This window comes from Arvicola amphibius, chromosome 3, assembly GCF_903992535.2.
Source record: "Arvicola amphibius chromosome 3, mArvAmp1.2, whole genome shotgun sequence".
Classification (NCBI taxonomy): domain Eukaryota; kingdom Metazoa; phylum Chordata; class Mammalia; order Rodentia; family Cricetidae; genus Arvicola; species Arvicola amphibius.
The window spans coordinates 83,748,699-83,819,959 of NC_052049.1; the positions used below are offsets into that span (position 1 = coordinate 83,748,699).

At 46.1% G+C, this 71,261-nt stretch overlaps 1 protein-coding gene across 3 annotated transcripts; it reads right to left on the reverse strand.

Annotated features, from left to right (window-relative positions):
- Positions 1-19,501: 19,501 nt before the first annotated feature.
- Positions 19,502-58,904, reverse strand: Piwil4 (piwi like RNA-mediated gene silencing 4). Of its 3 annotated transcripts, none has more exons than XM_038323810.1 (20): positions 58,818-58,904; positions 57,668-57,734; positions 54,841-54,966; positions 52,586-52,800; positions 48,496-48,617; positions 46,554-46,634; positions 41,944-42,141; positions 40,496-40,607; positions 35,178-35,301; positions 33,681-33,798; positions 32,215-32,326; positions 30,293-30,477; positions 28,973-29,045; positions 27,215-27,415; positions 26,028-26,131; positions 23,440-23,510; positions 22,069-22,222; positions 20,851-20,973; positions 20,267-20,414; positions 19,502-19,618 (listed from the first exon to the last, which is right to left on the reverse strand). In XM_038323810.1, the coding sequence occupies exons 1-20, from the start codon at positions 58,902-58,904 to the stop codon at positions 19,502-19,504; spliced, it is 2,538 nt and encodes an 845-aa protein (XP_038179738.1). The 3 variants fall into 3 exon arrangements, with proteins under 3 accessions (XP_038179738.1, XP_038179737.1, XP_038179739.1); XM_038323809.1 differs by having other exon boundaries at positions 20,848-20,973; XM_038323811.1 differs by lacking the exon at positions 57,668-57,734 and having other exon boundaries at positions 20,848-20,973; positions 58,802-58,904.
- Positions 58,905-71,261: the final 12,357 nt, after the last annotated feature.

The following is a 71,261-nucleotide window of genomic DNA, read 5'->3' on the forward strand; positions in this document are numbered from 1 at the left end:
AGACTATAACAAGTGGTTTTTCACAGGTTTGATATCTTTGCCCCATCAAAAGCCAAGAGCAGTGAACTGTGAGAGCAGTTGTCAAAGTCCCTGTTGTAGGGCCGAAAGGAAGAGAGAGAGACTGAGGATCAGGTCACAACACCAGCAGGCATGAGTCTGGGCTGCACAGTCCCCTCCCAGCTTCAACCCTTCCCACTCCTTGTGAGGGAAAGCTAGGCTCTGTGGGCAAGCAGCGCAAACTTGAGACATGACTTCTGGGCCAGTATATCCCCAGAAACAGATATTGGGGCCAAAGTGCAGTATAAATGGTTCCTAAGTGTGACCTTCAGGGATGTGTCTCAGCTCCTAAGGCATTGCTGTCATCTTATAAACAGGGTTGGGTTGACTCTTCCCTTTCCATCCACCCACCTTGTAGCCACTAAACCTGCCATCCCAAGAGCCATTGCCAGTTCAGTCCTGTTTGACATTTTACTACGTAAAAGGACTATACTGGCCCCATGCAAGAGGATTGCTTCATGTGTCCATAAGCCCAACAGACATCTGCTCCAAATGGCCCTTCCCAAATGCCATTCTGGGGTGTAGTGCTCTTACCCTACGCGGAAGTCCTATTGTCCCCTTAGAGTGCACGTCACTGCCACAGCCTTTGTCTCTTGTTTTCTTTTGTTTGTTTTCTGAAGGAAGTATCTCACGGACTAGAGAAAAAGAGAGCCCCCTAAACTCAGGGATCATTGATCTCCATTTCATGGCCATTGCTTCAAGCAGGAAGCAAGTGAGTTAAGCTTGAGGTGCCCATGCCTAGGCTCCCCGTGGCCTCATCTAAAAAATTGGAACAAACCTTCTCAAACACGCTTCTGTCTTTCCCTTGGATCCTGGAGGTATTCCCTGCTAAGGCGGGCTCAAGTAGGGCTCTTTGTACCAGCGTACTTCCTATGGGGAAGTGGTCTCTATAGAAGTTGAGCATTGGGAAAGGCAATGCAGAGTTGCAGGGCCTTGCTGGGGAGATCTTGACCTGGAGTCTCCCATGCTGAGGTAGAATTTTACCAGGGAGAGATGAAAGAACATGGGGTGTGTGGAGGAGGCTCCCCACCAACACTTGTCCTTTAACCCAGCCCAACAGACAGAAGGTGGGAGGGAGGTGGGCTGGAACATGTCTGTGAAGGGAGGGAGGGAGGGAGGGAGGAAGGGAGGGAGGGAGAGAGAGAGAGAGAGAGAGAGAGAGAGAGAGAGAGAGAGAGAGAGCGCACAAACCCAGGAACTGCTGAGGAGATGTGACCACAGCTTGCCTGTTTTAGCTGGACCCACCCCTTCAGCTCTGGCTGGTTTACTGGCATCATAGGCTTCTTTAATCAGTGAGATTCACCACCACCCCCTGCCCAGAGGAGCAGCAGTGCTGGGCCCAAGGGAGGAGGATGGAATTCCAGCTGAACTGTGGTAATTCAGAAGACGAACATCATTTTGAATGACACCTGTGGGTTGTGACTTAGCAAGGGCACTTTTCCAAGGCGGAAGGAGCTCAGCTTCTGCTAGAGCTAGATCACAGGTGATTGGCCAGCCTGTTTTCTTTTTCTATGGAGTGTTTGTGGGGAAGGTGGTCTTTTCCCAATAATCCACTGTTGCTCAGCCCAAAGGGCAATGCCGACAGGAGAGATCAGGCGCACATGGATAGAGTGAGGGAAGAGGGGAACCAGAACTTATCATGCCATGCCAGGAATGAGCATGGAGACTCCTAGACCATAGGGAGGCCAGGGCTGCAGGCTGGGGACCCAAAATGTCTTACTCTAAAAATACCTGACACATTTTCTCCACAGAACACAAAGAATTTATCCCCATTTGAAGGTGGGAGCAAAGAGTGACAACCCTGAAATAGATATCTAGTTTGAGCAAGAATCAAAATTGACTAAAAGTGAGTTCATGGGGCAACAGTGGGAGGCACTGGGGACACCATCTGTCCACTGCTCTGTAGCAAGAAAGGCTCTCCCAGGGCCTGGGGGAGGGGCGCTGTTCAGAATTCCCAACTGCTTGTTATTGGAATGTTTCTCCCACCCATGTTCCCTAAGTTCTGCAAATTTCTCCCTTCAAACCTAGCTCAGCTGTTTCCACCTCCTAGCTGCCACAGGTCATTCTCACCTCTCAACACTGTCTCAGGGCAGAGAGTGGTCTCTACCTGTGGGCTGATCATTGTTCACACCCTGTCCACTTCACCAGCCCCAAGATCTTCATAGCTGCTTCATGGTCCCTAAGACCAGTGTAGAACGGATATTCAGAGAGCACCATAGGCCTTGAATTCAAAGCTGGTGGAGCCCTTGGTCTCTCGAGGTGGGCTCATCAGGCTGCGCTTCTCTGCCAGTTATTTCAAAAGCAAACACTGGTTGTTGGAAACTCGCTGATTTATTTATTTTAGAAAGGTGATGGATAACTTCACAGGTGTACATCAGAGCATAACCCTATACATCCCAAAGTGGCCATGTTGGGTTCTGACCTAGTTCAAAACAACCTGAATACTCTAAAATAAACCAAAAAGGATTATTTTTAGTTTTCCTTTTGTGGGTGGGAGGTACATACGTGTGAGTGCACAAGCACTTGTGTGCACTGTGTCTGTGGAAGCCTAAGCTTATTGTAGGCTATTGTCCTCAGTGTTCTGCTACCTTAGTCTGAGGAGGGTCGCTCAGTCAAACCCAAAGCTCATCCATGTGGCTGGTCTTGCTAGCCAGCCTGCTCTGGGGATCCCCTCTATTTACAGGCCTTTCTGGCATTTCTGTGGGACTCTGGGAATCAGAACCCTGGTTCTCACATTCACTGCATGAGCACTTTCACCTCTGACCTATCAGCCTAGCCTCTTACTTATTGAGCAAAATTTGAGGATTGTGTTCAGACAATGAAAGAATGTCCCTTAGCATGTGGACCCTGCCAAATGTTTTTTCCCTGTCCCCCAGCTGGATGGTACTTCCTGTTGATGAGAATACCCACCCTCTCATTCTTCATTCAAGCTGACAAGACATAGATCTCAAAGGCGTTTTCCCAGCTCTCTGCCATGTCTCCCCTGCGGGCCTGTGGTTTGTGTCCTATGATCCTGAGGTTCCACATCCCTTCACAAAATAAGCAGATGGCTCATACTTCACAACACATTGTGCGTGTGTGCATGCGTGTACACATACACACACACACAGGGAAGGGAGGGGATGAGGGGGACTTTTAAAGGTAAATTTACTGTGTCTTGAGCACCATTCTCCTTATTGCCAATGAGAAGAACTTTTTATTTCAACACCAAGGAATCAAAACATTGGCTAGGCCCATTTTCCCCTTGTGTTTGAGTATCCAGACTGCATCAGGGACCTCTCTGCTTCAGGATACGGCCTGTGAAAGGGGGCCTTCACACAGCCTTTTGACCCTGAGATGAGACAATGAGCCTCATGAAGGGTGACAGATGGACAGAGAAGCCCTTGTGTTTCTTCTGAACCTCTCTTCAATGACATAAACTCAATTTCATCTCCCTCTTTCTTTTCCAGCTGTGATGCCACTTTCAGCCCCCCTGTTTCCTTTTCTTTTTATCTTATTTGTTTATATTTTGTGTATGAGTTCTCTGCATGTACACCTGCAGGCCAGAAGAGAAAATCAGATCCTATTATAGATGGTTATGAGCCACCATGTGGGTGCTGGGAATTGAACTCAGAACCTCTGGAAGAGCAGCCAGTGCTCTTAATCCCTGAGCCATCGTTCAGACCCCCACCCACCCTGTTTTCTTATCAACTTCCCCTCTCCAGAATTTTAAAGAGAGAATGAGGACTTAAGTATGTCCGTTGTCCAGAGCATGCTCTTGGGTTTCAGAAACTTCCAGAAGATCTTGGGCTTAACATGAAAAAAGCAATGGGGTTGCTTCATGTCATACATGTTGACCTTTGCTACAGACTTCCAGGTTATTCAGCTTCCTCCTGAGGATTTCAACATCTTCCTCTAAGAACCTGACCCTCAAGATAAAGCACTGTGCCTGCTTGGCTGCTGTGTGGAGCCATAACAAGAGATCTCTGCAAAATTCTTCTCGGGGCCGGGCAGTGGTGGCGCACGCCTTTAATCCCAGCACTCGGGAGGCAGAGGCAGGCGGATCTCTGAGTTCGAAGCCAGCCTGGTCTACAAGAGCAAGTTCCAGGACAGGCTCTAGAAACTACAGGGAAACTCTGTCTCGAAAAACAAAAAACAAAAAAACAACAAAAAAAATACTCTTCTCAGGCTGCTGACTGGACTGCCCTTGTGCTCCAGAGGCAGTGAATAAGGACCTGGCATTGTCTATGTGGGAAGGAAAAGAATGCTTGAACCATTTATGCTGGAACATAAAGAAAACCTCTCTCTTCCACTGCCATGTTGGTTAGGCCCAACTTGTTCCTACATCTCCATCCCCACTGGGTTCTCACTTACCTTCTCCTGGGTGACCATGGTGGTCTGATTTCTCTCCCCATCTCTACTCTTCCTCTCCTCTATTCCCACCCTGCTTCCAACCCAGCAGTCATATTAGTATTTTCCTACTGCAGATCTGAAAGTGAGAGCCTCCATTGATGGCTCTTAGGTTCCCATCTTTCTCTGAATCATGAAGAATTCTAATCAGAACCTGAAGGTCCCTGGCCCTCCATAGTTTACCATGTTTCTCTTTCCCCTTTTCACCCAATAGTTAGAGAACCAGACTTTTCCTTTGCAAAATGACGCCAAGATATTCCCTGAATCTGGAATATTCCCTCTTTCCAATCTCTCGGATTACACGCATTGGCTTTTAGATCTAGGAGACTTTCCCAGCTTCCAGATTTGGGCAGGTCTTTCAGCATAGCTCTTGTAGAGCCTTGTATGGTTCCTGCACAATCTGTGGTTATCCATCCGATGGGTGGTTTAGGGCATGCCTGCGTGATGTGGGAGGGTCTTCTGTTTTAATAAAGAAACTGCCTTGGCCAGCCCTTAGGTGGGTGGAGTAGACAGAACAGGAAGAAGGAAGTGAGGTAGATGGCTCAGACAATTGCCCTGCCTCTACAGCCAGATGCGATGAAGCCAGCCACCAGGTCCGACATGCTGAATCTTTCCTGGTAAGACACCATTCATGGTGTTACAAAGATTATTAGATATGGGTTAGTCAAGATGTGAGTAAAAGGCTGAAACTAATGAGCCAGGCAGTATTTAAAAGAATACAGTTTCCGTGTAATTACTTCGGGTAAAGCTAGCCGGTGGCCGGGAGCTGGGGCGGTGGGAAGGCGGCCCGCAGCTCCACACTACACCTGCGTATTCACCGACATGTCCCTATAATACAGTACAGTACCTGGCACTAGGAAGACCTGGACACATCTTGGGGAAAGCCATGAATGTGAGCCAAGGATGGTTGTGAGTAGGGTCCTGGCTTCTTTCCCGTTTTTCACTTCTAAGCTGTGTGGTCTTAGTTACCTTGTCTTGATCTCAGTTTTCTCACCTAACAAGGTGGGCAATGGAGCTGGGTTGTAGCTCAGTAGGCAGAGCACTCGCCTGGCACAATGAGCCCCTGGCTCCATCCCCGGCACTGTATAAACTAGATGTGGGAGTCCATGGCTGCACTCCCAGAATCCCAGGCGTGAAGGCGAGATCAAATGAAGTCCAAGGTTATCCTCTATTACAGAGCAATCCAAGGACAGCCTGGGCTGTATGAGAGCCCGCCTCAAATAAAGTTATGTTAATCACTTTGTCCCTAGGATTGCTAGAGCCAATGATCAGTGTAGCTTGCCACAGTCCAAAAGGAGTGTTGCTTTATGTTTCCGTCCTGTGTCGTGTGTCATGGTTTGGGTAGGTTGTTCAGCCTGACTCTCAAACTGCATGTCTCTTAGCCTTCATGACCTCCATTCTGAATATCCAGGGGAACGCTGGTGCCCGTGGCTGGCTTGACTCCGGCTAATACATGTGGAGTGGGAGAGCAGGGAGCTGAGGCAAGTGAAGAGTGTTGGATGCAAAGGGAGTTGGGGTCTTTCTACTAAACTGCACCTTTGTCTCGCTTCTCCATGGGAGCCCCTTGTTCTTGCACTTCGGTCCTGTCTCAGGCCAGTATAATTTGACACTTACTATGTCCCCAGGATGAGTATCCTAACCATTTCCCCCTTTCTCTCTCTCTTCTCCCTGGACCCATGAGTGATGCATTCCTTCTGACACGGCGTCAGATCCGTGGCATCTGCTGAGGAGCGGTTCTCCCGAGACTCCAGTGAAGGAAGGGCCTGCAGCCAGGCTGCAGGGTGCAGAATAAGCCACAGCAAGGCCGATGCTCTGAGCTGCCTCTTAAGGTCACTGTTTGCAGATCCACGGGAGCCATGGTAGGCCAGATGCACAGCCCGTCATTCATAGCCTACATAGCAGACTCAATTTGCCCTGTCTCTTAGGCTAATAAAGTCCAATTGACAGTTGGGCAGCATCTCACCTGAGCCCCAGGGTCTTCAGGATCTATAAGTATAGGCAAAAATAAACCCAGTTCCCACAGCTGTAAAGCTCAGCCATCCTTGTCCCGTGTTGACCAGCAATTAAGAATGTGCTCCTTTTCTTAATACCTTACAGTCAATTGATTAAAGACTGCAGAAGAGGAAGGGATTACTCAGCAGTGAACTCTGGCCATGAAAACCACAGAACCTGGGGGCTGAAGATGCAGCTTGGTTGGTAAAGTGCTTGTTGAACAAGCACAAAGATCTGGGTGTGGATGCCCAGCACCACCTGAAAGCCAGGCATGAAGACGTGTGCAGGAGGCTCCAGGGGTCACTGGTCAGTCGAGTCACACAAACCACCAGGTTCCAGATTCACTGAGAGGCCTTGCCTTGAACAATATGGCAGTAAAAAATAATGAGGAAGTGAGCAGCAGTAGGAGAGATTTGATCATGGCTTCTGGCCTCTACACACATGTGCGTGTACACACGAGTGTGTGTGCACACAGACACACAGAGAGAGACAGAGACAGAGACAGAGAGAGATACAGAGAGGATCACAGAGGTTAGAGATGGAGAGATGATTCAGTGGTCAGTGGTTAAGAGCACTTCCTGCTCTGGCAGAGGATTTAAGTTCAGTTCCCAGCACCTCACATCTGGGGACCAAAACCAGACTTCAGCTCAAGGGGATTTAATTCATCTGGCCTCAGCAGGAACTCACATTCATGAGCACACACCAGCAAAAAGACACACAAACATATAAACATAATTTTAAAATAGTAAAAATAAAATTTTAAAAAGAAACCACAGAGGCTGTTTAAGAATTGTGCACACCCTGACAGTGTCTCTCTCCCTCACTGCACACCCTCACGCTGTCTCTCAGTCTCTCTTCCCATCTCTCGCTCTTCTGTGCTTGTCTCCTCTGCAACAGAGATCATTTTTGCTTCAGTCCACCCTAGCAAATCAGGAGAATTTCCCTTAAGGAAACAAAGATTCCTGTAGGTTTGTCCTACGTACACGTCCTGACCACAGGAGTTAGGATGTCCTTCTAACATCCCAGGGAGCCACACCCAGCTTCTCCGGTGCTAGAGTGTGTTCCACTCAACCCCGGCCACCTGCTTATTCATCTCCCTGTTGTTGGCAGAATCAGGCCCTGTTTGTCTCTTCTTTCTCTTGGACCCACTGCTCATGTCTATGTGGCCATCTGTGGCTAGAGTAGACAGACACATGCCATAATCATTGTTGGTAGGACTCTTCCTGTAGTGGCCATGTAAAGAGAGAAGCTTGGGGAGGGGGCTCAGAAAATGGGGGCATCCCAAGTGATTCTGGACCATGATAAAAGTACTGTCATCAATGGCCAGTGGTCATGTCTCAGTTTACCCATGGCATTGTTTAAGAGCAAAGCCATTTGGTAGGTAAGGAAGAAGCAGAGCAGGACATGTTTTATGGGGTCCCTGAGGTCATGCCGTGTGCCGCAGGCACCAGGGACTTGACTTCAGTCAGAATCGACCCTTGTCAAAAGGAGGTTAATACTCTGTGCCCATTAGTCCACCACTAAGAACAAAGCTGACTCCACAGAAGGCTTCAGTAGCTACAGGAAGGCAGGCCAGGCCCAGAGAGCTCAGGTTAGAGACAGCCCCAGCGGCATCTTAGAAAACTGTTCCAGGAATTGCAGGGGGGAGGGCTGCTTGGAGCAAGCGTAGAAATTAAGGAGCGCTGGCCGCGTGATCATAAGCCCTGACGGAGGGAGGGATGTTCCAGCACCAAGTGTACAGCTCACTTCTGATCGGAGCAGAGAAAGACAGAGAAGCTAAGGGGCGGGGCCATGTTTTGAGGCACTCTTACCAATTCCTACTTAAGAAGAGCCGGTGTGGGACTCTCCTGTGTCTTACACAGTTGCTTTATGTGCTTATGACCTGGGTGTGGCTCTCACCCTGAGTGCGGGTGCCCTGCCAGCAAACTCCCCTGTGAACTTCGTGGAGTTCAGAGATTATTCCCACATTCACATCGTGGGTACTTGTAACCCTGGATCAGGTTCTGAAGTTCACAGGACTCTGGGTCACCTCTCCTCAAGCATCATTGAGTCACTTTGGCTCGTGTGTATGAGGACACTCAGACTGGCTCATGTTAGAACCTCGGGGTCATGGGCAACTGTGACCAAACACTGGTCATCCCTCCATATGGTGCCAGAATGATTAAGGGCTCAGACAAGCTCCCCAGGGGCGGGAGAGATGGCTCGGTAGCTAAGAACACACGCTGCTCTTGCAGAGCTTGAGTTTGACTGGGAACCCCACAACCACCTGTACCCCCAGTTCTGAGGGACCCAGTAAGTAGCCTCTTTGGGCCTCCAAAGAACTTACACACGTGCACACACACATTCCACACACATGCATACACATGATCAGAACTGAAATAATAGCAGCGTCGAACTTTGGGCAACACTGCCCTTGCATGGATGTACTGACAAATGACTGGGCTGACCTCAGTGTGAGCAGGACTTCAGCTCGCTTGCCATTCAGAAGTCCGCACTTTGGCTGAGTCTGAGGTTCAGCCTTTCCCCTTGGGGTCTGTTAGGTATTTCCTGCTCCGGCTTCTCAAAGCTTCCCCGTATTTTTTCCTAGCTGTCAAGCTTTGCCATGCTTGAGTTCAGCCTAATGAACCTTCCCTTTTCTTTTTAGCTTCAGGTAAGAATCTTTTATGTTTCCCAGTTAGGAAGCTCAGCTCTCTTAACTCAGCCTCCTGGCATGTGGCACCAGAACCACTCAGAGACAAGGGGGACGTGTTTTGAGATATTTGAAACTGCTCATGGGTAGCTCAGGCTAAAACACACTATTCCACTTAGTCAAGTCTATAACAAACTTTGGCATCTAAGATACATAGTTCTTCCTTGATATTCTCAGCGTCATAGTGACTATTTTTGGACTTTTATTCTCCCATTTGAATTCTAAAGTAAATGTATAAAGTTTTATATTAGGATTTGTATTGGAATTGTGCAGGTTGATATTTTGAAGGCAAATCTTTGCCATATTGATTCTTCTCTCAGGAGCACAGGTCATTAAGATCAACTTAGCAAAACTTCAATAACACTGATATTTTCCCAGTCAAAGAGGTCACAAATCTTTTGCTTTGTGTACTTAGGCATTTGATTATTTTCATGAGAATTTTTTCCAGTTAGTGTAAATATTGGCTTGTAAGAATAGCACTGGATGCAATTATGGTTCATCTATAGAAAATGCTAGTTCTGTAGCTCTGCCTAGACTTTATAATAGACCACTAAACTAAGAAGAAATTTTCAGGTCTCCCACCTCCTCTTCCTTCTTCCTCTTCTTCCTCTATCTCTCTTTCTCTCGATCTCATTTCTGTTTTTGTATTTTTGAAGACAGAGTCTCATGTAGCTTAGGCTGACCTCAAACTTCCCATGTAGCAAAGACTGGCCTTGAACTCCTGATTTTTTCACCTCTGTTTCCAAACGTTGGGAGTGAAGACCCGTGTCCTGCACCAGCTTCCTGTTCCTAACTTGAAGGGCAAAGCCACTGTTGTATCCATTATAGTGCACTAAATACTTTTCACGGTGTGGGAGTTTTAGAAGCTTTTTGTGAGGTCAAGAATTTTCCGTTTTTCTTGCTTCAGTGTTTGTTGCCTTTTTAAACCACAAACCAGGGCTAAGTATTCCTGAGCTCTTGTTCAGTGCCCACGGCTCTCATCTAGGGACTGTGCCTTTTAATCTGCTATTTGATAAATAACACGATTGTCTTTTTCCCCCAAAGCTAAGTCTTCTATGCATTCCTGGGGCAAATCAAGCTTGGCCTTATTTTTTAAATGTTTCCTCTGTACTAATCTGGATTTGAAAAGATTTCAGATTTGTTGCCTTCTAGATGGGGTGGCATATCCTGTCTTTGAATAGCTTAGGAATGAAATTATATTGTCTCATAAAACGAATGGGATGGCTTTGTCCCTGGCTATTATCTGGAACAGCGTTTGTAAGATGGGACGATCTGTTCTCTGAGTGTGGCAATCCTTTCTGCTGCTCTCCTTTTTGGGGAAGATGCTTTTGTGACCAACGCTGCTTGCTCTTTTTGTTTTCATCACTCTGGCAGAGTTAATACACCAAATGCCAGCCTCTCCTCTAAGCTACAGTGTTCCCAGCTGGTGTTTACTTAGCCAGCACAGCCGTCTGTTGGGCCTTTGCAATTCTTACCATCTTATATACAAGGATGTCCAGCTCATTGTAAGCAGCAGAGCCAAAACTGAACTGAATGGTTCTGCATTCCGACTGCAGAACTCACACTGACTTTTCCTACTCTTTGTTCTGCAAAAACTTGTTTTTTTGATGGGGGGCGGGGTAGTGATTTATCTAGACAGGGTTTCTCTGTGGAACAGCCCTCGCTGTCCTGGAACTAGCTCTTATAGACCAGGCTGTTCTCGAACTCACAGAGATTCACCTGCCTCTGCCTCCTGAGTTCTGGGATTAAAGGTGTGTGCCACCACTGCCCAGCTGCCAAAACTTTGCTAATTCACAGTCTTAAAAATTATTTAACAATGTTTCAAATTTTAGAGTCTCACATTTTGACGCTTGCCAAACCTTAAGTTTTTCATTTTTATTGTGCCTTCTTTTGCTTATTTATCTACGTTACTGTTATTGTTGTGTATTTGTGAGTGAGGACTGGGGGTGGCACACATGTGGAAGTCAGGGGACAACTCTGGAGTTGGTCGTCTCCTTTCATCTTTAGGTGGGTTCTGGGGATCAGAACTAGGTCTTCAGGCTTGTGTGGCAAGCACCTTTCCCTGCTGAGCCATCTTGCCTGCCCCAAGCCTGCTTTTTAAATCCATGAGTTTTGCTAAAACCTTGTTCTCCTAGCCCAGTCCTACCCAAGTCTAAGTGGTAAAGCGGTTGAGGTTGGGAGAATGATTGGGAGCCAAATGGACTAAATGAACACCCTGAGCTGCGACTGCTGGGCTCCGCGGACGCTGCTGCACCGTGTTGTTTGGAAGTTTCCACAGCGGAAAGTAAACAAAAGGATAGGACTTCATTTCCTGCTCCTGCTGGATTTTAAAATCTGATTCTTTTCAGCAGGGTTGACTTTATCTTTAGTCTCTAATTTTTTCTTAAGTTTTCGTAGTGGTTCTTTTTTTTCTTCCCATTAAACGCTTAGGTAAGGGCTGCCCTGGTCCAGTGGCAGAGTGCTCGCCCAGCGTGCTAGGCACCCCAAGCTGTTTCCAGTACTGCCATAAGGAAATAGCTGAGGTACGTAATGTTCAGTTTTACTTTTTAGTATACACATCTAAGGTCACAAACTCCCTGGGAATATCAATTTCACTGTATATTACAAACATTCTGGTACGTAGTACCTTTTTGAAATTTTTAAGAAATTCCCAGTCTAATGCTTTTTTAAGGCACATACTGCCTACGGCTGTCTCCACAAATGTCTTACAATATCAGTTATTTGCAAATAGTGGAGATTGACTTTGCGCCTCTAATTAAAAAACATTTCACAACTTCTTTAAAAATTATCTCTGTGGGAGCAGTGAGAGCTCAGTGTCTAAAGAACTGGCTGCTAAGCCTGAACTCAATCCCCAGGACCCGCAGGAAGGAGGGAGAGAACCAGCTCCCACAAGTTGTCTTCCAACCTCCACAGACACAGTGCTGGCGCCCTCCCAACACACACACAAGAAAGAAAGAATTTCAATAAAATTATTCTTGTTATTACATCTACACAGAATTTGGTTTTTATGTTTGGTGTTTTGTTTGGGGGGTTTTTGTTTGTTTTGGTTTTTTTGGTACAAGGTCGCCCTCTGAACCATGATGACCTTGAACTCTTCTTGATTCTCCTGCCTCAGCTTTTTAGTACTGGAATTAGAGACAGGCACCACTATGCTCAAAATGTCTGCCTTTTTTATTGGTGTTTAAGAAATTCCGGTTAAAGTCTCCTTGCTTTATGGTGAAGTAAGGGAACATAAGATTGTTATGTTATGCTGTTTCTTATATTTACATTTCAGGTCGCTGTCATGTATGTGTGCTTGTTCATGTTGACATTCAAGTCACTCTCATGTGTGCTTTCTCATGTTTACACTTCAGGTCACCATCATGCATGTGTGCTTGCTCATGACTGCTACATCTTTGTAGATTTTTTTTGTTTGTAATTTTTAGAAATATATGATATCCTTACTTCTAGGTTTTGTTTTTCTTTGATATCGATATACCTATCATGCATTTATTTCAGGTACTAATGCAAAGTATGTGTTTCCTTATTTTCAAATTTATTTTTCTGTGTATGGATGCATGCTTGTATGAGTTAGTATGTGCCACATAAGTGTAGGAGCCAGCAGAGTCCAGAAAGAGGCATCAGATCCCCTGGAACTGGAGCTACAGACAATTGTGAGGTACCATGCGGGTATTGAAAACCAAGTCCAGGTCCTCTGCAAGAGCAGAAGACACTCTTCCTCACTTTCATCTTAGACACTTTCTGTTTTCCAGTTAAATGTGCTTCATAGAGGCAATACATAGCTCAGTTATTTAAAGTCTCCGTCTTCTATAACGCTGTCTTAATGGTGTCCTTCAGTGTCTTTTTCCTACCTTACATGGCATGTTCTACTTATGTTCACTTTCCTTTCTCCTCTACTCTCTTTCTGGCCCCAACTGCATAGGCTGTATCCTGCTAACTGAAACAAGCCAAGCATTAGACTAAATCTGTCTCCATGCTTTGGGTTCCTGTACAATAAACCACAGCCTATGTTTTTGTAAAAGCAGACTTTTAGCCAATTACAGACTTCTGTACTTCAGCCAATCACAGACAGACGTTGATCAGGGTCATAAACGAACAGCCAATAGGGTGGTTTCTCTGCTGTGACCCTAGTTTGCCCACCAGGGCTAGCTCCTGAGGGGAGGTCTCACCATGTAAGGATGTAATAACGCTTCATTCTCTCCTTTTCCCTCCCACTGAGTTCAGTTCCAAAGTCTCCTTTAAAAGATGATCACAGGGCCCTGGGGAGATATCGGAAGTTAAGGGTGCTGGCTGCTCTTGCTGGGGATCTGGGTTCAATTCCCTGCACCCATAGGACTGCTCACACCATTCGGTGCCCTCTTCTGGCCTCCTTGAGTGACAGGCATGCATGGGATCGCACAGATGTATATGCAGGAAAACACCTATACACATTAAAATCGATTTAAAGATAATCACACACAATTAAAACTTTCATCTTCTAATCAAGGATAGCATTACTATTTCTGGCCTCCTTCATAACAAGATCAAACTTCCCTCCAAATGTGCTGTTATGTTGTCCGCATTGATAGCTAACCATTGATTTACAGCCGGTACAGTTTGGCTTTACAGAGCCACACCGACTCCTTTGCTCAGCTTGTTTCTCCAGCGGGCTTATCGTCTATCTTGCAGAAGGGCACACTCTAGAAGACCTTTCTACAACCTCGCACTGGGCCTTTATTATACTTGAAGTCTTAAATTGCTCATTCTTGAAAGACGAATTAGCTTCTCCCAGAATACCAGCTAGCTGCATCAGCCGTTTCTCTTTAGGCTTTGAAGATCTGGTCTTACTTTCTTCACCATACAGAATGTGGCTGCTTCTCTGTAGGCGCCCCCTATCTGTTTCTATCCCTAAGTGTTGACAATTTCCTCCACACTTGGTACTATGCAGTCTGAGGATAATGTTCTAGGTGCATCAGGAGCCTGTGCTAGGTTGAGAAGGCCCTCGGAGGCTGGTGTGCTTAAGTGCTTGGTTTCTAGTTGGGGAAATAGGGAGGATTAGGAGGCATGGTGCTGTTGGAGTGGGTATGTCACTGATGCAGGCTCTGAGCCATTCCCAGTTAGCATCTCTGTCTCTCTCTCTCTGTCTCTGTCTCTGTCTCTCTGTGTCTCTGTCTCTCTCTCTGACTCTCTCTCTCTCTCTCTCTCTCTCTCTCTCTCTCTCTCTCTCTCTCTCTCTCTCTCTCTCTCCTTCCTTTTTGTGGATCAAGATGCTTTCACCCTGCCACCATCATGAACTCTAAACTCTGAAACAGTAAGCCAATTAAAACTGTTCTTACTAAGCTGTCCTGGTCATGGTGTCTGATCACAGAGACAGGGAAGAGACGAAGCCAAGGCTGTGTTTTATTTCCCGATGAGCACACACTGCCACTCGAGCACTTCTGGGCATGTCTCTCTGCACTTGTTCCTGCTCGCACCCCTCTCTGAAGTCTCTGTGGAGTGTGTGGTAGTGACAGACACTGTCTCTGCACGGCACTGCCAGGAGTTCGCTCAGGCTTGGCTTTTCCTTATGTACCCTGCTTTCCAGTTCTAGTTTTCATAGACTTAAAGGGATTTGTGATCAGTTGAAAATAGAAATTTTGAGTATGTGCCGTTTAAAAAGCATCCTAACACCTGAAAGCACGTAGTAGATTGAAACAAAGAGTTATGGTCTTTATAAAGGCTTCATAGAAGTGGACTCTTAAGAAAAACAAAAACATAAATGACCTATAAGCATTTTCAATTTATTTTTACTTCCTAATCCAATAAATACAAATACAAACATGAAAGTGTAACGCGGCCATCAGCAAAAGGAGCCCTCTTTGGTTTGGCGGGATGGGTTAGCTTTCCTACAGCGCCACCCTGCGAGCACAATCCAGAGATGTTGGGAGAGAAACTGGCAATGTATATTAGCAGCTTTTAATGTATTAGAAATTTTTGGAGCTAGAGAGATGGCTCAGTATTGAGAGCACTGGCTGCTCTTGCAGAGGATCTAGGTTCAATTCCCAGCACCCACATAGTGGCTCACAACTCTCTGTAACTCCAGGTCCAGGAGATCCAGTGCCCAGTGCCTTCTCCTGGCCTCTGGGGCATTGTACATACCTGGAGCACACACACACACACACATGCAGGTAAAACAACTCACATAAAATAATGTTAATAACAAAGATTAACTTGTTTAAGTGTTAGAACTTTTTGATTTGGCAATTTTTTCCTACCCTCAGAAAACCACCCCAAAAACACATGGGGAGAAAACTTGCATACGGTGTTTTCACAGCAGGGAACAGTTTACAATATGATGAAAACAGGGACAGACGTTTGTTACATCCACGCAGTGAACTATTGGTCACTAAAACATGCCTACAGAAAATGTGTAATCAAAGAGAAAAATATACAGACTGTAACCTTTGTGGAAAACAAAACTTTCAAAACTACCTGTGCGGGTCAGCTAAGGAGCTAAAGTGAAGCAAGCCCAAGTGTTGACCAAGTTTACCTCTGCCCAGTGACTTTTTTCTGCTTTTTGTATTCTCCATGTATTTTAGAGTGTACACCTATAACTTTCACAATTTAAAATTAATGGTTACAAAAAACAAAAAACACATTTCAATACACAGTCCACTGGAAGGTTCTTTATTTTCTGTTTTATTTATCTCTTTATCCTGTCTTCATTGGAAACGATCTTCCCTACATCCTTCCAGGAGCAGCTGCTGGGCTATTCTTGGTCAGTGGGCACTGGACCAATCAAAGTGCCAAGCTCGGGTTACCATGAGCACCGAAACCCTGAACTTGACAACAAGCCTCAAGAGCAGTTGGCACTTAGTGTTTGAGATCTTGGAGTCTACTTGGAAGGCTTATGAGAAAGTTTTCCCATGGGTAATTGCTAAATCAAAACCCAGCATTGAAAAGGTTATGGTGTCCCACAGTCCACAGTTTCTTTTAGATTTCATGTTTTAATTGGTAGTCATTTTGAGACTAAAAGAAATTTTTATTTTAAAAAAAAAAAAGGTTGGCTTCATGAAGAGAACTGGGTCAGCTCAGATCTCCCAAATAGCAGACACCGGGAGAAACAGATGTCAGTGACCTTAAACAGCAAGTTGAGTACGCCTTGTTAAGGTTTGAATGTGAACTGCCCTCCACCAGCAGCTCCGTCTCTCAGTCCCAGCTGGTGATGCTATGGGGTAGGGAACCTTCCGGAGGCAGGGCCTAGCTGGAGGAAGTGGGCTGCTGAAGAGACGGGCCTTCCTGTTTGGTCTCAACTTCTGAGCCACCTGCCACTCCTTAAAACTCTGAGCCAAAAGAAAACCTTTGTTCCTTAAACTGCTTATTGTCAAGGATTTGGTCACAGCAACGAGAAAAGGAACTAGTGAATATCTAGGAAAGAATGCGATGCTTTAAGGAGAACTGTAAGATTCCCAGTCCAGCACCGTGCCTCTCATACAAATCTGTTGACCAAACTGTCGTTCCCTGTCCTCTCTCATCTGAGCTGATAATGTAGTCCTCTTTAGTAAAGACAGCTACATTGGGTTTCACATTTATCATCCTTATAATAACTATGAAACGGGTGTGGGAAGTTTTACAAGCTCGCCTGAGGCTCACGATGGTTAGGTCGCAAAGCTACCAAGTGGTACTTCTCGGACTCAAACTCATATCTTTAGATATGGTAGCCTTAATGAGAAGCTAATTAATGTATGCGACAGGAGGCAAGCAAATAGCAGGAGAGCCCCAACGGAGCTTAATTCTGTAGACCAACTGTCATTAACCTTGGCAGCATACGGAAACGTGGTATTTTTAAATAGCAAACCTGGTATTAAAACCATTTAGATACCCAGGCTTCATCTGTGAAATCTCTCTCTCTCTCTCTCTCTCTCTCTCTCTCTCTCTCTCTCTCTCTCTCTCTCTCTCTCTCTCTCTCTCTCTGTGTGTGTGTGTGTGTGTGTGTGTGTGTGTGTGTGTGTGTGTGTTTGGGGTGGGAAGCATGTAGCTAAGTGGTAGAATGCTTAGCTAACATATTTGAGACCCTGGGTTCAACCCCAACAACAATGAAGGAACATCAAAAAGCTGTTCCTGTGGTTTTGTCTCCCATAGTGCAGTCTGCTTCTCATGGTGTAGACAGGGTAAGAGAGCCCCAGAAGAGAAGCCTACACATCCCCTGGCCTGTAAGAATCTAAATTCAAGTGAGGATTTTTTAATCCCATGCAGCCTGACCTCTCAATACAGCAATGGAAGACTCAGCTCAAAGAGCAGTGTGCGTGCGCCCTCTGGTGGATGCAAGCAGAAAGGCGTCCTTGGCAAGGGCTATAGACACCAGCATTGGTGATTCAAAGTGCTACAGGCAGATTAATACAAGGTAGGTATCTGATCAAGGTCGGGGGTGGGGGGCTCTAAATCACTTTTTCTTGCTCATTTTTGTCAACTTGACACTAACTAGAATCACCTAGGAATCAGAAACCTCAATTAAGGAATCAACTTATCCGACTGGCCCCGTGGGCATGTCTGTGGGGGCATTTTGATTAATGACTGAGAGAGTGACAAGCCACAATGCAGTGTGGCCTCTAGGTAGGTGGTCCTGGGCTGCATGAAAAAGCAAGCTGAGCAAGCAAGGAGAACAAGCCAACAAGCAACGTTCCTCCGTGGTTTCTGCCTCTGTTCCCGTTGAGTTCCTGCCTTGATTTCCCTCAATGATGGACTGTGATGGGGACCTCATGGGATCTTCCTTCTCCCAAGCTGCTTTTGCTCGTTGTATTTATCACAGCAACAGACAGCAAACTAAGATATCTGTTAAAGTCTGAAGGAAGGAACCGGATGATGCTAACCCCCTGCAGGTGACACCTCCCCACACTCTCCTCAACTCTGCTGAACCTTATAACTAATCCTTAACTTCATCGGTCGCTAAGTGGTTGTTACAGCCCCGTCACACAGCCTTAGTATTAAATGTGAATGTCAAGCTTGCCGTTGGTCACAACAGAACTCCCCACAGGCAGGATGGTTTTGGCCACGCGTGCTAGTGCACACCTGAGGAGGCTGAGGCAGGGGTCCTGCTACAAGTTTCAGGCCAGCCTGAATTACATGACAAGACTGTCTCAAGACAGAGAAGCTGGGAGGTGGAAGAGGAGACAGAACAACAAAAACAACAAAAAATGTCTTCAGTGCAATGTGACAAGACGGCCCCTGGTATTCCTCAGGCGCCTGGCTTCTCCTAAAGCCTCAAGATCTGCCTCTCTCCCCCAATGCACCCCACTGCAGCCTTCCTCCTGTCTCAATCTACACTCTCATTGTTGGGGCATTCCCCTATAGACAGTTATCAGGGCTGGTGGGGGGAGGACTCCAGCAGGGGAGGAGTGCTGGTGAGCAGGGAGGACTCAGCTGGGTAGCGGTGGTGCACCCCTTTAATCCCAGCACTTGGGAGGCAGAGAGGAAAAGGATTGTAGTAGCTGCAGAGGAAGATGGTTTCTGTTTAAGGACACGAGAGGAAGACCTGTTTATATGTCAGTGGGTCAGGGAGGAAAAACTGGTGATCTGCAAATAGAGACACTAACTTTTGTGGCTGGCAGGAGTGGTTCTGGAGCAGAGGTACAAAGTTATCCACTATGGGCCTCTTAGTGACAGGGAGGCCACAGCACGGGAGCCCTGTTGTGCAGGTGGATGCGGCTGCACATGGCCAGGTCCTCTCCCGGGGCTTCTGTCTTCCCTGAGTGGGAAGTCAGGCTGGGCTCCAACACAGGGCACTGATGCTGGGCCAGTGAGATCCTGTCACAGACCAAGCACTGGGTCCTGCTTCAGAGACGGAAAACTCATGGACAGAGGGGTCCAGTGGGCGTGTCTGTGACACAGCTACTTAAACTCCAGGTTCAAGTCCCTCACCTTCCCAGTAACACCAAACACATAAATGATGCTCAGATAGTCTTTATTTTGCAGCAAGCATTTAAACCACTCTACAGACTACTCCACAATATTTAGAAAAACTCTGAGAACCCCAGGAAGTAAAAAGTCCCACTTAGCCACCATCAAAAGACCAAGCAAACATTGTTTTAGAACCTAGTTAACTGTGGTGATAAATCCTAAATGCCACAGTAGTGAGAATTCACTTAAGCATCTGGAAAAAAAAAAAACAAAAAAACCCAAAAAACAAACAAACAAAAAAAAAACAATAAACAAGGACAAAGTTCAAGGACATAGATGTACGGGGGGGGGGGGGGCAAGCCATAAGAAACCCATTACTTAAAATTAGGTTCAACCCTCTTTAGGCAGCAAGAGCCTTGAGCTTTAGGCAGATTTGTACAAAACACAGAAACTGCTTTTATTGTTGTTCCCCCCCCCCCCCCCCCGCGGCTCCATTGAGCCCTGCGATTGGCCCGGTGCTTACAGGTAGAAGAGATTATTGGCTAACTCCAAACTTGGTTCCTTATGAATGTTTTGTGCCACCAGGAAGGTCAGCTTGTGTGCATACTGGCATGGTGCAGGGACACTGATTAAGCCCTGGGGAGGAAAGGGAGTGGTAGCATTGTAGAGATAAACTTGTCTTTCAAAGCGATTTTTTTTAATTAATCACCTTTTCACCTACTGGTTACTTACCCAATAGAATGTGTCCTAAATAAATGATAACTAAACTTAGCCAACAGAAGGCAGCCCTGCCCACTGGAAACTTAAGCTCGCTGGCAAGATGGGCTGGTGGAGGCGGGGGTTTGCCTCAGTAGTGCGAGTGGGGAGATGTACGTATCCACCTAAGCTTCCTGTGATCTTGTGTTCTAGAGGGGCTCAGAGCAAGCCTGGGCCTAACGCACAGGCTTACAGGCAGACCATGACTTTTAACCTCGCCAGGGACGGTCATGCTGGCTTCACGTCTCTCATGTGTAGCACGAACTGACAAAACTGTGATCCCCAGTCTTGCCTGGGGTACTGAGTGGGATTAAAGTCCTGTGGGGACCGAACCTGGGGCTGTTGAGACGCCTCCTGCGGTTCTACTTCTTTAACTGGGTGGGCTCCTCCAACCCTGAATTTAAAGACTCATGTGTCCACTCCTTCCTGTGAAGTCAGGAGTAGGGAGCAGGAGGAGGGAAAGGACATGGCAAGTCCCAGGTGCTAATCTTTAGCGTCACCCTACTTCAGGGAACAGCTGTTACTCACCTGCCAGTTGTAGTAGAGATGGCATAGTTTGAAGGTCAGTCTCTGCATGTGGTCAGGCTTCAAGCCATTGTCATCATAGATGACGTTATAGTAAGTGGGACTAACAGTCCCCCGGTTAGTAGTCTGGCTGACCAAGTAGAAGTCATACCTGCAGAGAAACGGGGGAGTGGAAAAAGGGGGTCACAAAGCAGGGTCAAACTGAAACAATCCACTATGCGTGCGTGTCAGTCTGGGGGCTGGGAGGTTCGTTAGAGAGCCAAGCACTGGCTGTGTGTGCAAGACTGAAGCCCTGAGTTGGGTCCTGCAGCATGCATGTCTACAAACTCTGACGTGGCTGTACGCCTGTCTTCAGTCTCAGCACTGGGCAAGTAGGGACAGCCCAGCCAATCCCTCATCTCCAGATGCAGTGAGAGACCCTGTCTCGACCAAGAAGGTGGAGTGCAATCCAAGACATCTGCTATCGAACTCTGGCCTCAAAATGAGTGTGCATATCTGTGCACACACGCACAGACCCACATACAGATACACACACACACACACACACACACACACACACACATCAGTTTCCCAGTGACACTTGCCACTCAGTGCGTGTTGCTTCCGAATCCACAACAGTGCCAAGCGGGGGGTTCTTCATGGTGCGGTCTGTCTCAGAGAAGAACCGCAGCAGGCATCTCTTCCTCACCACAACCACTGAGAGTCTGCAGCTGCCGCCGCTGCTGCTGCCAGTGCTGCTGCTGCTGCTGGTGGTGGTGGTGTTGCTGCTGCTGCTGCGGCTGCTGCTGCAACCGAAAAGGTGGAAATAAGGGCACTGAGGCCCAGCCCAACAGTCCCGGGTCTGTCTGGTCAGTTTGTAAGAGAAACAAACGGAAATTCATTCTAAAAACACCGCAAATTCTCTAGACAGACATACAATTATTTTCAGTTAGGGTCTATTTGGATTGGTAACAAAAAAGAAACTGCCAGTTTGGCTGTAGCTGCGGGTGGCACTGCCAGTATGCTGTCTGGCTTTCCCACTGCTGTACCAGGAATGGCTGGAGCCTCGGACTTTCCTCTGTAGCTGGAGACCATGGAGCTTTTGCTGACCATGATGGGAGTGTGTCCACACCCAGATCTGCGTTGCCTGGGAATTAGATGATGCCTAAGAATTTTGAGACCCAGTGTGAGAGCATTGTCCTTGCTGTTTCCCATTCTAGGATTTCCCTTGCATCCTCCCTCCCACATAAATCACTGAAGAAAACTGCTCACGACAACACCAGATGTAGCAGTAAAAAATGACCAGGGTAGCTCATGATCAAGACATTCTGGCTTCTGCCTGCAGAGAGACTCTGCATGATCAAGACAGTCTGACTCCCTCGCCCCTGTTCATGACTTATCTGGGTACTGGTGGCTGTATCAGAACCTCTGTCTCTGTGTTAATTTCAGAATCACAGCTCCCCATCCCCAGGGGAGCATTAGTACATACACAGCATCTTTGATATCCTGACCCTTGCAAGCTCTTGGGAACACTCTGCAGCCGCTCACCTCGCGATGCCTTACTCAAGCTCCCCAAAACCTTACAGCACCAGGATATTAATATTAGACCATCTGAACTACACTCCAGTCTCAGGAAAACCCGTCCACGTAGATATGGCACAGAAACACAGCAAAACTTCACTGCCTAAAAAATAAGTCATATTCACAAAGCACTCGTTCAGGATCACGGCCGTACATGTTGTGAGTGTCAGAGACAGAGAGGGAACAGAATACCTAGATCCTGGCCGTACATGTTGTGAGTGTCAGAGAGAGAGGGAACAGAATACCTGGCACCTGAGCTGCACTCAGCCATGCTGCTCAGCAGCTGCGGGATTTCATATTCCAGCACTGCCTTCAGCTGCCCGTTCCCAACGCCATCTCGGTACACGATTATCCGCGAAGGCAAATCATGGTTGTGCTTGTACCACTTGTTGAGAGCTCCTGGAGAGTGTTAATGAGAAAAGAGTTATCCGTCAGGGCTACCAAAAATAACCTCACGTTTAAGTAACTTTGCTTTTTCAGACCACGGTAAAATGAGAAGACTTAGTTTTGAGTTGTATCTGCAATAACATAAAAATGGCTAACAGGACTATTCCTTTATCTCTGCTATTTGAGCAGTCACAAGGGTTTCTGTGGCATAACACACTCTTTAACATATTTCTTTAGCCAAATTTGAATATTGAAGTGAGAAAACAAAATTTAATTCACGCAAGTGGACAAATGCCTAAAACCAAATTAACACTAATTCAACTTAAGTCTTCGAATCTGCTCGAGACAAGCTGGATGTGTTGGTATCGTCTTCTTCCCTAATGAGAATAAATATGAAAACACAAGGAAGTGACTCTGGAATTCTCTCAAAGCAGCTCCTCACGCCGACTCCCCATCTAAGTCTCACAGATGGGGCCTCCGGAGTCTGAACCATCTTCACCCACTCTAACCATAACCTGCCGCAGAGTAGGCACCAGATGGCAACTTCTCCACGAGAGAGGCTCTCGGTGGAACGGCTAAACATGGGCCAAGTTTCTAAATGAGGAGAAAGTCATAGGATGCAGTAATTCCTTTTTGTTGTGTAGAGTGCATAATTTATTTCAGGAGCCTTTACTGCGTAGGAAAGGGGTTTGGTTTGACAGAAGATAATCACACTTCCAAGAGCAAGCCCAACAAGGATCATCAAGTTCACTTAAAAGACATCCCAACCCCTCAGGTTTCGAGACTGGAAACCATAGATGAGAACAAGCAGATACGCGTAATGACCAATGGTAAAGGCCAAAGTGACTGGGGCTGGAGGAGGACACAGCCCCTCACTTCCTGTCTTCCCTGTCTCCCTCCAGTATACCACACTTCTGCTTGGAGCACGCCCATCCTCAGGGTGCAAGGCTGGTCTTCCTGTGCAGAATTAATGTTGCCTCTCATCCTCATTTCTCCAGTGCAGGCCTCACTCAGCCTCAAACTGTTGGCTAGGGCCACCTGTGTAGCCACACGCTCTTCACTGGGGCGCTGTGCTCGCACACACTGCGACACAAACACTACACCGTCTGTTAGTCTGTCAGTCAGCACACAGATGTGGGATCTCCAACTGGATGAGAGCTAAAGGCCGGGCATTTGCTGCCAGCAGTCTGTGGATTTGGGGTGTCCCCAGAGCCCACCCCATCAAATACCAGTCATGCAGACTTTTAGGCAATCTGCAATGTCGGCTGCCCTTCTCTGGAGAACACATCGGGAAAACCACCTGAAATAAACAAAACGCGAACGTGAAACATAACTTCCTGACCCTGCTACAACACACCCGTTAAGTCATAGACAGACGCCAGCCGCAAACACTAGGCTCCCAACTCTGCATGCTGTCTACTACAACCATACTAAATGGTCCTCTTCCTAGCCTAAAGACATCATCCTTCAGTGCTGCCACCTGCATTCAAACCCTGACCAGGAACTCCTATAGCTATGTGACCAGGACTCCAACAGCTATGTGACCTCCACACAAATCCAAACTTGGACTTCTCCACCTGCACCAAGAGAGTTTGAAGGGCAGTTGTTAGCACCTCCTAAAGGTAAGAACGGCCTGGAGCGCAGGCAGTGTAGACACAGGCCCACACCTGCACCACAAACCCAGTGTGCTAATTTAGCACATCATCTACTCATAAACTTTCAGAGATTCCTCAAGCTTGAACCCAGTCCTAGCCAGGACTCTTCAGAGTTACCATCTCAACAAGACAGCGGGTGATTTTGACAGTGGTTAATTAAAGGTACATGGGAAATGAAAGTCAAAACTTAGTGTATCAGGACATGGATATGAAGGGTCCCCCCAAAAGGTTTGAGTGTTGGAGGTTTGCTCTTCAGCTTGTGGTGCTAGGGAGAAGTGACTCTATCACAGGGTACGGTATCAGACTGACCCACAGAACCGAGCTCAACTAACAGGTAAGTGTGTCTGAGAAGTGGATGCAGGCCACTGAGGACACGCCTCTGAAAGGTATGTCTCTCTCTAGACCCAATCTCTAAGCATCTTGCTGTCTCTGCCTCCTGCTGCCCTGAGGTGAGGAGCTGTGCTGAGCGTAGACCCAGATGTTCAACCTCCTCTCAGGCCCAGAGGAATGGGGCTGGGAGACCGCCTGACACCTCCGCAGCATGAGCAGAATCGGGTTTTCCTCCTGTAAGAGCTGTTCTCAGACTTCTCACACCAACAAGAAGTGACTAACATGTTTTGCCATCATTGTCACAGTTCCCTATCTGTAATTAAGGTAACACAATTACAAAAGCATCTCAATCTCGAGTGACATCAAGATGGCAGAGCAGGTGCTTTCTCAGATCCGCTTGAGAAATGACTGATGCTCTTACAGGAATCACACACCACCTGGAATGAGTTGTGTCCGTGCAAGCAAGGTGTTTACTCTTCCTGTATCCTAAAAGTGCAGCTCCACCCTACCACTAATTTAATGGAATAAATCAAACTGCTGAGAGCAGAAAACAAAGACTTTGCAAGCAGCTGCTATGGCCTCAAAATCTATTATTTAATTAAAAATCCTGAAGCAATTTTAGGACTACAATTTAATAAGCGCCAGAAGCCTGTGCTAGGCTTTTCTACCTTTGTCCCGCCTTTAACAGCCTTTTGCATGCCCCACACATGGAGCATGTCCAAGTGCTGACAAGGAAGAGAAGTGCATGTACAGAAGCATGCACATCAGGATGCAATGCTGACGCTCCGATCTGACAGAACCCCACAGAAACCTTACCAACTAGTCAGTCATGCTCGCCATTTAATGGGTAACTATGGGGCTTGTAGGTAACTAGACAATTGGGCCTCAGCTGCAGAGGGAAAAGCAGAGCAGGTAGAACTGAAAGCTGTCTGTTTTCAACGCTAAGGTGTTTTATATAGTGCACAGAGCGCTTCTCACCCACACTACAACAACAGGCACAAGGCTTCCCAGCATTCAGGATCCAGAGATGCGGCTGGAGTAAAAACAATAACTCACCCCAGCGAACGTGTGAAATGGCTTTAAACCGAGGCTTCATTTTACTCTACTAGTGTCATGTAATTCATTAATTTAACTATCAGCATTTAAAATAGGAGTAAATGATAAAGACTGGTATGTACGTCATAAGTTCTTCAAAATGTAATTAATCATCTGGTGGAGGAGCAGGTGAGGTGGCTCAGAAGGTAAGGGCACTTAACACCAAGCCTGACGACCTGAGTTCAATCCCAGGCCCCGGATGTTACAAGGAGAACCGACTGCTGTCTTCTCCTACAGTTGTCTTCTGACCCCACACATACCATGGCATTTGTGTTTCCATATTCATACATAAATGGTTCTCTACCTTCCTAATGCTGAGGCCCTTCAATACAGTTCCTTATGCTGTAGTGACCACAGCCATAAAATTATACTACTTCATAACTGTAATTTGGCTACTACTATTAATTATAATGTAAATATCTGATACGTGACTCCTGAGAAAGGGTCTGAGAACCACTGGCCCACGCTATTAATATGTGCTACTTTAAACTTCAAAGCACATTCTAGCAATGATTTTAACATATATATACATACATATACACATACATATACATATATACTGGAGAATTTCGTGTCTGTCCCTACATGAAGGTAACGAATGGCTGCAAAGAGAGAGAATTGTTTTTCTCCAGGGTAAGCCACTGAGAGGTTATCCAGCCCAAAGCTGTCATCCCTAAACACATATTCACATAAGCAGTCCCAAAGGGACTCAGAGGGTTAGGAGGCGCTTACGGTACCTGGTGATCCTGGAGTTAATGCTGGCTACAAACCCGACAACTGCCACATCCTTGTTGAGGGCATCTCTGCAGATATCAACACCCACCACCATCAGGGACTTCAACTGTTAAATGAAGGCAGTCACGATTTAATGACATGAGCGTATTTCTCCCAAACAACGGCATTTAAAAATCTCTCCAGTTAGCACATTATTCAAGTTAAGCTATATGTCCAAGAAATCAAGCTCCAGATGGGACAGATGATTAAGCCAGAAACCAAAGAAAGAAAGATGGAGGAACATTATGATAGATACTTCACTGAAGGGCCTAACTGGCCATCTGCCTTCTGGGAGTGGGTGAGGGGCAGAGGGGAGCAAGGAAGGTGACAGTCCCTCCATCCTCTACCTGGTCAGGAAGAGCTGAAGATGAACCCCACTCCTGTTTTCCCGACTACTGGCTGAGGCTCCTCACTTAGCTATGACCACATTCGTGACGGCTGAGGAGGTACGAGCGACAGGCAGCATTGCTACTTCCCAGTTCCTCACGCATGAGGCATCTGGTGAGTATCCACCACAGTGTGGGGAGTTCAGAGAGCAGGCTGTGTTCCCTCGGGGTGCAAGGCCACTCTGAAAAGGCACAGTGTACTGGACACAGGTCCAGACAGCAGGCTTTGTTCCCTCTGAGAAGGCACACTCCGCTGAACACACGTCAAAGTAGAGACCATGGGACAGGGCTTAAAATAGCAGCCAGGAGAACCCAAATCAATCCTCCCCCAGGTCTGTGACAGCTGAGAGTCTCCCCCATGGAGTTTGTCAGCAGCTAAACAGAAGCTCCCTGAGAGGAGGGGTGCACCTCACCCCCTTTTGGAACTGCCCTGCCAAGGCTTGTGCAATGCCTATCCCAGGGGGAGCTCAACCACACACATCAGAAAGAGTGGACCACAGAGGATCACAGGTTTACACGCCCATTGTATTAACAGCTAGAAGCAATTTGGATCCAACTGAAAGTATGCAGGAGACACTTGTGCACTACTTGCACACACCACACCAATAAATTCTCTAAGGAAACTGGGCATCTTTGGATCTGAGAACTAACCCTCTGCCCCCAAGCTATCAACGGGCAACTGAGACACTGGGATCACAGGATACTATCGCTAATAGGATCTGGAAACTATTGGTCATGAAAAAGGAAACTGTGCCGGTCCTCACCGGAATCTCCACGGCCCAGAGCTCGCCGCCAAGTTTGCAGGTCATCTGCATGGCAATCTTGGTGGCCACACTCATCATCATTCCTTGCTTAGTCAGGGTCCGGGACAGCACACACTGGCTTGGGATCGGGCAGTCAGAGCTCAGGTATTTTTTAATGGAGTCATAGTAGTTCTTCTGATTAGAAGGCAGAATGCACATCACCTAAAAGCAAAATGACACCAGATCAAACCCAGCCGCCTCCACTTTTGAACAGCTTATGTGCAGCATGTAAGTGTAGGTTCTGCAAACATCCTGGAAGCTGTTTAAACATTCTCCGTCTCTGAACAGGTCTGGTAGGAGAGTCAGGACAAAAGCATGGGTTCTCCAGATACCGTCTGCCCTATGTGCCCAAGAAGCAAAAGCAAACATGGCTGTGGATCCCTTAAGTTGACATGGAGCCATTGATAAATGAATCTGTACCACTTGAAATGCCATTTCACTTGGCCAGTTTCCCTCCAATTGTACCCATCACCCTGGCAAAGTCAGCTAGCTACACGGGTATTCAAGCTATAGATACAGCCATGATTGCTCTTCATCCTCTCCTGAACTGAATAGTCTCCTCAAACCTCTTTCTTGCATGCTCTTTCTCCAAGGGTTAGCTGGCCACCCTGTGGTTCTTGTTTTTAGGACATTTGTATCAAGAGCAGTCAAGAGTAAAGGGCACCCTGTAACATACACTCAAAGGGTTCCAAAAAATCCAACAGGAAATGCCAGGAACTCTGGGTTCTGAGAAAGATAATGAGTTTTTGTGCAAACAAATGTTTGCACTTTTCTTCACAGTTTTATGTTCATTGAATTTAATGTTCTTAGAGTGAGAATTATCTTCATTTAATATACTATCCATTGACGTGTGTGTGTGTGTGTGTGTGTGTGTGTGTGTGTGTGTGTGTGTGTAGCAGACAGAGAAAACCACAGCGGTCTGAAGGGAAACTGAACAGTTATGCAGGCAATTGGATGGCTCAGCTGTGGGGGCCCAGGTCTGAGAGTTGAGTAAACTACAAATTTTTGCTGGGCGGAGGTGGCACACGCCTTTAATCCCAGCACTCGGGAGGCAGAGGCAGGCGGATCTCTGAGTTCAAGGCCAGCCTGGTCTACAAGAGCTAGTTCCAGGACAGGCTCTAGAAACTACAGGGAAACCCTGTCTCGGAAAAAAAAAAAAAAAAAAAAAAAAACAAAAAAAACCTACACATTTTTATTGCAAATGGAAAGCTTTGTACTAACAGGGAGGCCAGTATTAACTTTCCTGGAATGTGATAAAATCATGCTTAGGCCCCAGTCTGCAAAGTCAGCTATACATGCATGCAAAGAAGGAATGGGCACACATACACATATACACAGGCAAACACACATGCAGGCAAGCAAGAACCCATGCACACATGGGTGTGCTTACAAATGAGTAGGCACATACACAAGGGCATGCACACACCACATACACATGGGTACACACACACACACACACACACACACAGTCAAGCAAGCATCAGCTTCGGCCTCCAGGTCTCTGCCCTGCTTGAGCTCCTGTTCTGACGTCTTCAGTGATGAACTATGATGAAGAAGCATCAGCCAGACAAGCCCTCTCCTCCCCAGGATGCTTTGTTTCAGCACAGCAATAGTAACCCGACTAAGACAGACAGTATGTGCAGAACTTTTTTTAAGACTTCAGACATAAGAAAGTATAAATATTGTGCATCTAAAACCCAGAGCAAAAGCCACACTCACCAACTGCACATCAGGGTCAACGTGGAGCTGGATGGCTCGGAGGAACGCTGCCGGTCTTTCGTCTACTTTTATGCTACATGGAAAGATTAATTGTGCTTTAGTAACATGTGATCATGGGGTATTAGAAAAAATACTGATGGGCTCTTCAACAGACCAGCTACTTTATGAAAAAAAATCCTTAGAGAAAAACGAGAACCTCTCCAATCTAGTTTCTCCAGTACATAATATGTCAAAATACTCAAGACCATTCGGTTAGCATATTAAAATTGGTAAAAGTAAAAATTTTCTCAATTGTACAGAATCCCCTTAGTTAATAGTTTTACTATTCAAAAATGGGTTAAACATGAACTTCTGAAATTTCAAACCCATAACTTAAAATGTCTGAAGCAGGACTGAGATTTCCAAAATGCCCCAGGAATCAATTAATGGCCAAGATTTTGACTAATCCACACAAATCCCAAAAGAAGTGGTGGCAGTCATGTTTGTCCTTCCCTAGGGACAGCCTGTCAGTCAGCAAGTATTTTCAATTACATAATTGTGTCAGGAGCCAGAGGTTACAAAAACGATCCCTACATATGGGCATTGGCCAGTCTAGTCTCTGTACATGAAATAAAATTATCTGCTCCCCACAGGCAATGGGGAGGGGGAGAGAGGAAGAATCTTGATGCTCAGTAGCCTCAGTGCAGGAGGCCCAGCACATGGCAGGCCTCCTGCCCTCTCCCAACAGCCACCTGAAGGACTGCAAGCCTTTCTTCAGTAAGTCAGTGGTTTGGACTTTTCCAATGCAGACCCTCACCCCCCAGCTCAGACACAGGTGTTGGCACCAGGTAGACATTTTAGATGAAAGAGGCCAGGCATGTAACTCAAGCAGGGAAATGATACTTCACAGATGAGAAAAAGTGGAATAAAATAAATGTTTCCACATAATGAAAGTCCAAAGTCATAAGGGCACAGGCTTGCTCGCTGAACCTGTGTGACCCACAGACTGCTCGAGCAGCCCAGGTTTGCTGACTGTGACTTCGACTTCTCTCCTGCTATGTTAAACCCCAGCGTAGAGACACCAGAGAAAGGGAAACCCAAATCTGATGATTTGTCAGCAGATTCGGTGAGAAGAGGAAAATTCTAATGTGGTGTAAAAGGAGACTTTGGGAAGAGCAGTGGCTTTGGATGCTGTATATGCTGCTGACATAATTAATTAGTGTTTGCGGAGCAACTTCCCACCACCACCCGGTTTGAAATGAATGGTTTATAGATATGCCAGGCATTATTTTAAACTTTCAAACCGAATTAATATACACAAAAAAATCAACGTATTCTCACATTTTGGGGTAGCTCACATTAAACCCCATGGGACCGCCAACTCTCCTCAGGCAGCTCAGGAGGCCTTCGATCAGGTTCTCAGCCCTGCTGCAGCATATGACCAACCATCTGTTCAAAGGCTCAGAACTCAAAATTCTGTAGGAGCGCATATCCTTGGACCAATCAGCAGCAGACGCGGGGTGACACTGAGGAAAACCAAGGTCCCAAAAGGACCAAGAACCATTTAAGAACACTTGTCACAAGAACAGCTACAAGCTACGGGTGAGACACTATGCCTCTCACAGGACACACGGGTTTCCTGGATGCAAAGGCATCAGGAGTCAGGCAAAGTCTGATGGGTCCTGTGTAGGTCACCGTGGATGTGACATACTGCTGGTGTCAGACTGAAAAAGAGATCTCGGCGTTCCCTTCCACCTGTTTGTCCTTTCTCATGGACATTAGACTTGCAGGCTGTCCTCTTTGGACTTCATGCTTAGAGCATTCAAAAGGATGACTATGGACGCTCTAAAGTTCACTGTGCTCTGATAGATTAGGCCCACAGGCAGGTGAGACTATTTTAGTGAGGAACAGCTACACAGCAGAGCAAAGAGGAGGCCGATATGGTTTCATACGTGTATTTGTGTGCATGTTTATGTGTGTTCAAAGCCCCAGGGATCCAGTGCCCCTTCATCCCAGTGGGGAGGGTGCAGGTGTAACTGCTACGCCAAGCTCTCCATGGCTGCTGGGGAATCTGAACTCAGGTCCGACTGAACCATCACCCAGGGCCAAGGCCACTAGTTTCTGCAGAAGCAACGTGATGTTTCTCAGTTTTTACAACCTGAAGACTGCAGCAGAGAGAAGCACTGAGAGTCAGGTGGGAGCGAGGACAAGTTTAGAACACTTCGTCATAGCCAAGGGATTTCTTACCAAGCACTGAGTTCCAGTCACGGCCACCTGCATCAGGTGTATGGCTGGGACGGAGAGACAGGAGACAACACACAAACGGTAGGGAAGGCTGACCCCTCTATGTGCTTAAACTGGTAACCACGCTCATTCCCGTGTACGGGGAGCCCTGCTTGCTGACCTCACTGCTGCTGTTGCTCTGTGGAGACCACAGTCCAGGACAAAGTGCCTTTAGTGCACTTGAGCCTTAGGGCCTGGCTTCAGAAAAAGCACGGGTCAGGAAGCTGATAACACAGCCATCTGTAATCAAGTGGCCTCTACACTTTGACGCCCCTTTCGTTTCTTCAACCAAAGCCCAGATGAAGTGTGATTTCTTTATTCATGTCTCAGCCCACTTCTGCCCAAGCACCGTGTCCAGGGGTGAGGTCTGTGTGAATCCCTGGCCTTCTATGTGAAACTGGACAATGCCAGCTGTTAAAGTCACCCTCTCTCAGTTAGGATTTACTTGGGTGATCACGCTTGCTTGTTTTATGTACATAAGAGTGACAGCCGCTCATAGACAGCCATGTGTGATTTGCAATGGTCTGAAACAGCAATTATAAAAATACCCAAACAGCCAGGCAGTGGTGGTGCACACCTATCATCCCAGCACTCAGGAGGCAGAGGCAGTGGATCTCTGTGAGTTCAAGGCTGGCCTGGTCTACGAGTTCAGGACTGGCTCCATAGATGCTAAGAAACCCTGTCTTGAAGAACCAAAAAAAAAAAAAAAAAAAAAAAAAAAAAAAAAAAAAAAAAAAAAAGAAAGAAAGAAAAGAGAAAAGAAAAAGAAAATAAACCCCAAAAGTTAAAAAAAAAAAACCTGAACCAGGCCCATTGGATGCTGCTAAATCCACACAACTAAATTGACACCAAAGAGAAAATCAAAAGAAACTCAAAATCTTAGGACAAAGACAGGAAGACAAGCCCCATTATCCTGCTAAGTGAGCCATCATACACATTTTTCAAGCAAACCCTTCCAAATGAAAAAACCAACAGCTCACTGTGTGGTCCTGCAGCAGTATCTTCTCAGAAGGAACCACTCGGCCAGTCAGGGACAGCTGGTTTCCAAACTGCAGTCCCCAGCTCTCAAGCTCAAAGCGAGCCACTTGGTTCCTGTAAACAGTCATTTCCAGTCAGTGTTCCTCTGCTGAGGGCTTTTAAATATCACAAGTACAATATTATTGTATCATTACTGCTGAATTATTCAGGGGTGATTTTCTATCTTTTAGGGCTTCTGGCTTCTATTTCTCATGATATCTATAAAATATATAGAGATATTTATTGTGTCAACCACTGAGCCCACGAAGAACAGGAAGGGAGGGGAGGCTTGCAGTGGGGCACAGGGGTTCCAAGGCAAACCCAGTTTCACAGATGACCTTGAGCAGGCTTTCTGAAGGGCACAATGTAGATACTGTATCATACACTTGTAAAGATTAAAAATGGCAAGACGTATCATTTACCGCAGGGCTGCCTGCTGCCGCCAATGAGATACCATCCCAGAGTAAACCATTTACCAGAGAGATTATCTGGAGTTGGTATATACAGATTTCTCCTGGGAACATTTGAGTATGTTGGCTTGGGAGCAGATGGGGAAGGATGAAGGATGGGAGACAGGGATACAGCTTTATCTTCCAGACGAGACACTGCTGTGGGATGCCCCTCTGAACGCTGTGAATACATTTTATCACCATGGTTAATAACGAAGCTTCGTTGGCCTATGGAAGGACATAATACAGCTAGGCAGAGAAACTAAACTGAATACAGGGAGAAAGAAGGCGGAGTCAGGCAGATGTCATGTAGCCATCAAAGTAGCAAGACGTGAGGTAACAAACCACGAGCCTCATAATAAAATATAAAATAATAGAAATGGGTTAATTTAAGATGTAAGAGCTAGCTAGAAATATGCCTGAGCCTTTAGCCAAACAGTGTTGTAAGTAATATAGTTTGTGTGTGATTATTCAGTCTGGGCAGCCAGGAAATGAAAAAGCAGACAGTTTACAAACCATGGCTGCAGTACACGTGAACCCACTGTGGGGTGGCTACCTGTACTAGACTAGTCTATCAGTGTGGACAGGAGAGGAGCTCAGGGGCCTTCACTCCTCCTCCTGGTGTCTTGGGCAGTCAATGGCTGCTGGGAGAGGGAATCATCTTCCTCAGTGGCATAGACACTGGTGAATTGTCCTTGATCAGATACCCACACACACTTCTGTAGGCAATGCAAACTAAACACAATGGGACACCAGAAAGGCGTGGAGGTAAGAGGGTTTCCGTGGGACAGACAAGAACAATAACAGGGGGCTATGATCAAAGAACATTATATATGCATATATTTTATGTAGTTGAAATTATTAAGAAATAAGTATTTTTAACACAAAAAAATAATTTAGCTTCAGAGAACTCATAGGCTACTCTTCGTGGGAGGAGAACTGAGGAGGTCAGCCTTATCAAGAGAACCTGTGGCCTGTACCTCTGGATGTCATCCACAAGCCGGGCCAGCTGCTGCTGCCGCGCCATAGGACTGAGCCGAGTTTCTTCAGCCACTGCCTTCATCAGGTGGAAATCTGAGGTCGCCTGGCTAGACATGCCTGTGAGAGGCAAGCAAAGCGATGCAGAGGATGAAACAGACAGAAGGGCTGGTCCCCTTGGGCAAGATTCCCATTCAAATTAATAAGATGACAGAGCACTGCACAGAGGGAGGGAAGCCTGGGGTCATTACAATTCTCATAGTGAGTGTGGTGGCACACAAAAATTCTGGGCCAGGCTGGGCTGCAAAGTGAGTACAAGGCCAGTCTTAGTTACTTGGTGAAACTGTCTCCTCTCTGTAGTACAATGTTTTTGCTCTTTTCTCTTCTGGCAATTTTTTTTCTTTTCATTTTTGAGGGGTCTACCACCCAAATAAATCACATACAGAGGAGACTTATTCTTAGTTATGAGTACCCGACCTTAGCTTGGCTTGTTTCTAGACAGCTGTTCTTATCTTAAATTATCCTTTTGCCTCTGGGCTTTTTCCTTTTCTCACTTCTGTAAATCTTACTTTCACTCTTCCTCCATGGCTGCCTGGGTGGCTGGGTGGCTGGGTGGCTGGGTGGCTGGGTGGCTGGCCTTTGATGTCATATTCCCTCATTGCGCCTCCTCTTCCCCGGTTCTCCTATTTGTTCTGTCTGCCAGCCCCACCTATCCTTGCTCCTGCCTTGCTATTGGCCGCTCCGTTCATTATTAGGACCGTCAAGTGTTTTAGACAGGCAAAGAATCACAGCTTCACAGAGTTAAACAAATGCAACATAAACAAGAGCAATACACCTAAAAATAATATTCCCCAACACCCCTCTCTCTCTCAAAGAAGTTTTGGGCTGGAGAGGTGACTCAGTTGTTAAGAGCACTTGTTACTCTTCCAGAGGACCCAGGATTGATTCTCAGCACCCCAGCTTATAACCATATGTAACTCCAGTCCTGGGGAATCCAATACCTTTTCTGACTGCCTTGAGCACCAGAAACACATGTGATGCACATAGGCAAATCAACTGTGTACATAAAACAAAAAAATAAATAAATTTGGGGGCTGGAGAGATGGCTCATCAGGTAAGAACACTGGCTCAGGCAGGCTCTACGACACAGTGAGAATTGCTTTTTGGAAACTGGTGGATGAAGAAACTAAGGGTCATTCTGATCTCAACAAAATAGCCTGGTCCAAAAAAAAAGAAATGTCACACATGATTTCTTTGACTCATAAACTTCACAAACACAGCAAAAAGCAGCTCGGCCTCTGGAAATTATGCAGAGGCTGCTCTGAGATCAGTCTACAAGCAGATTGCGTGTAGAAAAGAGGTCCCAAAGGACACGTCCTCCCCCCAATCGCCTTGCTATTGTTTACGCCACTTAAAGGGCCCCTTGTCCCTAGCTACACAAACACTTGGCATTTAGCTATCTTAAGGGGAGGCCAGTGGAGCTCACACATAAAGCTTACCTGTGAGAAAGCAGAGCTCCGGGATCAGGTGGACCATCCGAGGCTCCGTGTTATCATTCCTCTTTCTTTTCAGCAGACTAACAAGCACTGGCTGATTTAGGTCAGATAAAGTAATATTGTATTGCTATAAAACACAAGATAAATGAGAGGACAGCTAATGTGGATACAGAGCTGAGGGGCATCCTCGGTTACATCAACACCCCCCCCCCCAATGAGTCACTAAGTAAATCTTTCTACTACTCCTTACAACTTTCTTTCCAGGACTCATTCTTTTCGACCTTTAATTATCATTTATTTTTAATTACATTTTAATTTAGTGTACTATGTGTGTATGTTTGTGTGCGTGTAAATGCATCTAAATCACAACACAGCCGGGTAGTCTGTTATCTCCTTCCATATGTGGATCCTGAAAATTCAAATTCAGATCACCGAGGCTTGGCAGACAGCGTCTTTACCTGCGGGGCCATCTCCCTGGCCTTTATTACCCTTTAGATTGTAATGCCACTCTTAAGACTTAATCCCCTGCTTCCTCTGGGTTTCCTCCAGATTCAGAACAGCCCTCAGCTGTCTATATACACACTATGGCTGAAGCATATGCCCATGGTTCTAGGCATGGAAACTCACCTTAGCAATGTCTACACACAAGCTGCAGGCAAAGGCTACAGTGTACTCAGTTTCCCGAAAGAACAAGGGGTCTCTGATAGCCAGGATGGCACTATCTAGCAGGATGGTAGAAGCAACTCAGAAATGACAAGGGGGAATTTGATGCCCAGCTTTTCTGTCCACTCATCCTCTGTGATGAGGATGCTAGCAGTTTCCAGGTGAAAGAGTCAACCGCTGTGTGGTTTACCATGCATGAGTCCTCAGGGGCTGGCTGGTCACACTCCTCTCTGTCCCCTTCCTAAACTTGAATTTCACCTTGCCCAAGGCCCATTTCCAAAGGAAATGACTAACTTCCAGGAAAACTAATGACAGGGCTAGAATTATACAATTACAGCTACAAAACACCTCGGTGTTGGGAATATTATTTTAAGGTGTGTTACCTTTGTTTATGTTGTGTTTAACCCTGTGAAGCTGTGATACTTTGCCTGTCTCGAATGCCTCATGGTCTAATAAAGCTCTGAACGGCCAATAGCGAGGCAGGAGAGAGGTTAGGCGGGGCTGGCAGGCAGAGAGAATATACAGAAGGAGAAACCTGGGAGAAGAGGTTTGGAGGAGGAGTAGACCGAAAAAGAGGAGAGCATCAGAGGTCAGCCATTCAGTTACACAGCCATCTGCGGAGTAAGATTAAGATTTACAGAAGTAGAAAAGGGGAGAACACAGGGGCCAAAGGGTAGGTGGAATAATATAAGTTAAGAAAAGTGGGCAAGAAACAAGCCAAGCTAAGGCTGGATGTTTGTGAATGAGAACAAGACTCGATGTGTGATTCATTTGGGAGCTGGGTGGCAGGCCCCCCAAGAGTCCAAACATCAAATTACAACACCCAGGAATTATGTTTTACTGATCATCACAATTATAACTGAGGGCATAATATGCAAACTTTTCTCTAGTCCAATAAGGACCTTTATTCTTTAAGATAAAAACCAATTCAGGAATCTGGGGTCCCAGTCACAAGCACAGCAAATGCTGGGAGAAAATGCTCAGAGAAACCTTCCTTGAAAGCGCTTCTACAGAACTTCACTGGTTCAGTATAGGAGGCTGGAACACTTTCTTCCTCTCAGGAACTAAGGTGGACACAGAAACCGAAGAGAAACAGCCCTTGACTTTTCTGATGACTACATTATCACGTGACAGGGGACAGACAAAGCAGCGAGGAACCAGGCAGTTCCTGAGGGCTCCACAGTAGCAGGGCTGGGAATGAACCCTTCACTCTGTGCCACATCACAGGGTGCTGGGCTTGAGCTGGTAAGTCAAGGGAGCTTCATGAAAGGGTCCAACTCCAAGAACAGAGAAAAGTCAAGAGTAATAGAATCCTACAGAACAGCTCTGCCAAAACCCGAGCCACTTCAGGAAGAGGGTTTTCTACTCGTGGTACAAGGCCAAGTATTCCTGCCGTGGCTGTCCAAAGGTAGATTTTTACCTTCTCCCTGAACCCAATTTTCTGAGAATTTTCCGCTTTGAAACTAAATAGAAATTTAGCCTGCATTTCCTGGTTCAGAAAGTAGGACGTTTGAAATCCAACATGATTCTGTCTCATTTCCTCCTTAACTATACAGAGATGCCAATTCACCACAGGAAAAAGGAACGGGTATTTCCACGGTGCCCCTTTTAGAAAATGACAGGTCCTAAAATACATTTGCTTGAATAAGAACCAATTTACTGATGTGGTGCAGAAACCCAGCCATTTAACAGAGTCCAGGTTTAGAGCACAAACTCAGCCCATATTATGCACGAGACACCTTACAAGCTACCATGCAATCAGCATTCCAAAAGCCTCCGGTGCTCTAAAGAAAATGTGCCCCAGAGACAATGCAATCCACTCATGCTTGCTCGCCTTCTGCATGAGTAACAGCAAAGTCAGGAAGCTTGTCACAGAGCAGGCAACCCTTGATTCTGAAGCGACAGCCTGACCTAGGGACAGAAGGGAAAGGTGCGGTGGCTTCAGGCAGGCATCTCGAAACACGCACAGAGACTAGGACATTTGTGACGAGCAAGTAGACAGGGGTATGACAAGATGGCTGAGTCGGGCTGAGGGAGATGAGTCTACAAGTTGGATGGGCCACGCTGTGATTCTACAGAGATGAGGAAGAGGAGGGTAGCAAGGGTCTCCACCACCTGCCTGCGCACACAGCGTGCCGACATTAGGCTAAAGGCACTGGCTGCTCTACCGCCGTGCTCACTCTTACACTGCACCATGGTGGTAGGCATGGCTCCGTAATAGTGAGCTTAGTTAGGTCCCTCACTGAGCTCTTGAGTGTAATGTTTGGCTTAAGGTACACAGAGCCGTGGCCTTCTCATTCCTAGGCTTTTGTGATAAACACACCCCTGGGCAATATTTACAGAAAGCTTTCTCCAGTGGCGGAGATAGGAGAGACGTGAAGGAAGGAGAACACATTACCTACCCTCGTGGGGCCCCACACTAATGCGGTGGACTAGGCTAGGGAGGTCCCCAGAGAGAAGGTGATGGGAAAGGTGGAGAGCTCATCCCGGGGCAGCTCGTTGAGGAGGTGAGGGATAGAGGAGGAGGAAGAAAGCAAATGGTCTTCCAGCTGCAATGCACACTCCTAAGAAATGAGGGAGTGAGAGGCCCGACGGAGACTGCCGTGGGACATTCAGGCAAATAAACACTCAGGGAATGGAAGTGAGTGTGCAATGCAAAAATGGAGCCAAGGCAAAATGACTGGATCTGAGCAGACTCGAACTACGACCGAGAGAGCACCATAGGATGTAGGAGCCCTAGATTGTCCTTAAGGAGCCATAGATGGCCCTTAGGAAGGAAGAAAACAATGTCAAAAGAGACTGACACAGATCAACCTGAAACTCAGAGAAGAGTCATAAAGGATGTGCCCAAGGGGTCTGATGGGTGGCCATAGATGTTTAATATCATCGTAATATACAATACAGCACTGTTAATGTAGTCAGCCTTCCCCGTCAGCGTGGATGGCAGGATGCATTCCCCCTGTCTGGCTGTGACTTTCTCCTCCAGTCAGTCTCTCACCTCCCTCCACTCTGCCCTTCCTGGCTTCTGGCAACTTCTGTTGCACTACACTAGCAAAATCAATGAGGCCAACTGTTTCAGATTCTGAGAAAAACTGTAGCATGCGTCTTTCTGTGCCTCGCTCCTTTTATTTAACACAATGATCTCAGGAACACAAGGTATAAATGTCCCAAATATACACCGTGGAGATGTGTTAACTATCTACCTATGAAAAAGCAAAATAATTACTGACAAGTAGGGGAGAAAAGAGCCACTGAAAGCCACTTAGGCTAAGAAAGGGTGAGTGACTTAGCCCCTCATGGTGCTATTTCTGCAGAAACAGAGCCAGATGCATGACCAGTGGCGCTTACAGGAGGAGGAACTGAAGAGGAAATGGCAGCCACCACAGCCATTTTCCGGAAGTGGCTAAGGAGGGAAAAGAATGTTCCCGGGAGATGTGTGAGGGTCAAGACTGCTTTCTGTTTAACTCCTCTGTGGGATTGGAGAGGCCTAAATGATTGCAGAGAAAACTCCCCGGACTCCTGGAAAGGGAAGACAACAGATCTGTGAAAGACCAGGAGCTTCCAGAGGCAGCAAGAGAGTCTGCCAATGAGTTGCACCTAAGTGTCTGCTATGGAACAGGAACCCAGGTGACAAATCAAGGTGTCCAAAATAGTTCAAAGCAGCCAGACAGTGGTGGCCCACACTTTTAAAACCAGAACTGGGGAGGCAGAGTCAGGCGGATCTCTGTGAGTTTGAGGCCATCCTGGTCTACAGAGCCAGGGCTGTTACACTGAGAAAAACAAAACCAAAAAAAAAAAAAGTTCACAGGCAAGAGAGAGGGCAGACCCTGCCCCCAGCAATGAAGCAATGAATGAGTTCAGGGATAGCAGGCTTTCTGGATCAGCACCACAGGCTCCCAGGAGACACGCTGTTTAAGAACTGAAGGTTCTCCAGGAATTATCCAGGAAGAGGAAGCAATATTCATGAACACGCACAAGTCAGAGGCTGAGTCAGGAGCCACAAAGGCCAGGATTCCATACCCACAATGGTTTGGGAGATAGGGGTGGGGGTTACCAGGTCAAAACACCACAGGATGCTTACAACTGTCACTTAAGGCGGTGAAGTCATGGAAACATTAAAGCTTGGCCGTAACATGATCAGATATGATTTTAAGACCAATTACTACAGAAAGAAAGAATATAGGAGCCAATCTAGAGACAGTGAGGGTGGACAAGGGGACAAGAGGATTATGTGGGAGGCGGACTTGCCCTGGCAGGTCCGGGAATTTTCAGGAAGAGTACTGTGGTCCACATTTGTGAAATGGCCCCACAGACGCCTGTATCTGAACATTTGATACCCAGCTGGAAGCGGTGCTTTAGAAGGTTGTAGGAGCTTTGGGAGGTGGAGCGACATGAAGCAGGTCACAGGGGTGGGGGCAGTCCTGAGGTTTTATAGTCCAGCTCCATGTCTGGTTCATTCTGCAGTATGACCAGCCAGCTTCCTACCCTTCCCAGTATCCCCCAACCCACTTCTTCCTCACCACAGAGGAACTGTAAACCAGAAGAAACCAGTCTCCCTTCCCACTGTTCCTTGTAGGAAAGGTCACAACCATAAGAAAAGTAATTTAAACAGAGAACATGGTCTCTAGGTTAAGAAGGGAGGCAAGAAGCACGCCTACCTGCTTGTAGTAATCCATGTACGTGATCTCAGAGCCGTCCCGCTTCTGAAAGGCTTGTGTGGGCTTCACAGACCAGTCGATGTCGTCAATACGGTATGTTTTGTTGTTGTATCTGGTAAATTTGAGACACTCTGAAAACACTTTGCCAGATCACCCTTAGCGTGTATGGCTACCACACCACAGTCTTGAGTTAACTCAAAATACAAAATCCACTCCCGAGGTTACGGAAGACACGCTATAAACATAGTCACACCTTTGTACCACACAACCAGCTCCTAACCGAGGAGAGTGTGGGTTCTTCAGATTTCTGCAATCTAACTAAGGTGCTCGGCAAGTCAGAACCCACAGTGTTTGTTCCACTGACAGACTCTAGTTCCAGGTAAAGTCATTCTTAAATTCCCAATGATGGAATCCCATTTGGCTTCCTGACCCTTCTCTGGGGTCATATATCAACTCCCAGATAGTCTTCATGATAAAAAAAAATACCAATACATCTGGCCAATCACACAATTCTGGAATCCTGATGATATCTCATCTTGGACTGACCCTCAGCCGAACAAGAACCAGTGAATGACCTAGACCATTCTAAGCTCCCTTTCTCTTCAGCACTATGATCGCCTGTGGCCTGGCCTGCAGCAGAAACCTCCAAGGCAGGTTTCCCAGAGCTCCTGGTCCCGTAAAAGGTGTCTCCAAGAGTGTGGGAGGCTAAAGCATCAGAATATACACGGGAGAGCAGAGGAAGCATTCCTGTGCCCGGCAAAGCGAAATCCAGCCTGGCCGCCCCTCTGTTGCTCAGCCCAGGAAACCAGCTCTAAGATGACATTCCAGACCAGGCTAGTCAGTCACTGAGATGGTCCAGAAAGGAAATCGGTCTTTGACAAGCTCCTGAGAACCCAGGAAGATTCCTAAGCTGCCAAAGTTTGATTTGGCTCAGTGTTCAATGAGGGTGAACTGCACTGCTAAGTCGCCCAGCTTGCAAAGGCGAGAAGCATGTCCTTTGTCTAAGAGGCCTCGGAATCTCAAGGGGGCTGCAGCAGAGCACACATTCTGTCTCGTAAACAACAGAATGACCATGAAGAGATGGGTTCCAAGCAAAGCCCGACAGGGAGTGGCCAGGGGAGGGGGATGGTTCTCAAAGAGTGGACAGAGCTGGGTTTGGGGAGGCAGAGTAGTGAAAGGGGAACCGGACACTGGGAACCAGGCAGACCCACTGGAACCGCCCAGTGCAGGCTGTGGAGGGCCAGGATGACAGGATATATCATAGTCTTATTGACTTGGGTCGGTTCAGAAATCAGAGGCAACCACAAGAACAGACAGGATTGCACAGGGGCAAGCCAACTGACACCCCCCTTCACCCCCCAGTACTCTGGTCAATGTGATAGGGATACTCTGGATCCCAAACACCCCTAAATGTGCATTCTAGGTAGCAGTCAGGGGCCAGCCCTTACCGGGTGAGGACAATGAGCCCCACCAGCTGTTTCTGGCACATCTCGGTGAAGTGGGACGTGCCGGCTCTGAGGCAGAGATCAGTCATGAATTCCAGAACGGTCTCATTTCGCAGGACTTTGTAGCTCACGTCAGCATTCAACAGGAGTCTGCTTTCAAAGTGGGACACAGAAATGGCAAAGCCAGGCCACAGGGACAATCTTCAAAAACAAATAAAAAACAAACAGTACTGAATATTTAAAATATACTGCCGGAAAAACCTACAGTGACTAACGCAGTGAGCTTTCATTCTAGGTCTCTGGAGATCATGGCTTTGTTGTTATTGTTGTTGTTGTCTTTTTCTTTTGTGTCATTTAGATGATGCGGCGAAGATTGGAAATAACCAAAAATAGTCCTTTTATAATTATTCAATTTTAATACAAAGGGAGATAAGGGAACTTACAGAACCAAGGGTCCAGCGGAGCCGAAGGTGAGCGCGGGGCAAACGAACGGGGCACCTTCCGGCTCCCCAATCCTATTTAAGGGGCATCGCTACCCCGCTGGAGCAGCCACGCCCCTGAACGCAGGGATTGGGCCAGCTGCCCCAACATCTCCCCTTTTTTGTCTAAATAAGACAGATTCAGAAACCAAATACAACTATATACAATGGGAACTGATCATATAAAATTACAAAAAGTAAACAATATCAGGCGAGAAGTATATAACGAAGAATTTTTCTAATCACTCTACTTTGAGAAGTCTAAATAATCTAGAAGGTAGCTACCATTATCTAATCTTCAACCCCATCAAAGATCTGAGAAGGAGAGTAAAATTACCAAAGCAACCAGGAAGCACAAACGAGAAACTTCCAAAATGTGCAACAGAAGACAGAGACAATTGACTACCTGGGCAACCACACGAAGTCTTGATAGCAATGTTGAGGCAACCAACTTTGGCTGAGGCCTGAAAAAAACCTGACATACCATTATACAATGGCAAGGAACCTTTAGTAGAACTATCCTATCCTGTCTTGGCAAGATAAGACAATTCTGTTTTATCCACTTATGGATATTTTGTACTTTAGTCAGTAATGGAGGTATGGGCTTTTCTTTGCCCCAAGGCCAGTTCTGCCAAGTAGAAGACAAACTCCCAGTGGAGTGTCTTTGGTGCTCAACGTTCTCTCGGGAGTAGAGCATTGTTGCCAGGAGTGATTGTGTCTCATAAATACAAAACTGTAGGTTAGATTAAAGGCCATGTTCTACAGTTCTTCAAAGAGGTTGAAGATTATGCTATCTATACTAAATACAACCTCTATGTGTCTAAAAAACCTGATTGTCCTAAATATAAATATGACCAACATATAATTCTCAACACTTATGTAACTGTATGACTAATAGAATAGACGACTGTGCAAAAAATGAAGACAATGATTTCCAAATGTAAACAGGGTCCTTACATAAATAATATCTGAGGTAGAAATGTACAGTGCAATATGGTAAACAATGTCAATATAACAATTGTTTCAAACAGAGGTAGTATCATACTCTCATACAATGTTCAACATATCAATATACAAGAATCAACACACTACAGATTGGCGCTCCAACGTGGTGACTAAATCCACTTAAAAACCCGAGAGGGCTTTAAATAAAGGAGAGAGAGAGTTTAACACAGCTTTTTGCTGTTTGCCTGGACGTGCCGTAGAGAGATTTCCTGTTTTGGCAATAGCGGCAGAGAAAAAGCTGAGTCATTTTAAAACGCGTGCGCTCGTGCTCCACCTCCCCGGCGCGGCAGGCGAGACGGGCCGGTGGTGCACCCTCGGCGGACTGGGAGAGGCCTTGGGATCCCACCTCGGGCCCCCGGACGGGGCCCTTCACCTTCATTGCGCCACGGCATTTTAAAACGCGGCTTCCTGATGCTCTGCCTCCATGACTGAGGCAGTAGCAGCTCTGGCTCTGCTCCGCCATGCTAAACTGTGCTGACCTCAGGCAGGTCTATCGTAATTACCATGATAACAGCGCAGTTAAGGTTTAGACTTGGCTATAAACAGGTGATACTGTATTACCTCCACCTGGCGCAACTTAAGTTTTTAAAAAGTGCTTAACCTTTTAAAAAAATGCTCCTAGATAGTAAAAAAGTTACAGATTCACAATAAAAAAGATTCAGACATAGAAGGCCTTTAAATGGGTCACAATGTTGGATAAATGTACGTAGGCTTGAGAGCAAAAGAGAAAAAAAAAATATAAAAAATAAAGTTAATGCCTAAAAAAAAAAGGCTAAAGTCTTTAAAGAGACAGAATAAAGTAAAGTGATAGAATGAAAATAAGCCGCATAAAAATGGAAAATTCACAGAGAGTCTGGATTATGTATTTTGTTGTGTTTTCTTTGATTTTTTTGACTGTAAAGGAGCTAAATACAGAGAGACATTTCATTATATGGGCTGCCAGTCTAGACCAGAATGGACATCTTAATGGTATGACTTCAGGATTTGGATCTAAGAACATGATGCTTTGGAAAAGAGTTTCTTCTTTTGTTTTCACAGAGGACGAGACTCTGTGGATTGCTTCTATCCCAATATGGTATGATAGACCACGCCCTCCTGAAAGGTTGCTGTGAACATCTTCAAAAAATTACTTCATTCAACTGCCAACTGAGAGGAACCTAGCACACAGGTTACACCATGAAAGACCTAAATAACAGCGCCCCCATTCAGCAGGAAGCAGTTTGGAGAGAAAAAACTGCGCCCATTTTCCCAAATATTGTTTATAAATGTTCTTTTACATTTAAAGGGGGAGATGATATAGATATGAATTTGCATTGGTATAGATTTTAAGGTCAATTTTGTTATATGTATATGTATTTCTGATCTTGATTAAGCTATTGTGATTGTAGTTCATTTTAAAAATTGTAATGTATAATTAGGAAATATAGGTTGTTAATGGATAATCATTGATAATAGTTAAGCTTATAGTCATGTTATTAGATTTTCTAGATATGTAGAGACATATTTCAGTTAGATAGACATTCTTCATATCTTTCAAAGACTGCAGAATATGGCATTTAATGTTTTAATAACTTAGGGTTTTTCATGACAATGAGACACGTCTGCTCCTGGCAGCACCAATCTACTTCGAGAGGAAGATGGGCATCGAAGAGGCTACTTATGGAGTTTGTTAGCCATTTGGGCAAGAAACTGCTCTTGGCTGGACTGTTCCATAAACTGGACACAAAGAACCCGCAGAGAGAGGACTGCTGAACTTGCCTAAAGGTGAGATGGTCTCTCAGGGTTCCTGATTCGTGAAAGAGTCTGCGAGACGTTCTGCAGGACACAGCAGAAAGTGACTGAACTGTCTTTGGAATTTTTCTGCTTCATGGAATTGTCTGCTGGATACTGTGGGCCTGAAGCCCGAAGATGGATGCCCCAACGGTACAGAGGAACTTTGGGTGACTGTCCAGGCAGCGAGTTGTCTCTGTCATTTCTAGAGTTTTATAAGTTACTTATTTCTTGTTTACTTAGGTAGCATTATATCCTTCTGGAGTCTTTGATGGAGTTGAAGAATAAATAGATAGTTATAGCTTTCCTTAGTTATGATAAAAGATAAAATAGATTTAAATATTGTAACTGTAATACTTGCTTGATAACTGTTTTGTTAATTTTGCTATGTTAAAGTTGAAGCCTTTCTTTTTTTGTTTAAACAGAAAAAGGGGAAATGATGGAGGAGAGTTATCTGTCTATGTTTCTTTCATTGGTTAATTAATAAAGAAAACTGCCTTGGCCCTTTAAGAACAGAAAATTAGGTAGGTGGAGTAGACAGAACAGAATTGTGGGAACAAGGAAGTAGAGTTAGGGAGAGACGCTTCAGGCAGTCGCGTGGTGAGTCTCCATGCTGCTCCTCTCCGAGATGGACGCAGGTTAAGATCTCTCCTGGTAAGCCACAACTCGTGGTGCTACCCAGATTACTAAATATGGGTTAAAGGAAGATGTGAGAATTAACTAATAAGAGGCTGAAACTATGGGCCAGGCAGTGTTTTAAAAGAATACAGTTTCCCTGTAATTATTTTGGGTAAAGCTATCCGGTTGCTGGGAACTGGGCGGCGGGAACGCAGCCCGCCGCTTCCCACTACATCATTTATTTCAGTTACTGACTGAAAACTCTAATGTTTTACAGCCGGGGTTTCTTTAAACAAATTTAGGATAAAATCCCTGTGAATAAGAATTTCGAGCTGAGCGCTGGCACTTACGTAAGACCCTGCATTTCTTGTAGGAGCCCTTCTGGGTATTGCAGAATGCTCACCAGAACCTCGGTCAGCTGCCCTGGCTGTGCTAACTTCCCTTCGGCACGGGCACAGGATGCCAGCTGTATTTCAGAATAAATGGATCTGCTTCTTTTGCTGGCTCTCTGCAGAAAGCTGGGTTCTGAGTCCCCTCTAGAACTTACGACCTAGCACACGAACCAAAGAACACAAACTTCTAGCTTCACTCTGGGCTTACTACTCCCCAAAGAACGCTTGAAAATTTCAAAAGCCCATTACATTCCACGTTCCAGACATGTGACACCTCACGGGGCGGTTGGGGGAAGAGCAGCATGGTATCTTACCATTTCACAGGGACAGAAAACATAAAGAAACCTACTTGTACTGGGGGATCTCCACTGGTTCTGAAGGCTTATAGAAGTTCCGTCCAATCTGGTACATTTTCAACTTTTTAAAGAGCCTGGAAGTATAGTTTTGGAATTTGATAAGTATTCATAATAGCCTTATTCAACCTTTGGGGGCTGGGGTGACGGCTCAGTGAATAAAGCATTTGTCACATGTGTGTAGAGGCAACATAAGGCAGGACACAACAACACAGAGCTATCATCCCAGTCCTCCTGTGGGGAGACAGGAGGCAGCACAGAAGACTCCCCAAGTTCATGGGCCAGTTGTCCTGATGTCGGCAGCAGCAAACAAGAATGAGAACTTATTTCATACAGGGAGACAAGGACCAACAGAGGAGCTGTCTCTTGACTTCCACACACTGAAGCAAATGTGCACCCTCACACATGTACACACACACACACACACACACACACACACACCACTAGAGCAAACACTAAATATACATGAACTATAAGCCCATACTTTAAAATGATGTGGTTGACATTTTTATACATATAACTACAACATGGTCAAGTCTGTTTAATTATAATTCTCTGACCCCTCTTATGTTGAATCTATTTTTGATAAACACTCAAGCTCCCTTTGTTCCCCACATTACTGTGACACTATCTTCAGGAATTGTCTATCCTCGCCACCTCTGGGAAGGGGCGGTGGTGTCCCGTGTATGGGGAAAGGTTAGCAGTTCTGAGTCAGAACACAGGAGCACCAGCTCTGGTGACATGCCTACCAGTGTCACAGAGGCCAGTCTCCCATACGTAAAGCGGGGGTCTGTATAGCAGTGCCAGCTCTGGGGAGCAAGGAACAGTATGGTAAACACAATGGAAAGCACCTTCCACAGTCAGCTGGCCAAGCACAGTCCTCTCATGGGGCAGGGAGGGTCAAAGAGACTGGGTGAGACGTTTGACTAGCGCTAGGAAACTGTATAAGGAAGAAGCTACTTTATGTGCTCAGATACTCTGGAAACCCCCAAACTTCCTGACCTCCTCCCCCTCAGTCTGCTGTTGAACAGAAGGTGGCATCTCAACAACAGGGTTCCAGACACAGCATCCTGACACACACAGTGTTGTGTGGAGCCTGACACATGTACACACACACAATGCTGTGTGGAACCTGACACACACACAGTGCCGTGTGAGACCTAACACACACACACACACACACTCACACACACATAGTGCTGTGTAGAACCTGACACACACACACATATATACAGTGCTGTGTGGAACCTCACACACACACACATAATGCTGTGTGGGACCTGGCACACATGCATGCACGCACACACACACAAACACACACAGCATTCACTTGCTTTAGAGTGTTCACGTGTCATCAGGGAGGCTTGCTCAGTTTTCTTGTTTTACCTCCAATCCCTACCAATGGAAAATCTGTTTTGACTGAGTGTAGAGAGGGGTCAGGGATCTTGCACTGATCAAATCCCTTCATCTTCAAGGTAACTTTGTACCACATGCCCCCTCAGTCCGTTCTAAAGACTGTCAGAAGCCTACGTACAACCAGCACCCTTCCCGCACTCATGCTGGGAAGACCTATGTGGGGCCTGGGATGGAGCCAGGGCAGCACACAGCTAGTAACAGCCTTGTATGTCCCAAACCAGCCAGCTAGTGGAGAAACGGATCCACCATCGGGCCAATTCCCATTCAGTGACCTTGAGTCTGGGGTCAGAGTGGGGCAGTGCACAGGAAGTGAAGGAAAGACTAAAAGCAACATGGCCTAACTTTTGGATAAGACGGAATAATGAGGATTTGGCTCAAAGGGATGGAAAGTGTCCCATCTCACTGCCGGAGGACATCAACGTCAAGGAAAATCATCCCCGAGCTGCTGCTGGCTCGTTACCCACGGAGCATGGAGCTATCGCGTTGATACCCGGGGTGTACGCCGAAGGTCAAGCAACTTACTTTTTGAAGATGACAGTGAAGAAGTGGAGGCACACTGGGGAGGTGGAGGGCAGCTGGCTGGTGAGAGTGAGTGTGATCCTCACAGTCTCACCTCTTTGCGTGTCACTTGTCAGTTCTGTGACCTGGGAACAGCAGCAGTAAAGGGCATAGCTTAACCTCAAGTGGTCAGAACACAGATCCTATACAGCAGCCGTATCTGCGTGAGCAACGGAGCTGAGGGTGTTGGTGTGTGGGCTATTCCCATCCACATCTGGGGATCAAATTAAAAGCCCGATAAAGACAGTCCTTCAAGAAAATCCCATATGTGCACACATAGTTAGAGAAGCAAAGTACATATTCTTAGGAAGCAGCAGACTGCCTGGCCCCTTCCAAGTTCATGAATCCATGGGAAATCCCTCAAAAAGCGTATTCACAAAGCAGGAAAGTGGGGGAGAGGAAATCCTTAAAGGAAAGGGCCAGACAGGAGGAAGAGGAAGACGAGGGAAATAGAGCAGAGAAAACGTGGGTGCTAGGATGTTTCATTCTATTAACAAAAGTCTGCCAAGGGTTGCTGAAAGTCTTAGGGAACGCCCAATATGAAACTGTTCTAACAACGTAAGGACCACAGGGATAGGCTCTGTATCAACTGCCCAACTAAAGGAAACCCTAAGTCACCAGGGGCTGGAGAGATGGCTCTAGAGTCACCTGTTCTTGTAGGGGACCAGAGTCTGGTTTTTACATTCACACTGGGTTGCCCACAGCTGCTGTAACTCCAACTCCATATGATCTGATACCCTCTTCTGCTCTGAGGATGTGCACACGTGCACACACACACCACACATAATTAAAAAATAAATCTTTAAACAACTACAAAGAAACCTCTAAACCATGCAAGGCTCAGTACAGAATTTTCAAATACAAACGTTCCCAAATCAGCCAACAAATGTCAATGACCAGGGATGTTTCAAAGGGTAATGGATTTGAAGTCAGCTCATTAGCAAGCATCTGCATAGTCACATCCACCTTCTTCTAGTTACAGGGTCAGTTTTTATAGCAGGAACTGAACTGCACAGAGGCAAAGAGAAATTTGTCCTTTGGCATGGGGTGGGGTACTGCCCTGGGGAGACTCCTGGTCTCAGACAAATCACACAGAAGTGGCAACATCCACTTCACGGGAGCAGAAGGGACATCCTGCTCCCAGCCCCACCGGGACCGCAGCAAAAGGATGTGGACAACAATAGGTGTTGGAGAAGAACTGAAGAGAGCTGGCAGCAGGCAGTCTTGGAAACTTCCCAAGATCAAATACTTCATCCCCCTCGATCCCCTCTCAGCAAACACCAACAGCTCCTGCACTTCCTCCATCTGTTCCTAGGCCCACCCCCTCCAGTTCCCAGGCTGATAACCTCCCACTTCACATTTCTTCTCCAACAACCCAACCCGCCACCTGAGCAATCCACATGGCTCATAGCATCCACACAGCAATGTTTCTAAGTGACTTCATACCACCATACCACACACTTAGAGAGACTATGGATACTGCATCTCCCTGTCTACTGTGTGACCCAGAGGAAGCTGTTCCAATGCCTGGAGCTTCTCTGCTATCTCTAAAGCGGGAGCAAGGCCAGCTGGAGCTGCAGGACTGTGCAGATAAATAGGGCACTCCAGGATCTTTATCTTCCTGCAGAGCACAGGCGTCCACAAAGGTCAAACAGAGAGCAGCATTTTGGGTTTTTGTTCAAGTCCTTTTGACACACTGCCCAGGCTATTCCATTTCTCTTCCCACCTCTTTCAGGAAACCTCATTAGGATGTGACTGGAAGACTCTCTTATGGTGCTTCACAGATCCGTAAGAGACAAACTCTTCTCCTACTTTCAGTGTCCAAAAGGACCTTCAGGGCCATTTCCACATCTTGCTAATTAAGCTTCGATGACCAAAGTTTCTCAAATGCGCCCTTCCCTTCTGTCGTTCAGAAGGCCATTCCCCACTGCCTTCCTCTCTGACCCTGACATCCTTCGGAAGACACTACTCATAACTCTTCAGGAGTCCTGCTCTTCACCATGCTCTGAGTTCTGGCTTTGAGGTAAGATCCTCAAGCTCTCTGAGCTCCAGGAGTGATAAAAGGGTTAAACACATGGTGCCATTAAGAGCCTGGCAGGACACATGGCCAACAAATGTAGTCCGGTAGATATAACAGCAGCATAAAGATAGTTGTGATGCTGATCCGAAGACCTGCCGAGCACAGAACTCCACACTTAGTAAGTGCACAGTAAATGTTAGTATAATAAAAATACTAATCCAATACTAATTATTACTACAGCACTTAGGCATTCGACCTCCCTGTGTTCATCTGTAACTCTGATGTTAAGCTGAAAGCCTCTTAGAGAAAAGACCGCTGCAGTATCTGTCTTTATTTCTTCATGGTGCTAACACCTTAAGTACACAGTCAACTCTACAAGTACACAAAGGTGGAAAAGAGATGTAAGTGAATAAACCTCCCAGCTCACAGATGGAGTCCGGGATAATACTGGAAGGCCACAAGGCAGCTGGAAGGCGGCTTCCAGAAGTATTGACAGGAATATAATGTATGCAAAGGAACTCTTCAAGCCCTGATAAGCACCCTAGAAAGGTGGAGATTGGCAAGGCTGGAGGGTTATATGCCCTGAGGTCAACAATAAGCGAACAGAGCGGAGTCATTGTTAGGATGCTCACTGTAACCCAGTGACAGGACGTAAAGCAAATAAGGGACATAATAAGCTCTGTCTGCGCCCAGCGTCACCCAATCTGGGGATACGGCCAACAGCCCCCACGAGTCGCATGCTCTGTCTTACAGCCGACCTCATCACCTGCCCCCCTCACTGATGCCATCCCCAGCATGCAGATGTGTCTGACACAAACGACATGCTAGCTCTGGACTGGCATGAGCAGTGCTCACCTGTCCCTGGCATGCGCAGAACAGAATTTCTCCAGCTTGCTAGGAACAGCTGAGGTAAAGCGGACCATGCCGGTGACACACAAGTGACCTCTAACACCACTGAAGCCTCTCAGCTAAAGCTAAAAAAAAAACGACTCCAAGGACAAGCTGATCTTAATCCTGACAAGATACTGGAAACACATCATGAGAATATTAATAAGAAGATATGTTGCGTCCATCCACATGTCACTGGACAAAGGACGAGAAGGGGAATAAAATCATTCTAAATTCAGATTCCTATGATCTAAGCCAGCACATCTCACCACCTGGTGCCGTCCATTTCAATGTCTTACAAAGGATAAAGGAACGCTCAGAAGCTCATTTCTTATGTAAAATCCCAAAGCCTTTCTTGTTTAGCAAGGTTAGCTATCCTATGCTGTTGGCACCACAGTGCTTAAAAATGGGGACCTCGCTAACTCAGCTTTCTTACTGGAAGCATCAAAGGTCTAATCCTGTGTTCTACTGTAACTCCTTAAAGCCGGGCTCTTTTTTCTCACAGTAATTCAGATCCTGTTTTAAAACAGAATATTGAGAGAGTCATGCCTACTTATATCTATTTACGGTACAGTAATGTTGAAAATCTGGGGCGGGGAATGGGTAAAGGAAGATCAAACATTTAACTCCTTCAGTGGTCTCATTTTGCAAACACTTTTAGAATTGACATCAGTAACTCATCTTTCCTGTGGCTTAATGAGGGATGAGAGAAAGGACGGTCTTACATTCAGAAATGGACATGGAATTATTTGGCCACACAGGAGCCCTGGCACAGGGGAAAAAGCGTGCAGAAATGCCAGCCTCAGAGTGGTGGAAATGGTGATTCTATAGGTTCCACTTGCTTGGAGAAGGTTTCCAAGTTCATCTGTCTTAAGAATGTGCAGCTCTTGAATGTTTAGCATGCTGGAGCATCAGTTTTATCTACAATATCAATGGTGATGGTGACGTCTCAGAAACCTTTGGGCTCTTAAGCAAGGGAGTGGGGACGAGGAAGCAGCATGGGAAACACTCCTTCAAACTGTCAAGAAAATCAAGGCTCTTCTCTCCACATACATAAGCAAATACATCCATGCATGCACACGTTCATGTGTGCACACGCGCATGTACACACACACACACAGAGTGAAACAGTGACCCCCACTGTACCTTTTGGTCCAGCTTTTCTGAGAGGAAAAGGCTGGTGCCATCAAATGTTTTCACCTTGTCCACGAGTTTGCTGTGATTATAAAGCAAAGCAATCTTCAGCCTCCTAGAGGCTAAGTCTGGGCTATACGTGACATGGTACTGGTACAGCTGCCAATCCTGGGGCAAATCTAAACTAAAGAGATTCGTAAGCAGCCGCAGAGGTATTCCACTAGAACCTGGGGGAAGAAAAAAGACGCTTTTCACCAGAGGAGCACATCATGTTAATATTAATCATATTTTTAAAAATTGCAGAGGGGGAGGGCCTTGGACTTCCCACAGGGCAGGGTACCCTGCCCTCCCTTAGGACTGGTGGGGGAAGGGGAAAGAGAGGAAGTGGAAATTTTGAATGGTATTATTTATAAAGCAATAAAAAATAAAGAAAGAAAAAAAAAGAAAAGAAAAAAATTGCACATGAACCGTGATTGCCATAAAGCAGGGGCTTTTGATCAGTGGTATGGGATTAAACCTTTGCATCTTCAACCTGGCAATGCCACTGGGAGTTACTGTGAGCTCCTGTGCACAAGGGACCTCCACAGACAGAGGAACAGGCGTGACTTCCCAAGCTTGGGAGGAGAGGCATCTGAAGGCGACTGTATGGGCCCCAGGAGCGGCACCTTCCAGATGGGTCTCTGTGACACAGATCAGTGAGCTGACAGTCTCAGATTCTGCTCTGAGATTACAAACCCAACAGAAACAAAAGCCTAGCCCATTCTCGCCATGAAGGATACAACTCCCAACTTCTAAGACATGGAGCTAATGAGAAGCAGTATGCAGAAAATTCTGACGATGCTCTATCAGTAGTCAGAACACTAAGTTCCCCAAAAAGTAGAGGTGGGCCATGAGTCAGAATCAGGCACTCCTGTACAGAAGCAGCATGACTTGGTCTTCTGTTTTGTACGGGCACACGGAATGCCTTCCCCTACAGACATTTTTGCTCGCAGCTTAAACATCTGCAGGACAAAATCAGAGCCAGCCAGAACATAGCTAGCTGTTCAGAGGATGTCACAAGCTCCTCCCCAGGACAGAATCTAGACGGGTACCAATGATTTTGTTCTCACTTCTCTTGACAGAAAATGATGAAATTTGTATCTTTCTACTATACGTACACTAGTTTGATTTCTTCAAGGAGAATAGACGGTACTTGTACACTTTAGTGTCCTTACTCTGAGCCTGTGATACATGCGTCTGGCAGAGGCAGGAGATAATTATGTCATTTTTGCCTAAGGAAAAATTTTGTTTTCCCGCATTCTTAGTGAAGGGCGACACATGTGAGCCAGTCATCACTCAGACTGAGAAATGTCAGTCTAGACTGAGGAGCTGGCAGAGCCTTGGAGATCATCTGCAGCCGTGTTTCCAGGCAACAGCAGGCACTGTCAGTGCCCAGGTCAGGAAGGTCTGTAAATCAGTGCACGTCTTGGAGGGAGGGGCGAAAGGACTTGATTCTTATCTTTTGTGTGCTCATCTGCATGCACATGTGTGCAGGTGTCCATGGGGCTAGATGGCTGTGCACCTCTTTGGAGTTGGCATTCCAGGTATTTGTGAGGGGCCTGACACGCACAGTGGGATCTGAACATCAATCCTTTGCTTGTGAGGTGTGTGCTCTTCAACACCCAGCCCTCTCTCCAGTTCAAGGACAGCAGAATGAGCCCACGGCATCACTATGCAGGGAGGTGAGCACTTTCTGGGAAATGTTACGTCAGCTGTGTGGCTAGCTGCCAGATAATAACACCTGTTTCTTATTATGCTGCTTAAAAAAAACAGACATTCCAATTAGTGAGGAGGGAGCCACAAAGCTTCCTGCAAATCCGAAGAAAACCACAGACGCTGCTTCCAGAAGGTGCGTCAGCTCACACCTGTGTAAGCCATCTGGGAAGGAGCCTGGAGTCTGAGTAAAGAGGTGCCCCCATTGGCTGAGGTTTCCTTTCTACAGCTAAAATATCCACAGGCTGATTCTCCACATAGTCAGGACTAGAAGGAGAAGACGCATCTCCCTATGTCTTCCCCAAGTGAGAAGGGGGTATCTTTCCTAAAAGTGAAATGTGGTTTGAGGAGGTTCTGTGTTTCTGACACTCAGAGTGCCCAGACAATGTCTTCAAAAGAACAGACGGTCAACAGCTATCAGATCATTAACAAACTTACCTGTTTTAGAACTAGAAATGTAAATTCCATGGCAAGATCTGGTAACCTTTAAATAATAACAAGAAGGGACTGGCTACCTGTTTTACAATCTTTTACGTGTGCCATCTTCTCCCTGGTACAGACACTCAAATCTACGAAGTCCCGTCTGACTTGGCCCCTTTCCATGACAGGATGTCCACTATTATCAGAAGAGATAACCTCATCTGGAAGTAGAAGAAAACACGTTATGGTAGACTGATTGTGTGCATCCTGTTCATCAAAACCACACTGACAGTAAAAACGGCTCTTCCTGCGATGTCCTGCATCGCCAACACACCCCTGACTACACAGAAGACTTTAGCCTCCGCGTTGAAAATTACAGAGGAAGCGCAGGATGTTTAACCAGAAACACTAGTGTTAGCTTTCATAATACCATAGACTTCCTCTTCTTGGCTCAGCAGACCGCTGCCTCCCTGTGCCCAGGTCTACCTGCTAACAAGTGACAGTGACCTCCTTCTCCTTCAGTTCTAAGGTAACTGTACTCTGAAGAGATCCAGGCTAGCTCAGGGGATCTCTCACCTTTATCACTGAAAACAGAAACCACCCAGGCCCAGCCATCACCAATCAATTAGATTGTTCCTAAAGAAGAGAAGATGGGAAGACAGAGTCCACCTCAGCATCTACCATTTGCATTAAATCACAGAACAGTGAAATAAATGCTTCCATCTGAGCAACTTGTTTGAGAACAGAAGACGGTCACCTTTTCAGTGTCTTCAGCACTTGGAAGGTAACTTTAAATCATCAAGATGCACGCCTAGTGGTGTGCTGAACCTCTGCCTCTGAGTTTGCCTGTCCTGTGAGGAGGTCACTGGATGCTGTGTCTCCCAAGTGCTCCTTCCACCTGCTCTGAACTTCCATCCAAACTCTTCTCCATGGATATAGAGTCTCTCAGGAAGATTTAAAACCACAATGAAGAAACCAATTTTTAAAAACCTCCATTTGCCAGATGGTGGTGGCACACGCCTTTAATTCCAGCACTCGGGAGGCAGAGGCAGGCAGATCTCTGTGAGTTTGAGGTCAATCTGATCTACAGAGAAAGTTCCAGGACAGGCTCCAAAGCTACAGAGAAACCCTGTCTCGAAAAACCAAAAACAAACAACAAAAAAACCCTTCAAAAAAACTCTTCATTTAATTTTCAGATATTGCATGAAATTGATCATCTACATCTCTCACTGATCTAGAATTCAAGTGATTTTTTTAGGCAGTTTTAAATTCAACTACCAGGGCCAGGGAAGCAGCTCCGTGGTTAAGAGCGCTTGTTTTCTTGCAGAAGACTGGGGTGTGATTCCTAGATGACATATGAGGTGGCTCACAGTTACTTCCGGGGATCCAATGCCTCTGGCCTCACACACAGACACATACAATACACACAATTAAACATAAAATCAAATCTTGTTTCTAAAAAGTTCAAACTACTACAAAGAGGCGGTTCTCAGAAATGGGGAGGTTGGGGAGTGGGAAGTTACCGTTTAAGGAATAAGTTTCCGTTTTACAATACAAAAGATTTCCAGAGGTGGACCGCGGTAACTGTTCAATGTAAGTGTGCTTGAAACCCCAGAACTGTACACAAAAGTAAAAATAACAGTACTGGGGAAGCAGAGACAAGTGGCGCTCTGTGAGTTCAAGGCCAGCCTGGTCTACAGAGCTAGCTCCAGGACAGTCAGGGCTACACAAAGAAATCCTGTCTAGAAAAACAAACAAACAAAAGAGTTAAAATGAAAAAAAATTAGGTTCTATGTATATTACCATAACTTAGAGAAATCCACAAAAATTCAGTCTGCCTTTAAAGATGGACTGCTTCCATCCTGAGTCACACACAAAGTGAAATGGCGTTTGAGTAGCAGGAACAGATTGGCCAACTTGCCGCCTCTCGGAGCTGACCTTCTGTGTCCTCGCATTACGTTCTCACTGCGGTACAGATCACCTGGGACTGCACACGTGGACCGGAAAGCCCCGCTCAGGACAGGTGGGCACACCAGGGTCCAGGGCCCCTCAGTGCTCACAGCTGGAACCCAAGGGTGTCTCTCCATGGTCAGAATGGGGGACATAGTAGACAGGCTTTACCCAGGGATACGAAATGAACTGCATTATCCTCAGATTCACTTCAACCCTCTGGAATTAGGGGAAAACGAATGTCTCTTATCTAAGCCCCTCCGTCTATGGCATTTCCTCACGGCAGCCCAAGCAAACCCAATACACCTGGCACGCCGACTCAAGCTGTGTGATCTAGAGGGGACAGGGATTCTGAGACAGAACCTGGCCTGACTAATGTGTTCCCCAGGTGCGAGGGAGAGGAAAGTGTGTGGCTGGTTTCTCCCACCCTGTAAATGAATGCTTTGGTCTTTGAGCTGTGTAGTTTTGGAATGTGTTTTTCAAGGGCTGGGAAATGTAACTCAATAGGCAAAGTGCTTGTCTCTAGCACACATGAGACCACGAATCCAATCTCCAGAGCCACGCAAAATGGGTGATGTACACTTGCAATCCCAGTACTTAAGGGCTGGGGGTAGAGGCAGGGGAATCAGAAATTAAAGCCATCTTCAGGAATACAGTAAGTTTGAAGCTAGTTGGGCTCTGAGACATTGTCTCAAGGGTGGTGAGGTTCCAGAATTATTCCCTGAACAGAAAGAATCAGAAAACTGGCTTCCCCGTCTGGATCCCTGTGTCCCAGGAAGCTCAGAGAACCCACAGTGAACATGTGAGGATGACCCGTGTAAGGACAACCTGTGTGTGAGGACGACCCGCGTGAGGACGACCCGTGGGAAAAGGAACAGAGCCGTCAATGGAGCCTCCTGTCTCAGGGCTTGGTGGGTCTCTTGGCTCTGCTCAGGCTGAAGGAGTCAGGGAAACAGACCCAGCTGCACTTACCTGACTGTGAAATGTCACTCGCTCCACTGCTGAACGCCTGACTGTCCCCAGGACTGGAAAATGTGGCCTACAAAGCAGGGAGAAAGTTTGCTCAGATTTAAATCAACTCACAGCCCACAAGGTTACCAAAAGGCAAGAGTGGTATCATGTCTGATACAAATTACCACGATCCAGGAGCAGAAAACACTAAGAGGTAGAAACCTTTGAAGGACATGAGGGAGGAGGTCATTCCCCAGTGAAGGCTAAGGAGAAGCAGAAGCCCTCTCCCCTTGCCATGCTTTTAGCGTGAGCCCGCTGGCATCTGAGCAAGAGGTGACAATGTTAGAGCCCAGAGGGTAAGAGGTAGAAGTGGGACCCTGAGCACAGGGGTGACCCCTGTAAACAAACAGAACCAAAACTAGTCCACAAAACCAGCCAGTAATATTATTAGCCATTAATATTTTCTCTGCAGAAACTTCTCTTTGCCCAAGAAATTGCTGTACCTTGGCCTGTTTGTTTTTATTTTTTAAAGAGCAAAATCAAGAGAACACTAAATGATAACAACGGCAAAATGATCACAGACTGCGGGCTCTGATCTGAGGCTAAGTTTCTCCAATTCGTAGGTGTGCAGTTGTTACTCAGGACTGGTTCAGTCTGGCCACCCAAAACCAGCAAACAGCCAAACTCTGAGCACTTGCTCAACCGACAGCAGTGGACTCTAAGCCACATCTGAATTGGATAGGCCTTCTACTAAGGGTTACCAAACGAAATTATCGCTAAGAAAGTAGAAGGAAGGAGCTGGAGAGATGGCTCAGAGGTTAAGAGCATTGTCTGCTCTTCCAAAGGTCCTGAGTTCAATTCTCAGCAACCACGTGGTGGCTCACAACCATCTGTAATAGGGTCTGGTGTCCTCTTCTGGCCTGCAGGCATACAGACAGACAGAATATTGTATACATAATAAATAAATATATATTTTTTTAAAAAGTAGAAGACAGTTCCACATTTCCTATCCACAGTGTTTTTTGCCCTTCCAGGTCTCAACAACAGTCTCGAGCCACTTGGGGGAAAAAAAGGTGGAAACGCTGGGAAGCAGGGAGAAGTGAGGGAAGAGAAGCAGGCAGGGGGAAGCACTGCTGTGATGGCCACAGGGAGGACAGGGAGAAACACTCACCATGTGATTTCCTGGGGGGCTCCCCACTTCCCTGGCACCATGGCGGGGGGCGATGCCTCGTGCCCTCACTCGAGCCCGACCACTCATGTTCCTGAGTAGGCAGAGGCTTTCCTGAGCTCCTGAGCCTCGACAGAGCAGTCTTCTCTTTGGTGAGGAGACAGCGAGGCTCTGACTAGGAAGTTGCTCCTGAGACCCCGGCGGTAAACAGCAAGCAGAGCGTGGGCGTGTGGCGCACGTGTACCCCCAGACTGCGCAGGAGCAGTAGGGCGGCAGCGGGCCCTGAGTCACATGGCAGGAAATCTCTCTATCTCTGTCTCTCTCGTCCCCTTCCTCTCTCTTTCTCATTCTTTCTATCTCTCTCATTTTTTTCTTCTCCATGCCTTCTCATTTGCTATAAATGCCCAGCTTACAGTCTTTATCATTTTGAGAATACATCTCTCTGCTCCTGGTTTTTTAGAAATTACCCCAATCATAAATATATGTAGAGCTGCATGACATACCACTCTGGACCCGATAGGAAGCTTGTGCAGCGGTTATAAAATGCGTTCATCTGGGTGCTGTTAGGGTGTACCCTGAGAAGACGGGAAAGCTAGAAGATGGACCGTCAGACTAATGGTGCCCTAGAAATGGATGGGGCAATGCCAATCGATCTTAAAGAAATTAGGCTGGAAGCTAGAGAGGGCTTAGTGGTTAAGAGTACTTGTTGCTCTTTCAGAGGACCTGGGCTTGGTTCCCAGCACCCACACAGTGATTCACAACTGTCTGGAACCCCAGGTTCCGAAGACCTGGCACCCTCTTCTGCCCTCCTTGGGCTTCAGTGCACATAAAGACACGCAAATAAAAACATGTTTTAAAAGTCTAATTCAGGCCAGAGTCTTGAAAACTTCTAAGAGATGCACAGCTGGTGGAAGGAAGAGCCTCCAGGGTGACTTCACTGGGGACAAAGCTGCTTGTGTGACCATGGATCAGTCACCATAGTTAAGCATGATTTGTCTCAGCCTGTGAAGAGCAGTATTGTACCTGCGTGCACTGTTTGGAGGTCCGTGCAGGCTCCCTAAGTGCGCTGACTGCGTGCACTGTGTTTGGAGGTCCGTGCAGGCTCCCTAAGTGTGCTGACTGCGTGCACTGTGGTTTGGAGGTCCGTGCAGGCTCCCTAAGTGTGCTGACTGCGTGCACTGTGTTTGGAGGTCTGTGCGGGCTCCCTAAGCATGCTGACTGCTGTGTAGCACTTTTCTCTGGGATGAAAACCTTGTGCCTTGGAGGAAGCTCCAAGTGCCCAGTCAGCAGCATCTGGATAATCGGCAGAGGATTCGAGAAAGTATGTGAATCCCTGAGTGTTCTGAGGGGTGAACATTCCATCCTGCTGGCAAGTTCTTGGGCTCAGGAAATAACCCAAAGGCTTCACAAGGTTCTTACAACTGCCCATACATTAGACCTCTCTTTCTCAATCATATAGAAGCTGTAAGGGGAGCTGAAAGACCTTCAAACCAGGTGAGCGACCTGGAAGAGACTCTAACCAGCCAAAGGGGCCCTACTGGCTGAGCCACCTGCAAGTTCTGCAGTAAGTTCTGTGTTTCCAGTTTCAATGAATGGTCACCCATGCTGGGGTGGATTTTTTTGGTGATGCAGCCTCTTGGATAGGAACAGCCTGATGAACCATTTCCTTCCAGCAACAGGAAAGCACTGCCAGGTGTCTAAACAATAAAGAAGGACATGAGAAGCAGGGATTAAAAGCAACTAATTTGAAAGCAGCAAAATTTAATTCCTCCGGTGTCTTAGGACCTTAAGAAGCTGGGACAGTAAAGTCAAGTGTGCAGTTGAAAGCATAAATGTAAAAAACAAGAACTCTCTTAGCACACTAGGTTTTCCATATAACAATATGGATTAAAGCCCAGAGTTTGAAGAGAAATGATTATTATTTAAGGAAAATCTTACCTTACGTACCATTGAAAAGAAAAAAGTGGGAGAAAAGGGAAGAGAGAGGAGGGGGAAGTGGGAGGGGAGAAAGGAGAGAGGTGAAGAAGAAGGAAGGGAGGAAGGAAATGACAGGAAAAATGATGGTGCAAAAACCACCTCTCAGTTCCCAAGGAGAAAGAGCTAGTTTATTCTGGAACCAAATTACAGGGGCCATGACCTGTGAACATGGGGCTGGGTTACCCCTGGTTCCAATGTGGAAACAGGTTCATTGCATTTTTTTTTGGTAACAGAATAAAGAAAGCTACAATTCACAGCATGAAGCATGATTAATAAAATCTCAGGGTCAGAAAATGGGGTTCAACCTGAAGATGGGAAAAGCAAAAGAGCCAGCCACTGACTCTTACCTCAACCTCAGTCTGAAATGGTGATCCTGCCTCCAGGGATCTCAGAATGAGACTGCCTGTCTGAGAGCTGTCTCTCCCCCATCTCCCCCTGACCCTCTCATCTTATATTATTCTCTAGGGCTGGTATTAAAGACATGCACCGCTGGGATTAAAGGCATGCACCACCCAATTTCCATGGCAACTAGTGTGGCTACAGGGATTAAAGGTGTTTGCTACCACACTCTGGCCTGTAAGACTGCAATGGAACTGTTTTACTCTCAAATCTTCAGGCAGGCTTTATTTATTAAAACACAATTGCAATGCCACCACAACAGCACTTTTGACATACCTTGGTGCAAACATCTGAGAGGCGGGTTCCTGAAGGATGGAGGAGTTTCTACTAGAGGCCTCAGATGTTATAGTTTAATTGGCATTTGTAGACACAGCTTCTTCTCAGAAGGTCCCATTCACAAAAGAAACAGCTGCAGATCAGCAGGCAGTAGAAAAGGAAGAAGAAAGAGGGAATGGGGTTTATAATGTATCTTGGAAAGTCAACCATCACTTCTCCTGTACTTGTTATCAGTGGTGGGCCACCCAATCCTGATCAAAGCACGTGACTGTTTATGCCAGGAGGCCAGGACCGATGGTTGTCACCATGGCGATGACGAGAGGCAGTATGAGGCTGAAGTATCCTGTGTGGACCAGGATCTTTGCAGACCCCAAGTCAGCTAGTCCTCTGGCAAAGAGCATTTGTTCAAAAGCTATGTCTTTGTTCCTCCCCAAGAAGGCCTGACAAACTGTAGGACTTCCAGAGTTATCTTGAGATGTTTTTATTTGATCACCAAGACAGTAGGTAGAAGTAGAAGCCTTTTCAAATGTTGATTTAACCTCAGGGGAACCAGAAAATCAGAGGGTAGAATGGGTGTGTCTAGTTGCTAGGAGAGCAAAATCCCCCATGGAGATTAGTCATTTTGAAGGTTCTCTGTGAGCACAGCTTCATTTTAACTATAACTTTAGTGACAACGGTCAGGTAGACAACATACTGAGGCCAGAGGCAGCAATGCTGACTTCTTCTGGGTAGCAGTAGAGGAACTTAGTCTGTAGTTGGGGGATGCTTCCATAATTTGCAGGGCTCTGATGTTTCAGGGTTTCTGTGAGTGCTCTAGACTGGTTCCACACATGCTGATATTTCCTCCTATAACAGACGTTTATGTGGCAATAGCATATGTTGGAGTTATTTGTTGTCAACGCAGAAGCCACAGATCTCATCTTAAGAGAAAGAAGAGATGATTTATTCTAGAGCCACTTGTGGGGGATCATGGCTCAGGAACACAGACAAGTTATCTAAAGCCCAGGTTCTAGTGTGGAAGCAGCTTTTACAGTTTTTATAGTTTTTCTTTAAAAAAAAACTATCTTTTTTCATTTTACATACCAATCCAAGTTTTCACTCTCTCCCCTCCTCCCATTCCCTCCAAATTCCCTTCCATCCCCACCCCCATGCACTCCTCAGAGTGTAAGGCACATTGCTTTGGGCAGGGTCTAAGGCCCTCCCTACTATATCTAGGCTGAGCAAGGTATCCATCAAAAGAGAATGGGATCCCAAAAAGTCAGTACAAGCAATAGGGATAAATCCTGATGCTACTGCCAGTGGCCGGGCAGTCTGCCCCAGCCATACAACTGCCACTCACATTCAGGGTCTAGTTTGGTCCTATGATGGTTCCTTCCAAATCTAGCTGGAGCTGGTAAGGGAAAATAGATAAGATCGCCAGACAAAATTGGGAGCATGGGGGTGGGGGGGATAAGGGAAGGCAGAAGGGGAAGAAGAGGGGAGAAGTGGGGAGGAGAGCTTGAGGGAACAGGAGAGTCAAGATGGAGGAAGGACAGAGATGAGAGCAAGGAAGGAGATATTTTGATTGAGGGAGCATGGGGCTAGCAGGAAACCTGCCACTAGAAAAATTCCCAGAAATCTACAAAGATAACCCCAGCTCAGATCCTAAGCAATTGACGAGAAGGTGCCTAAACTGGCCTTGCCCTGTAGTCAGATTAATGACTATCTTAAATGTTACCTTAGAACCTTCATCCAGCAACTGATGGACACAGAGGAAGAGACCTGCAGCGGAGCACTGGACGGAGCTCCCAGAGTTCAGTTGAAGAGTGGGAGAAGTGAGAATACGAACAAAGAGGTCAAGACCATGATGGGGACACCCTCCGAAGCAGTCTACCTGAGCTAATGGAGGCATCAGCTCCTTTCCTATAGTTGTCTTATCTATCATTTATTTACTTCTATTTTCATTTGCATTCATATTTTGCCTCCATGTATGTCTGTGTGAGGGTGTTAGATCTTGGCATTAGAGACAGTTGTTAGCTGCCATGTAGATGCTGGGAACTGAACCAAAGTCCTCTGGAAAAGCAGTCAGTGCCCTTAAGTGCTGAGTCATGTCTCCAGACCCCAGTTTTTATAGTTTTCAGGAACAGAGAAAGCCATAAATTAAGGCAAGTTTAAAACACGTTGGTGAGCTGGGCAGTGGTGGTGCACGCTTTTAATCCCAGCACTCAGCACTCGGCACTCGGCACTCAGCAGGCAGAGACAGGTGGATCTCTGTGAGTGTGAGGCCAGTCTGGGCTACAGAGAGAGTTGTAGGACAAGACTCCAAAGCTACAGAGAAACCCTGACTTGAAAAACAAACAAAAAACAAACCAAAAAACAAAAAACCACCCACATTGGTGAGATGGGCATGCTACTCTATGCCTCGAATCCCAGCACTCAGAAGACTGAGACCACTTTAGTCTACAGAGTGAGTTCCAGGACAGCCAGGACTATTACACAAAGAAACCTGTCTTGAAAAACAAAGCAAAACAAAAACTCCAAACACATTGATGAGTACTTCAGAGAGGCCGGTACAGCGGGATGGGGAAAGCTTTCCTATACCCAAGGTGCTACCTGGTGACATCTTAGCTTGTGGATTGCTTGAAGCCAGTTGCTTGCTAAGGCAATGGCATGGCTCCTACTCAGCTGCTATCTATTATAATGAGACGTTAGTTTCGTTGTTAATAGGGCAAGGAACAGCTGTTCTGAAGGGCCAGAACTTAGCACAAGCAAAGGTCATTAACCTCTGGGCCTGCAACTTTCCAGTCTTCACAGTCCTGAAATTCTGATCAGCCAATCGTCTACGCGTCCGTTTCCCTGGTGAACGCGTCTGACCATTCTTGTCCTCACTGTTCTCACATCTCCCGGTCCCAATGTAGAGCCTGCGCAGGAGGCTTTCCCAACACGCTAGCTGTTGGCGGTCACTTCTGCTTTGAAAAGATCCTTTACAAATATTTAGCATGTGGTCTAATGGAACATTCTCATTACCACAAGTATTAGATGAGACTCAGCCGTCTAAAATGGCATCCACTTATTCATCTATTGCATATGTGTGTAGGCATGTGGGGGCAAGCACATGTCATGCACACATGTGGCAGTCAGAGGATAACTTTTGGGAGTCAGTTTGCTCCTCCCTTCCACCAAGTGGGACCTGAAGCTCAAACTCTGTCATCAGGCTGATGGCCAGTACCTTCATCCTCTGAACCAGTTCATTGGTCCAAGACCAATTTAAAAAATACTAAAGATCTCAAAATGAATGTCATAAAAATCCATTTCATTGCATATTACTCGAAGTTGTCTTACAAGCAATGAGAATGAACTTTATATCCTCCCTTTTCTTTGAAAGAATGTTGGTGTTTGCTTCCAAAAGTCCCTACCTTTAAAAGTAGACATTGAGAATCAAGGAAGTATGCTAACCAGAATTTAATGAAGGGCAACAAACGAGATTTTTTCCCAGATAAAAAAAGTAGTATTCAGCCAAGCAGTGGTGGCACACACCTTTAATCCTAGCACTTGGGAGGCAGAGGCAGGCAGATCTCTGTGAGTTCGAGGACAACCTGATCTACAAGAGCTAGTTCCAGGACAGCTAGGACTGTTACACAGAGAAACCCTGTCTTGAAAATAACAAACAACAACAACAAAAATAAATAAATAAATAAAAAAAGTAGTGTAAGTTCCAAATCCCGGTTTCTGGCCTCCATCTTTGGAGGCCCTGTCCCTGTGCCCACCAAGTCTTGACCCCTCCCCGTAGGAATGTCAAGACAGCCCGCCAAAATCTTAACCACTCCCCAGTCTATTTAAACTGCTTCCCCAGAAAGTTCCCGTGTGGTCCCCCCACACCCCCACTCCTCCACCCCCATTGCATTGACGTGGCTTCCTGGTTCTCCCTCGGGGCTACCCGCATTATACCAGAGAGTATGTGGGGTAAGGGGAACACTCTTCCGTTGTTGGTGGGAGTACAAACTTGTACAGCGGCTTTGGAAATCAGTATGGCAATTTCTCAGAAAATTAGGAAACAATCTTCCTCAAGAACCAGCAATACCACTTTTGGGTATATAACCAAAGGAAATTCATTCATACCACAAGAACATGTGCTCAACTATGTTCATAGCAGCATTATTTGTAATAGCCAGAACCTGGAAACAACCTAGATACCTCTCAACCAAAAATTGGATAAAGAAAATGTGGTACATCTTGAAAATAATGACATCTTGAAATCTGTAAGCAAATGGATGGATCTGGAAAAAAAACATATTGAGTGAGATAACCCAGACCCAGAAAGACAAATATATGTACTTACTCATAAGTGACTTTTAGACATACAGCAAAGAAAAACCAGGCTACAATTCACAACCCCAGAGAACCTAGACAGCAAAGAGGACCCTAAGAGATACATTCATGGATTTAAATAGAAAGGAGAAAAAGACAAGATCTCCTGAGTAAGTTGGGAGCATGGGGATCATGGGAGAGGGCAGAAGGGGAGAGGGGAGGAAGGTTGGGGAGTGGAGAAAAATGTATAGCACAATAAAAACAATTCAAAAAAGAGAATCTGCTATAATGAACCTGGGTTTGATATTTATTCTTCACTCAGATAGTTCCTACTTTGATTTTACTTCTGTCTGCCCACAGAGGCTGTTTCATGCTGCATAAAGGTTCCTTCTCAGCAAAGGGTACAGTAGACAGCACTCTTTACATCGGCATGGTGGTTGGTGCCCCTTAAATGGGCACAGTGGACGGTGCTGATCTTTAGGCCAGCATTGTGAACAGTGCTCTTAAATGGGCCCTCTGGTTTTCTACGACCTCTTGCCCTTCAACCCTTCCATTCCCTCTTCTCCCCTCCTCTCCCCACTTGTTGTAGGAGGGTATTCTATCTATCTGTTGTTTCATTGGTTAATTAATAAAGAAAACTGCTTGGCCTGATAGGTCAGAACATAGGCAGGGAAGACAGAACAGAATGCTGGGAAGAAGGGAAGAGAGTCAGTCGCCATGATTCTTCGACCAGAGACGGATGTAGGCTAGAATCTTTCCTGGTAAGCCACCACCTTGTGGTGCTACACAGATTATCAGAAATGGGTTAATCAAGATGTAAGAATTAGCCAATAAGAGGCTGAAACTAATGGGCCAGGCAGTGTTTAAATGAATATAGTTTCCGTGTAATTATTTTGGGCAAAGCTAGCCAGTGGCCGGAACCAGGTTGGCGGAAAGAAGCCTGCCGCTCTCCCTCAGCACCTTTTACACCCACTCTCCCATTCTTCGGGCTCATCGTCTCAGGCTCTCTTCACTTGGTCTCACGGGCTCCATGTCCACTCTCTACTCCCCAGCCAACTTTGCACTTCTAACTCATACGTTACTGAGTCTTCTGTCCTGGCAGCCCTGCTCCTGGTAGATGTCCATGGTGGTTCTGTTTTCTCCTTTAGTGCTTAAGTGAGCTCTCACCATGTGTGTTCTGAAGAGGACAGGAAAAAGAGAATCCCTAGTATTGGTTTCAAGTTCACATCTTCCTCTCCTGGCGATCCTGTGCCCTCTATAAAGAATAAAGCTTCCCTTTCCAGCTGCCAGCTTGCCACTCCCCCATTAGGTTCCCAGTCTTTTTATTCTACCCTAACTTGACATTGCCTAATGTGGTGGACAGAAGCTACTAACTACACTGCTGAGAACATAGGAGCATGTGGGGAAACAAGTCCAATTGAAAGACAAGTGTGTGCCCTTGCAAACCAGCACCATAAAAAAGGACCAGCTAAGGTAGGCTGGGTGCAGCTCCACACAGGCAAACCAGTGCAGAACCAGGGAACTCATAAACTCCACCCTCCCGAAGACTGGATTTGCTGAGTTGGGCAGTGGTGGTACACTTGGGATTTGGGAGGCAGAAGCAGGCAGATCTCTGTGAGTTCAAGGCCAGCCTGGTCTACAGAGCAAGTTCCAGGACAGCCAGGACTACACAGAGAAACCCTGTGTCTAAAACCCAAAAAAGAAGGAAGGAAGGAAGGAAGGAAGGAAGGAAGGAAGGAAGGAAGGGAAGGAAGGAAGAGAGAGAGAAAGAAAAGAAAAGAAAAGAAAAGAAAAGAAAAGAAAAGAAGGCTGAATTTGTTAAGAGACATTGTAATTTAAAGGTCCCTGAGAACAGGCAGAGTAACCTGAAATGTATACTGTGTCCTTACTCACCAAAATGAACATTTGAACACCAAGAACTTGGCTTCTCTCCTCTCCTGGGTATCTGGGAAGTGTAACACACAATCACACACACACACACACTAATTGAAGCTAAATCCCACATTATTCCCTCCTTCCCCACCCCATCCCCTGGTTTGCTGCCAGTTTCCTGCTCCTAGGTGTGAATACACCAGAGGGCAATTAACTCTTTAAGCTCTGGGGAGCCAATTAGCAGAAAAAGAACACGTGGAACCACTAGGTCCCAAGAGCGTCCAGCCCCTTATTTTGCAGTTCAAGTGACAATGGCTCAAGGAGTGTGACACACACAAGGCACATTACCATCACCTTAGGCAAGTCCTTTAGAGGGTATGGACCTTGGCACCTCCTCTGTGGGAGGGACTGGGCTAACTGAACAGTTTCTAGGCTCATCCTAGGAGCCAGGACTATGTTGAGGGTGTTACCTCATCCACCTCTGTACCTCCATATATGATTACCTTCAATTAGAGATGAGACTACCAAAACACAGAAAAGCTCAATAACTTGCCCAAGACCAGCAACTAGGAAATGTTGCAAAGCTGGTCTAGGAACCCACTAAAATCCACCTCCAGAATTCTTAAATCCTAATTATTAAATCCCTTTCAAGGAATGCCCATCATGTTACGCGTTTTAAAAACAGTTAAGTCTTCCATCATTTATAAACAACCTAGAGCTGAGTTGGTGAACTCTGGTTTTGTTTTTTTGGGTTTTTTTTTTTTTTTTTTGGTTGGTTGGTTGGTTTTGGTTTTTCAAGACAGGGCTTCTCTGTAGCTTTGGAGCCTGTCCTGGAACTAGCTCTTATACACCATGCTGGCCTCGAACTCACAGAGATCCACCTGCCTCTGCCTCCTGAGTGCTGGGATTAAAGGTGTGCGCCACCACCGCCCGGCTGGTGAACTCTAAACCTAGCGGCTAGTATCCCTGCTGGTTCTGCCTCCTCTAGGCTTCTCCTGCTCTCCTATAGCAGAGGCGGGTACAGGCACAGCCCACAGAGTGGAAACTGTCACTCTGGCTACAGAAACTATCTGCTAAGCTCTATCCAGAGCCTTCAAAGACTTGCTTTTGCAATGGCACAGCAGCTTACACTTTGCCTAGGCACATGTCATTCTTCAGGATGGCTCCTTACCGTCATTCATGTGCTAAAAAGGAAACTACAACTCAAGAACTTAAATAACTTGTCTGATTTAGGCCACAGAAGCAGAAGGTGGCCAAGCCACCGTCTCAGGTTCTGGCTCCCAACAACAAGCTCTTTCCTGAAGTCACCCTGGCACCCTAAGTGTCTTCCTCTTACTGTCAGGCAAGGGCTCAGGAACACAAAAGAATCGAAGCACTGCCAGCAAGTTCTTCTGGCTTTGGAGACGATCCTTCCCGAGTCCCTCAATGGAAGGAGGGTCATCCAAGGGTAAAAATGTTACGTTTGGGATCAACTTGGAAGGAAAGGTTATGCCTTAAACAAAGTCATGACAATCACAGAAAATACATTTAACACACATAACACTTTCAGAAGCACTCTTCCCCATAATAATCATTCCATAAACATAGGCTAGTTTTACATAAATTTAATGCCAAGGGTGTAGGTGAAACAATGCATAACAATTTAATTACAAAGCTTTACCAAAACATTTTTTTGGGAAAAAAAACATAGGCACTTCTAGTCTGAAAATACAAGCTTAGAAAAAAAATTGTATGATTCTGAAATATGGCTTAGCTTTAAGAACTTACTTGAAATACACAATATAATATGACTAACCTTCATTTTTCAGATTGGTTCTGTAATAGATTTTGATATTTAATTCCAAGAAATGTAAAATGCATATGAGGGCATCTTAAACTCACTGCAAAGAAGGAAATATATATATATATATATAATATATATTTAATATTATATATTATTTAATCAGCTGCCTAAATCATGTGAGGCATCATTACTTCCTTAGCCCAGGGTAAAGTCAGGTGTTCTCTCTCCACACTTCACAGAAGAGGGAATATATGCTCAGCATCACCCCTCAGCCCAGTGTTCCCCCAGCTGGAAGGCAGAGTTTACCAGACTACCAAATCCTAAACTCTCCCCTACTGCCCAGTGTGGATCGCTAACATCACCAAGACCCCTGGTCAACATTTTATCAATGCTCATTTTTAAAATGGAACTTTTAAGTTGGGTGTGGTGATGCACACCTTTAAGGCAGAGGCTGGTGGGTCTCTGAGTTCAAGGCCAGCCTGGAGGAGGAGAAGGAGGGGAGGAGGAGGAGGAGGAGGAGGGGAGGAGGAGGAGGAGGAGGAGGAGGAGGAGGAGGAGAGAGGTCTAGGACTCTACAGAGAAACCCTGTCTTGAAAAAACAAAACAAACAAAACCCAGAACTTCTGTTTTGCCTTTGCTGGGTGGCTGGTGTTCTGTAATTGCGGTTCTGCACACACTATAACACTTGAGGGAGGAAACGTTATTCACAGCTTTTAATTACTGCCTTTATGGAAGAGAACGAACAGAAACACCTGGACCTAAGCTCTTGGACGCAAACCTGACCTAAGACTCTGTCCTAACGGAACAGGGGCAGAACTCTAATCTTGGAACCTGCCCATAACAGTGACCGAGGGTCCTAGCGTGACAGCGTGAAGCCTTCTGATTGACAGCATGAAGCCTTCTGATTTATGAATGATGCTTTATTTTTGTGACCAAAATTCCTATTCACTGTGGCAGTGGTAGATTAGAGAAGGTACTTCTTACACCTTTCTGTACCTCCCTGGGGAGCTCAAGCCCAGTGTTTGGCACAAGCAGGCACGCCCTGACTTCTGTTGAACTTGGAAAGTCCAGGAGTGTATTTTCAAGATTGGTCCACAGATAGGCTCAAAGGCACTAGAATCAGTGTACTGAGATACAGATTCAGAGGACAACCTGGAGAGTTTAGCGTTTAACAAAGAACAGACAACTAATTTAAAGGCACTAGTTCAGTTCCATTTAACAACAACAACAAAAAGGACAGAAACAGAACAACCATATAACAGACACACAAAAGATTTTTTTTCCCTTTTGCACAAACCCATAGTTCATCAAAGTCTCTTTTACTGTTCTCTCTGCACAGCACTGCCAACGCTGCTTAAGGATGAACACTCCAGTTTAAATTTCAGGTTCAGCAGAGACACAAAATAACCTTGTGAACGTGACACTATCATTGATGTCTCTTCCGTTGTAAACACTGGCTAGGAAAGGGGAAAGAAGATATGTGTGCTTTTTCATATCTGTAGTTTTAATGCTTTCTTGATCCATCTTATAGGGACATATGAAGACAGAAGAAACAATTAGGAGGTGCTCGTTCACATTGTGAAGGGATTTTCCATTTATTTCTATTAAATACCGTCCTCTCCTAGGGCCCTGAGTCTGACGTGTCGCTTAAATGCAGCTTGTCAGGAATAGGCTTCTAGTGCAAAGTGAGGTGTGCCCACATCTTCACCTTGACTTTCCACTGAGGATAATCTTGCCTCTTGTTTCTAGTCACAGGCTGGGGACACCAACAGCTGGTGAAGGAAATCAATGGCTTCTATATTCCAGGATCAGATGGTTTGAAGAATTTAACCATCAAAGAAAAACCCACTCTG

Bases quoted from the DNA above. Each gene is read 5' to 3' on its own strand.
- Piwil4 (XM_038323809.1), bottom strand. From the start codon at position 58,904: ATGAGTGGTCGGGCTCGAGTGAGGGCACGAGGCATCGCCCCCCGCCAT. The intron at 40,608-41,943 runs GTAAGGGCTGGC...CAAATTTACCAG, and splicing joins GGGCTCATTGTCCTCACCCG to ATACAACAACAAAACATACC. The intron at 30,478-32,214 runs GTGAGCTGTTGG...GGTTTTCCTCAG, and splicing joins TACTGCTGCAGGACCACACA to TGTCACCCCGCGTCTGCTGC.